The 72,089-nt window shown below is 47.9% G+C and overlaps 2 protein-coding genes and 1 non-coding gene across 3 annotated transcripts in view; all 3 read left to right on the forward strand.

The window, feature by feature from the left end:
• Window positions 1–469: 469 nt before the first annotated feature.
• Window positions 470–542, forward strand: TRNAR-CCG (transfer RNA arginine (anticodon CCG)). The gene has a single exon. It is a non-coding gene; the product is annotated as a tRNA-Arg (tRNA).
• Window positions 543–21,159: 20,617 nt separating this feature from the next.
• MGP (matrix Gla protein) lies at window positions 21,160–32,003 on the forward strand. The gene is made up of 5 exons (XM_088459316.1): window positions 21,160–21,262; window positions 24,613–24,747; window positions 28,532–28,567; window positions 28,798–28,870; window positions 31,493–32,003. The coding sequence occupies exons 2-5, from the start codon at window positions 24,687–24,689 to the stop codon at window positions 31,632–31,634; spliced, it is 312 nt and encodes a 103-aa protein (XP_088315442.1). The 5' UTR covers window positions 21,160–21,262; window positions 24,613–24,686; the 3' UTR covers window positions 31,635–32,003.
• Window positions 32,004–54,906: 22,903 nt separating this feature from the next.
• WBP11 (WW domain binding protein 11) overlaps window positions 54,907–72,089 on the forward strand; it is a 17,325-nt gene continuing 142 nt past the window's right edge. Inside the window, exons 1-12 of the mRNA XM_088459318.1 lie at window positions 54,907–55,050; window positions 60,928–61,041; window positions 61,836–61,867; window positions 62,912–63,005; window positions 63,896–64,092; window positions 64,531–64,664; window positions 65,218–65,414; window positions 66,048–66,236; window positions 67,597–67,701; window positions 68,954–69,253; window positions 70,542–70,715; window positions 71,547–72,089. The exon at window positions 71,547–72,089 is cut by the window's right edge and continues 142 nt beyond it. Coding sequence (XP_088315444.1) covers window positions 60,978–61,041; window positions 61,836–61,867; window positions 62,912–63,005; window positions 63,896–64,092; window positions 64,531–64,664; window positions 65,218–65,414; window positions 66,048–66,236; window positions 67,597–67,701; window positions 68,954–69,253; window positions 70,542–70,715; window positions 71,547–71,974 — 1,914 coding nt within the window. The 5' untranslated portion in view covers window positions 54,907–55,050; window positions 60,928–60,977 and the 3' untranslated portion in view covers window positions 71,975–72,089. The remainder of the gene's footprint in view (window positions 55,051–60,927; window positions 61,042–61,835; window positions 61,868–62,911; window positions 63,006–63,895; window positions 64,093–64,530; window positions 64,665–65,217; window positions 65,415–66,047; window positions 66,237–67,596; window positions 67,702–68,953; window positions 69,254–70,541; window positions 70,716–71,546) is intronic.

A 72,089-nucleotide genomic window follows, 5' to 3' on the forward strand; every position in this document is an offset into this window, starting at 1 on the left:
CCCTGATGGCCGTAACTAATGCATCTATATATAAAATGAAAATTAGAAGAAGCAACAGGCAGCCCTGTATAGCACCATTAAATATCTTAAGTGATCTAGACCAAAAAATTTGAACCTTAATTCTAGAAGATGGTCAACTATTATAGAGGGTGAGAATTTGCACTTGACACATCAATCCGACACCCAAGTGCATCAGTGTCAATTGTTATGGCGACAGGCTTCCCTCCTCGTTGCCCGTTAGACCCCCTTAATTTTTTTAATGTTGTAATTGCCAAAAACTTTCCTGGAAATTAATGTGCTTACTCGTAGAAAATAGAACATTTTAACAATTCAATAAATAGCTGGCAGAATATACATTTACTTTGCCTTCATATTATTTGAAAAGATTGAATATAATGGCAATAAAAAAAAAAAAAAAAGTCACAGCATAATATTTAGATAAAATATATGTACCAAACCAGCAGCATGAGGCCTAGTGGCCTAATGGATAAGGCATCAGCCTCCGGAGCTGGAGATTGTGGGTTCAAGTCCCATCTGGGTCATCACAACATTTTAATAATTAAACCGTTCATAATGAGAGTTGTATTAACTGAAGCTGCTTTGATATTCGATACAAATTAAAAATGTCTTAATATCATATGAAATAGAAAATTTGCTTATGTGTTATGGTATTCAAAATTAGAAGACAATGTACTAAATTTTGACAAGTTATTTGTACATAAATTTCACATTGGAATTTAAATAAAAATGCACATTTTATGGGTGACTGCACTTATGTGTTATTTCCATATATTAATCAGGCCCCATTTCATGTTTTATTTTTAAATATTCATCTTTGGTGCATGACATAAATTTCAATATGTGGAAAAGTAAAACGTCCCTTTGAAGTCCCGCTTATTATATCTATATATAAGGCTACACCCTTAATTAATTTAAACTTTTTCACATTAGTAGACTCACTGGAGTCTTATTTATGCCTAAATATCTGAAGACAGTAAGTGGACATTGAACATACCTACATTAATATATACTTTATTCCGTTACACCTTACAATTTTGAACAAACACAATAATGAAAGGAGACTGGTTAATAACAGACAGACATAAAGGTGAGAGGGCCCTGCTCGCAGAATTACACTCTATATACATCAGTTTCTGTGTGAGCATTAATAAGAGTCACAGTCACCTCCAATATGTGTAAAGATCTGTTCATTTAGCAATGACTGATTAGTCTCTGCAGTCTCCACCCAAAATGCCTCCAATATCTCCAACGTATAGTTCATTACCATACCTCATTACACAAAACATAATCCAGTCATACAGATTTTTATCTGTCACCGATGATGTTCTGCACTCAGTGTGGAATTCACTGATCACCCATATTCACCCAATTTCAGCCACTGTAAGGGGAATAACATTGCTCTCAATGCCATCTGTCCACAGCCATCCATAATCTTTCCACACTCATCCATCATCTCTCCACACTCATCCATCATCTCTCCACACTCATCCACCATCTTTCCACACTCATCCATCATCTCTCCACACTCATCCATCATCTCTCCACACTCATCCATCATCTTTCCACAGCCATCCATAATCTTTCCACACTCATCCATCATCTCATCTCTCCACACTCATCCATCATCTCTCCACACTCAACCATCATCTCTCCACACTCATCCATCATCTCTCCACACTCATCCATCATCTCTCCACACTCATCCATAATCTTTCCACACTCATCCATCATCTCTCCACACTCATCCATCATCTCTCCACACTCATCCATCATCTTTCCACAGCCATCCATCATCTCTCCACACTCATCCATCATCTCTCCACACTCATCCACCATCTCTCCACACTCATCCATCATCTCTCCACACTCATCCATCATCTCTCCACACTCATCCATCATTCTTTCACCACTTTCATCTATCATCTTTCCATACTCATCCACCACTTTCATCCACCATATTTCCACACTCATCCACCATCTTTCCACATTCATCCACCATCTCTCCACATTCATCCGCCATCTCTCCACATTCATCGTCTCTCCACACTCATCCACCATTCTTTCACCATTCTTTCACCACTTTCATCCACCATTCTTCCACCACTTTCATCCACCATCTTTCCACACTCATCCACCATCTTTCCACACTCATCCACCATTCTTCCACCACTTTCATCCACCATCTTTTCACACTCATCCACCATTCATCCACCATCTTTCCACACTCATCCACCATCTTTCCACACTCATCCATCATCTCTCCACACTCATCCATCATCTCTCCACACTCATCCATCATCTTTCAACAGCCATCCATAATCTCTCCACACTCATCCACCATCTCTCCACACTCATCCACCATCTATCCACACTCATCCATCATCTCTCCACACTCATCCATCATCTCTCCACACTCATCCATCATTCTTTCACCACTTTCATCTATCATCTTTCCACACTCATCCACCACTTTCATCCACCATATTTCCACACTCATCCACCATCTTTCCACATTCATCCACCATCTCTCCACATTCATCCGCCATCTCTCCACATTCATCGTCTCTCCGCACTCATCCACCATTCTTTCACCATTCTTTCACCATTCTTTCACCACTTTCATCCACCATTCTTCCACCACTTTCATCCACCATCTTTCCACACTCATCCACCATCTTTCCACACTCATCCACCATTCTTCCACCACTTTCATCCACCATCTTTTCACACTCATCCACCATTCATCCACCATCTTTCCACACTCATCCACCATCTTTCCACATTCATCCACCATCTCTCCACATTCATCCGCCATCTCTCCACATTCATCGTCTCTCCACACTCATCCACCATTCTTCCACCACTTTCATCCACCATCTTTCTACACTCATCCACCATTCTTCCACCACTTTTATCCACCATCTCTCCACATTCATCCACCATCTCTCCACACTCATCTACCATCTCTCCACATTCATTCACCATCTCTCCACATTCATCCATTGTCTCTCCATCCATTATTCTTCTACCACATTCATCCACCATCTTTCCACACTCATCTAATCTTTCCATGTTCATCTACCATTTTGCCATACTCATCCAAATCCAAACTCGGACTAAGCTCATCCATCATCTCTCTACACATATCTACCATCTTGCCATGCTCATCTGCCATGTTGCCAAACTCATCCACCATCTTGCCACTCTAATCAATCATCTTGCAATACTAATAAGCCATCTTTCATGTTGATCCACCACCTTTCTAAGGTCGTTCACCATTTTTACATATTCATCCACCAGCTTACCATGCTCACCTCCCATCTTGCCACTCCGCCATTCTTACCACTCTCCCCCCATTGTGCCATGCTGATCTGCCATCCTACCATGCTCATGCTCTATTTTTCTATATTGCTCCACCATATTTTCCTGCCCATCCACCATCTTGCCATTGCTCATTCATACACATGTCCATGAAAACAGGCAAGATGGCGCATAAATGCTAGCATCTACACAAACCATGAAGCAGCTCCTCCTGTGCCGACCCCTCGCTCCTCATTTATTACGGATGATAGATGACCCTGCTGTTTTTTAGCTAAGATTTAATGAACGATGACTTCATAATAAAGTGGGAGATCTTCATAACAAATCAAAATCATAATATGAAATTTTGCATTTTTTTGGAATAAAATTAGATTCCAAGCTCCATTCTGATTAAATTCACGCAACACGTTAAAGAATATCTGTGCTTCTGAAAGGTATCTGTAAAGTGTAAGGATGTGCGCCGACCCCCATGTTTTGGTTTTGGATCTGTATCTCTTTCAAGATTTTGGAACTGGATTTGGTTTTGCAAACCACCCTCAAGTGTTTTGGTTTTTGGTTTTGGATCTGGATTTTTAAAAAATAATAAATAGATAAAAAGTTTTAAAAACAGCTAAAATCATGTAATTTATGCAATCCAAAACCCGAAATTCGGATTTAAAATCCGAATTCCAAACTGCAAAAAGATCAGAACCGAGGCCCGGATTTACCCAGATCTCCTCAGGAGATTAGAACGGTGACTCGGATTTACCCAGATTCACGAAATTCAGGTGGATTTGGATTTCTGCAGACCGAACCGCACATCTCTAGTAAAGTGTGATGCACACAACAAACATTCTAATAAGATTTGTAGTGTATAGGTGACAATAAACATAATACATGTGTATATTATATTATATGTATATATATAATATATATATTAGGGGTGAACGGGTTAGGTTCTACTCGGTTCCGTTCGGATTTAAAAACCGAATCTTATTGGCTATCCAAAACTCGTGACAGCTGATAGCCAATAAGATTCGGTTTTTAAATCTGAACGGAACCGAGTAGAACCGAATCCGCTCACCCCTAATATATATATATATATACACACATACACACACCTTATAGTAGTGGTATACGCTGCTAATATTTATTTTATTTCAGGGATTTTAAAGATTTCTGGCAGATTTCCTGGCAGGTCTGGAAATGTGATGAGGAAACGCCTGGACGTTAATGTGTAAAAGATTTTCTGCGCTCCCTGCCCGCTACGACTTACGATACTGGGCTCTGAATGAATCATGTGACACCGGTGGGTGGAGCTTGTTTCTTAAGGTCTTCTGCACAGAGAGGGAGATCAAGCATCAGTATTTTTTATTATTAATAAATACAATTTATTATTTTACTCTGGGCCTGATTCAGATCCTCCCGCAAATACCATCGCAGCTGCGATTTCTCACAGAAAAGCAATCTCACATTCACCGCTCACGCACAAAACCAGAAACATCGGAAACAATGAACGCAGACCCGGCGCCCATCGGCCTTCTGAGCAAGCCTAAGCTGCCGCAGACACGGCGCTCTCCAGACACACAGAGGGCTCTCCTGCTGCCAGTAAGGACGCAGTGGCTAATTTATGCACGCCCAGATAACAGTGCTTAAACGGTCAGACACACCTGCGCTTTTCTAACCACCCCCAGTTACCTCCCCCAAATGCTGACTACCTTTTACCATGGGCTTGATTTGCGAGTGATTCCTCTGTGCGTGCACAGAACAATCACTGGCGCAATGGCAAGCAAGCGCTCAATCTGCGCAAATATCGGCTTTGCGTGCGGATACAAATGCGGCCCTATATAAAATACATGAGATAAGAAGCGCGATGTTTACTTATTGTTTTCATTAACATAAATACCGGTATTAGGGAAAAGGAAGGTGAGTACACAGGTCAATAAACAATTATAAAGTTTCCTTTAACAAAACGCATACCTTCAAAACATCCACATTAAAGTTACAATCAGATTCCGCACCTTACACAAATGCGCTGTAACTTTTCTTTAACATCGTTTAATACACAGGGGTCTAGTTACTAAGCAGTGTTAGGAGACAGAGTGATAAGGTACCAGCCAATCAGCTCCCAACTGTAATTTTTCAAACACAGCCTGTGAGATGACAGTTGGGAGCTGATTGGCTGATACCTTATCACTTTTCACTCTGTCTCCTAACACTGCTTAGTGAATAGACCCCTAAATATTGATAATAGAGTTCTGTGTGCTGTATATGCCATACACATGTGGATGTATTTAGGAGCACTCGAGTTGAGACTTCAGATAATAATTATAATCCCGAGTCCAGGCAGCTGTATACAGTACAGTCATTTACTATGGCCTGATTGCCAGATGGAGAAATATAAAATGAGTTTATTGTGCAGATCCAGCTGTTCGAGCACGAGAAGCCAGAACACATGTGAAATCCGGCTGCTCCGTCCCTTACTGCGATCTTTGTGAGACCATCGGCCGATTTATTTCCCCCTTTGACAGAAGATCTTATCAGTCCAGATCAGATTTTGAGGAGAGGCCGCGCAGGGTGGAAGGCTGACCAACTGAAGGTGGATGCTAATGAGTTGATCTCATTGCTCAGCTCGAGAGCCAAGAGACAGGGCCACAGTCCAGTTTGGTATCATGTGATTGGCCGAATTTGCCAAAATCCATCTGTTCACCTTTCTTGCAATCAATTCCAAAAACATATTCGGATATATAATGGCAGTCAAAGGATAAGCACAACACAGTTCCATGAAAGTCATCTTTCCAGTGCATTTTCCAATTATACCAATGGATCATTTCCAGGTATTGCAACCATGCTGGGCCCAGACATGCGATGATATTGGACTAAATGCCAGTATTGGGAACCGCCAAACTTACTCAACTAAACAGTTGTTTGCAGACTCCCCGAGATACAAAGAATCAAATATAGAATATGGGGACCACTGTGAGACAAGAACACATGTAGAGAACATATTTTGGTTTGTTATAGTGCCGGCGGGCAATTTGCCAGCCCAATCATGACTGTAGCAATACGTTTCCAGGAATTGGTATGAAATACCGCCGGCCGCATGGTTCGATTCCCGGCAGCGGCAGCCCGACATCAGCAGAGATCCCGGCAGCGGCAGCCCGACAACCAGCATAGATCCCGGCAGCGGCAGCCCGACAGCGCTGGAAATCCCGATCGTGGATAGGTAAGTAGTGTCTAACCTAACCCCCCTAACCCTAACCCTCCTTAGGGGTGCCTAACCCTAACCTCCCCCCCAAGTGCCTAACCCTAATCCCCCCTCTAAGTGCCTAACCCTAAACCACCCCCTTCCCCGCTGCCTAACCCTAAGTCCCCCCCAGGGTACCTAACCCTAACCCTCCCTCCCCCTAGCCTAACCCTAACCCTCCCGGGGGGGTGCCTAACCCTAAGTCCCCCCCCGGGGTGCCTAACCCTAACCCTCCCTCCCCCTAGCCTAACCCTAACCCTCCCGGGGGGGTACCTAACCCTAAGTCCCCCCCGGGAGCCCTAAACCTAACCCTCCCCCCCCGCGGCTGTCCGCTCGCGGCGCCCGGCATCACTACGATCGGGATGCCGGGCGCTGGTCTCTACATTTAGACGCCCGGCATTTCACCCTTGCCGGGATATGACAGTCGCGAAGCCGGCTGCCGGTATTTAGGCAGTCGGCTTCCCGATTGCTTCCCGTTTCCATGTCCTGTGCAAACATCCGCTGCCCACCACTTCTAGAACATGTGACATGACATCACAAGGAGGGGGCTGGTGCCATTCCAGGTACCCGACAAGCAATAGAAGGGTGTCACTTGGGCCGCAGCCGTACTGCCCACTCAGCCATGCGTCCTGGATGGCGGCACCAGTTGCACACAGCACATTATAGCCCTGAGCCCAAACCTCTTGTGTTTCTATAGTACCTAGGGACTGACAGAGCATTCAGGTGTCTTTCAAGCAATTGGAGTACAATTTTACCCCCCCATAGTGTGTGCATTCCATAACATTTGGTTGTTGCCTTCCCAGAATGTCGAGCAGGACTTTGTATTCTACACAAAAGTTTATTGTTTGCATAAAAGACTGCATACGAAAGAAAACAGCCACCCTGTCTGCACTTCGGCTGGTTCTCAAGACGAGGTAAAGAGTTGTTTTTGTCTGGCTTGTAATTCATTCCATCCAGAAGCTTCCACTTCTGCATCCTGCTCCAAGGATCGGTCATGGCGGAGGACGGCTCGTGTTTGTGGAAGTAATAACTGTGATATAAAGGGAGTTCTGATTCAGTTCCGTGTGTGACCTTGAGGAACCAGGAGCTGTGCCAGCTGCAGATGGAAGCCAGGTCAGATACGGATGTTTGAGTCACAGCCCGAGAGCCGTGGGCATGTTTTCCCTCAGAGGCAGAAAAAGTGGGTGGTGGACAAGCGATGCCAATCTATTAACTAGGAACAGAACCAAACATGACTTTATATTACCAGGATATGAGACATGTGTGCCCCTATTAATGGTCTCACTCCCACCACCACAGACCACAGATGGTTCATAGTCATGGAGTGTAGGAGTCGGCGTTGTCTAATGACGCTTTGTCTCTTGGCCTAAACTAACTTCACACCTGACACATTGGACCTGATTCCTCTATGTTTGCACCTATTCCTGGTGCAAGATAATTGTCTAACTCAGCCGTAATTACTCTTACACCTAACTCTGCATTGCACGCAGTTCCAGCAATGCACCCTCGCCCTCACGAGACTTAGCATACATGCGCATGCCCTGTTAGAGATGTGCGCGGACTCCCGTGTTTTGTTTACGGTTCTGGATAAATCTTCGTGTTTTGGTTTCGAATCTGCTTTTTTTTAAAAAATAAAATAAATAAAGCAGCTTAAATCATGTAACTCGGACCTGTTTACATGCGATCCAAAACCCGAGCTCGGCTTTTCAAACCAAGTTCTGAGCTGGCCGTGAAAAAGAGCCGGGACTCGATTCGACTCAGCACCCCAAAGTGATTCCGAACTTGGACTTTGTTAGACTCGGAACCCCTAAATTCAGTTGTTGTCGGTTCTCTGGGAACCAAACCGGCACATCTCTACCTGGTACCAGTCAGTTACGCCCCTACAGCTACAGATGGAGACATGACTGCGATGTGTACGACTCAGCAGCGCCCGTACTTGCCTGCGCTTGGCTGCGGAGTAAGCGCAGAGCGAGAACACACAAGATCCGTCCGCAGAACCGACCTGTACTCTTCATCAGCCTCTCTACATCCGATTCTGTATTACAGTCCAGGTTATGAGCTGCGTTATAACGGAGAGATGAAATGCCGCCACTCTCTCACTACGTCACCGGGACGGGACTGAAACAATGTTTTTGTTTTGAACTCCGAAAATTAGGACGTTTTTACGAACTGTCAGCTCCTGGGCAACATTATTGATTGTTTACTGCTTCTTATTGCACTCCAGGTCCTCAGCCGCAGAGGGTCTGATTCAGAGCCGGACGCTATTTGCGCTCGTTCGTTCAGAAAAAGGGGGTGGCTATTTAAATGAACCGTTCGCTCTTTGCGGTCTGTTCACGCCTCTATGTCTGAACGAGCGAACAAAACATGCGGTCGTATTTTGGAAAAATACGCCCCCTGGCCGTTCGCACCCTACGTCATGTCCGCTATTTAATAGATTAATCGAGTACATCGAACAGCGTATGAACTGCTCGCTATTCTTGTGGTTGGTTTTTCCTACCGCAATCATGCGAGCAGTTCTGACTATAAAATAACCAAGTGACGTGGTCAATGACGCTGCTGTATTAATTATGCACACCCATAAAACGCCCGTTTTGACCTTTAGGCACGCCTGCGTTCTGATTTCCACTCCCCGTTTTCAAGCACCTTCCCCTGTTACCACCCACATACGCCTCCTCCTGTCACTCAAAATAGCAGGCATTCGCTATTTAGCGAGCACACGATTTTCGGCCGCACTGACTGGTTCGCACATGCGTATTACAAACCGTACGCATGCGCAGATGTGCAAACATCGCTCGGAACGAACGAGCGGCCGCTTACGAGCGGCTCTGAATGAAGCCCAGAGACCGGATTTACTACCTCATGGTAAATCGAGTTTCATACAGCTAGTGCGGGGAATCCGTGCGTCTGCAAGCGGGAAGCCGTGCCACCTACTGATTTTACGCCAGCTGCTGCAAACTGTCCTCATTAATATAGGCACACGCGCCAGCCCATGCTAGGTGGAAGAGATCCATCAGACATAGGCTGCCCTTCGCCGTACAAACGACTCATGGAGCTTTACATACACGCCCACGACACCCCCACAAGTTGGAACACTTTAGTGCGATCACATTGTTGCTGCCCAGTTCCTGCCCTGAAGCGCTCATTTTCACGCAAAGACAGATCCGGCCAAGTTTCGTCTGCCGCCCGGCGATCGTATGCAAATGCTAGATTCAGCCTTCCCCCTTGTCTTCAATCACCGCTGGGGGTTCTGAACAATCCACCATCGGCGCACAATTGCTCGCACCATTGACACTTGCACCAGTTCTATGGCAGCTGCAGTGTCTCCGTCTGAACGTGGCTTTTGTGGCTGCGGTCCTGCTTCTGAGAACGCAGTCGCTCTCACTGACAAGCCAGCGACATTTCCATAATTAGCCCCTGAGATGGATTTTTTTGTGCGTTCACTACAGGCCGCTTCCCAGTCACCGCCCAGGATCGCTTATCACTTTGTCTCGCGATTTCCCATACACTACAGCGCAGTTGTGCATACACACAGGGTAACGCATGCGCCGTAGGGGTTTTCAGGATATTTTTCGCACATGTGCAATAGCAGATAATCCTTCAATTACAGGAACATCGGCAATGCCTGCAGTTAGCGTGCGCCTCTAAATCAGGACTAACATTTTTTAATAACATCACCAGTATATAATATTGACAATTTTGTTGGCAGGGGCCCCACCAACCTTAATACGGCCCTTTGCAAGGCACTACAGATCCCCATACTTGCCGACTATCTGGCTGCCCCTTCCGGGAGGGAGCAGCCAGATCGGCATTACTGCGGGGTCGTGGCCAGCAAACGGGGGCAGGGCCGGCCATATGAGACATTTTGTGGGCGGAGCAGGGGCGGAGCCACGTGAGCGCATCATTTTGGCCCCGCCCCCGCTACACACTGCCGATATTACAGGCAGTGTGATATAGGGAGCGGTGCCAAAATGACGCGAATCGCGTCACCGCGCCCTTCGCTGCCGGGGGTTTTACAAACAATTGGGGTGGGCCAGGAGGGGTCGGCGGCAGCCGGGAGACTTGCCTGCCTTCCCGGGAGGTCGGGAGAGGCACCTGATTTTCGGGAGGCTCCTGAACAAATCGGGAGGGTAGGTAAGTATGCAGATCCCTATGTGTCTAATTATCACCTGGATGTCCCCCGGCAGCCTTTACAGTACCCGTGAATGTCACAGATAGTACCGCTGGGGATATAGGTACCTCAGGTTGAGAACCAAAGTTTAGCGCTCAGTAAAGGGGTTATGTTCTCCTTTCAGTATTCAACAAACAACAGTAGACTAAGTTTACCGCTGATTGTCACTCTACAGCATACGCCAGCTCTAGATGGCGAGAGCAATACGGTCCCCTTTGCTGGCAATGGAGACCAGCAGTGGCTCCCACACTCTTGGATGAGGGGGGCTGCCGCTAACCATGTCGCCGCTGCTTGTACTGCGGGAGGAGAGGAGGAGACTGCGCATGAGCGGTAGTGGGAGCACATGTGGTCCCTAGATGGCGGGTAGGGCTGCCTTATAGACAGAGGAGCAGCTTGCTACTGGAAGGACGCTCTCCGCTAATCGCAGCCCAGACTGGCAGTCCCAGGGGGAGAAATCACCTCCCAACGGGTGTGTGATTGGCAGGTAGTGCTTCCAATGGGAAGTCACAGTGCAGTCACGGACGGCAACTGGCTGGGGGGTCTACAGCCCTGCAGCCACCATGGATGGGGACCCAGAGCAGCCTTTCCTGCTTCAGTGAAGCCTTTCAGGCACTACCATGTCCCTTCTGGGTGGAACTGTCATGCACATGCTCAGACTGACCATCGCACATGGGCATGACACAGAAGCCCGTCGCTGGCAGCGTTAGGCGGTCAGCAAATGAGCGAGGGATGCCGCCGATGAGGGGGACATCGGTGGACCTCACCGGCAGGGTAAGTAATATTAAATACCAACGGTATATTCGTTAATATCAGTGCAATACTAAACTAATTATGCCACTGGCATTAAAATTCGTTATAAATTGGTGCTATATTGTATTTGTTTTTTACATGTTTGTCCCGAACACGAAGTAAAATATGAGTTTTGTGTATCTGGGTAGAGATGAATAACAAACAACTTTCTGATAAATGGCTCTGACTTAGTGCTACAAGTATGTTCCAGCGACATCATTTCCAGGATGTATATAGGATAGCAGCGAGCTGATAATTACATGGCGCACACAGAACACTGTGGCTGGCAGATTCCTATCTATGCTATGTTACTCTCACAGTCAATTGCTACACAGGAAATACTGACTCAGGACATGTATATAACTCTCAATGTAAAGCGATTTAATCCCATCTCTGGGAGAAAACAAACCCGGACATTGAGAAATACTTTGCTGCAGACATTTCCATCATCTGTTGTGCAACATATTATGTATATAAACCAACGTTCCGAAAATACCCCGACCTGTGTGATTATTACAGCAGTTACATAATGTCTATGTACAGTATATAAACCAACGTTCCGAAAATACCCCGACCTGTGTGATTATTACAGCAGTTACATAATGTCTATGTACAGTATATAAACCAAAGTTCTGAAAATACCCCGACCTGTGTGATTGTTACAGCAGTTACATAATGTCTATGGACAGTATATAAACCAACGTTCCGAAATTACCCCGACCTGTGTGATTATTACAGCAGTTACATAATGTCTATGTACAGTATATAAACCAACGTTCCGAAAATACCCCGACCTGTGTGATTATTACAGCAGTTACATAATGTCTATGTACAGTATATAAAGTATAAACCAACGTTCCATAAATACCCCGACCTGTGTGATTATTACAGCAGTTACATAATGTCTATGTACAGTATATAAACGAACGTTCCGAAAATACCCCGACCTGTGTGATTATTACAGCAGTTACATAATGTCTATGTACAGTATATAAACCAACGTTCCATAAATACACTGACCTGTGTGATTATTACAGCAGTTACATTATGTCTATGTACAGTATATAAACCAACGTTCCGAAAATACCCCGACCTGTGCGATTATTACAGCAGTTACATAATGTCTATGTACAGTATATAAACCAACGTTCTGAAAATACCCCAACCTGTGTGATTATTACAGCAGTTACATAATGTCTATGTACAGTATATATAAACCAACGTTCTGAAAATACCCCGACCTGTGTGATTATTACAGCAGTTACATAATGTCTATGTACAGTATATAAACCAAAGTTCTGAAAATACCCCGACCTGTGTGATTGTTACAGCAGTTACATAATGTCTATGTACAGAATATAAACCAATGTTCCGAAATTACCCCGACCTGTGTGATTATTACAGCAGTTACATAATGTCTATGTACAGAATATAAACCAACGTTCCGAAAATACCCCGACCTGTGTGATTATTACAGCAGTTACATAATGTCTATGTACAGTATGTAAACGAACGTTCCGAAAATACCCCAACCTGTGTGATTATTACAGCAGTTACATAATGTCTATGTACAGTATATAAACCAACGTTCCATAAATACCCCGACCTGTGTGAATATTACAGCAGTTACATAATGTCTATGTACAGTATATAAACCAACGTTCCATAAATACCCCGACCTGTGTGATTATTACAGCAGTAACATAATGTCTATGTACAGTATATAAACCAACGTTCCGAAAATACCCCGACCTGTGTGATTATTACAGCAGTTACATAATGTCTATGTACAGTATATAAACCAACGTTCTGAAAATACCCCAACCTGTGTGATTATTACAGCAGTTACATAATGTCTATGTACAGTATATAAACCAACGTTCAGAAAATACCCCGACCTGTGTGATTATTACAGAAGTTACATAATGTCTATGTACAGTATATAAACCAACGTTCCGAAAATACCCCGACCTGTGTGATTATTACAGCAGTTACATAATGTCTATGTACAGAATATAAACCAACGTTCCGAAAATACCCCGACCTGTGTGATTGTTACAGCAGTTACATAATGTCTGTGTACACTACAGTATATAAACCAACGTTCTGAAAATACCCCGACCTGTGTGATTATTACAGCAGTTACATAATGTCTATGTACAGTATATAAACCAACGTTCTGAAAATACCCCGACCTGTGTGATTATTACAGCAGTTACATAATGTCTATGTACAGTATATAAACCAACGTTCCGAAAACACCCCGACCTGTGTGATTATTACAGCAGTTACATAATGTCTATGTACAGTATATAAACCAACGTTCCGAAAATACCCCGACCTGTGTGATTATTACAGCAGTTACATAATGTCTATGTACAGTATATAAACCAACGTTCCGAAATTACCCCGACCTGTGTGATTATTACAGCATTACATAATGTCTATGTACAGTATATAAACCAACGTTCTGAAAATACCCCGACCTGTGTGATTATTACAGCAGTTACATAATGTCTATGTACAGAATATAAACCAATGTTCCGAAATTACCCCGACCTGTGTGATTATTACAGCAGTTACATAATGTCTATGTACTGTATATAAACCAACATTCCGAAAATACCCCGACCTGTGTGATTATTACAGCAGTTACATAATGTCTATGTACAGTATATAAACCAACGTTCCGAAAATACCCCGACCTGTGTGATTGTTACAGCAGTTACATAATGTCTATGTAGAGTAGTTACACTACAGCACATGCAGATTCTTTCTGGGATAAACAGAACCTTTCTGATAGATTTGCTGACTATGGGGCCCATTTATTAATGCGATGCGATCTGGGCGCAATATTATATATTACAGGATACCATCATACCGCCCTGATGTAACAAAAAACAGATCCATGGACAGGGGCTCTGAAAGGAGCTGTGATGCGCTGGGAGTGAAGTGACCATATCAGCGGCCTCTTCACTTCTGTGCCGGAACTTTAGCGCATGAACGGTATATTGCCCATGTATGTGCCGTGGCCATAGCCAGGGGAGGTTTCCTATGGAACCCCCTCCCTGTAGTTTTTTGCGATTTATAGCCCATAGGCTACAGCAGCTAACACCATCTTCAGATGGCCTTAGCTGTGGGGGACAGTCTCCATAATGCATTGCATTCCGGACGTTGGTAAATATGGCAGCATTGCATCCCACATAGAAACCTATGGGGGTTAGGGCTGCCAGTGGGAACACCTGCTGCCGTCCCTCTGTCCTACATTCAGGGGATACAAAATATTTGCGGTTACCTTTCGAAAACGGGTGTTTTCGGGGAATAAGCCGCAAATATTTATTGATAAATGGGTCCCTATGGGTGTAATATGGGATTAGGGCCTGGTCACTGATTATTACTTGTGCGACAAACAAGCCCTATTACTGAAAACACAGCACCGCCACCCTCATAAATGAGACCTACCTCCATAGCGCATTACTATACCAATCACCTATCTACTTGTGGTACACTATACCGATATCTCCTTGTAAAATGTACAGAGGATGGGTGGGGAGGATCTGACTGGCTCTTAAATGACTGTGGGTAAACCTAGTGGTGGGACTACCACTAGTGATGTGTGCTCTCTGGCTATTTACCCTCAGGCCCCATAGTAACTAGCTGCACCTCCTCCAGCCACCTTTCTTACTATCCCACTCCCCTGTCATAGGGGTTAATCTTTTAAAGTACAATGCTCCTCTTGCTGGTGATCAGGACGCCGATAGGGGAGGAATCGACTACTACTTAGGTGGGCCCAGGCCGGCTGGAGGGGCTCGGCCACCCGCGCACGCAGGGGGGTTTCCGAGTACCTATAAACCCCCCCCCTGCCCAACCCGGCAAGTAGCGCTGCTGAACAAAATATCTATTTTTTTGTAATTTTTTTTTCAAAGATTGACACTGCCTGGGCTGGCTGTAGGGGAAGCTGCAGCGCGCAAGCTCCTCCCAGTCAGTCCCCAGGCCGGGCACCGTGATCCGGATGACTCAGCGCCTCATGCCGCCCTGGACACACTGTCACTGCCAGCGGCTGTGGAGTTCTGGAGCTGTCAGCCGCAAGATGTAGGTGGCCGCCGCCAGGTGTCTCCCCTCCCGGGGGGGATAATATTTATTGTTTAAGCGGCTGATGACTCAGACTGACTGAGTACTGCTGTATGTCGGGGGAGCGCCGGGGGTCTTGCGGGCGGTGGCGGCGGGGGGCGGGGGCTAGCAGTAATATTTTTTGAATGATGGCCACTCTCTACTGCTCTGTGTATGGGGGGGCAGCCAGGAGGGGACAATATGTATTAATATAATTCCATTCGACTGCTCCATGTATTTGCGATGGGGGGATGGAGGGGGGAGGATAATATTTATTAGATTATGCCAGCTGTCTGCTGTATGTTATTCCCGGGGGGTGGGGGAATGGGAGGAATCCTCCAATCACCCCATACCCCTGGAATAACATACAGCTCTGCATAATCTAATACATAGTATCCTCCTATTAAAACACTTGAAGTACACAATAAAGTGTATGTTGCAGGCTTATTCTGGTTAGATGTTTTTGTCATTGGGTCTGTAACCAATTATTTGGAAACCCCCCTTTCAAAATCCTGCGTTTGCCACTGCCGGGGGTAGCTCGGGTCAGCCCACTACCAATGGCCATTACTGTATAGCAACGTAGCGGCACATCGGGCAGTGAGAAAGTGGAGAGTGCTGCTGCTATACAGATGCAGCCATCAGTAGTGGCCAGAAAGGAGAAGTGATACGGGTGGGGGCTATCACACTGATTACCCTCCCCCTTCTGTGCTGAGTGCATGGCACCGCTAAGTAGTTTCTTACATTTTTTGGGGGGAGGAGACGTGGCAACACCTCCCAGATCTGGCCCAGTACCCGGGTCCGTCAGCTCTAGATGGCCCTGCTGGTGATGTACATATGTGTGCTGCCCTGTTGTTAAACCGGCTCTAACCAATACTGATGACGGCTACTTTGACAGGCGGAGGCGGTATGAGCCATAGATACGGACCACCTTGAATACAGATGGATTTTCACTTTTTTTTTTTTCTTGCATGCAGCTCTAAAAAAGTCTCATAAAGAGAAACTATGGAGCCGCCCTGGTCAGGATTCACTGCCGCAAGTTCCTTACTGAAATATACACTAAAATTCATTGGGCCAGATGCACTAAGCTCTGAAAAGTGATAAACTGGAAAGTGATAAACCAGCAGCCACTCAGCTCCCAACTGTCATTTTTCAAACACATCCTGTAACATGACAGTTAGGAGCTGAGTGGCTGCTGGTTTATCACTCTCCGGTTTATCACTTTTCAGAGCTTAGTACATCTCTTCATTTTGAAAAATATCTTGGGAGGCCTAAAGAAATGTGAGCAAAGCAAAAAAAAACCTTGTTATAAAGAGCTGTAAAAAAAAAAAAAAAGGTGTAAAGGATCACTACTGAGCATTAGGAAGATTACAGGATTGCCTACATCAAAACTGTTAAAGATACATTTATCAACCAACTAACACGTCTTCTTGTTTATTGGTTTTCTATATTATTGCCAGGAAAAGCAACATTTTTTTATTTCCCAAAAAAAAGTCTGCACCTCATTAACGTGTCTGACGCTTGTGATGTGGGAAAAGTGGACGCCATAAGTAGAATCCATATGGATTCTGTATATCAAAGTTATTGTAGGTTGAATATTTCATTATTTGTTACTTTGCTTTAAATTCAGTCAGAGTTTTAAGATGCAGTAATGTGATGAAAAGTCCTGGGCGAAGTTTTGCTAACGAAAGAAAGTTTTTGCTGTAAAGATCAGAAACTTCTTACAGGAGATCCCTGATTGCAGATACATTGTAACACACCACAGTAATTCATCTTTTCGACCGGCGAGTTTCCGTATAACCGGACAAAAAAAAGTTACTTATCATTTTGCGGCGATAGTAAAGATTCTCTATCGCGTCTTATTCGCAGGGACACAAATCTTCCACTGCTGCAAATTAACAAGAAAGATTTGCTGCATTAGCCGAGCGATGCCCCCCCCCCCCCTCATACTGGCTGGCAGTGGTAAGAGGAGACTCGCCACTCTGCCATCCAGTCCTGGCCACTGGCATCCCAATGGTACTAAGTATTAGGGTTAGGTGGAGGTTTAGGGTTATGGCTTAGGCACTGGATTCTTACTGTCGGGATGCCGTACCCAACCCATATGTGAGGTACATAGGGGAATATGAATGGGCAGTCAGGTAGGATGTACACAATCCTTCTGTAGCCCTACTTTGCATTGTAAGTATTACTGTATATTTTCTAATACAATAAGCAGCCAAGCCCCATTGGTCAGTCATTTCTTCCTCCGCCATGACCTGCCCCTGCTGTACACTGTACACTTTCTTATATAATGACATGATGTTATCACACCTCTGCTCCGATTTCAACGCTCATTATATGATACAGCAGAACCGTAACTAGACTTTTTGGTGCCCTGTGCCAGAGAGAGCATTGGCGCTACCCCCCCCTCCCCCACATTTTTTAAATAGGGACATAATATAGTGCACCTGAGAGAGGGCCATGGCCTCATGGGGGGGGGGGGGGGAAGGGCCAGGGAAGAGATAGGAGAGGCCAGGAGATGCTGGGGATAAATAGGGACATAATATAGTGCACCTGAGAGAGGGCCATGGCCTCATGGGGAAGGGCCAGGGAAGAGATAGGAGAGGCCAGGAGATGCTGGGGATAAATAGGGACATAATATAGTGCACCTGAGAGAGGGCCATGGCCTCATGGGGAAGGGCCAGGGAAGAGATAGGGGAGGCCAGGAGATGCTGGGGATAAATAGGGACATAATATAGTGCACCTGAGAGAGGGCCATGGCCTCATGGGGAAGGGCCAGGGAAGAGATAGGGGGGCCAGGAGATGCTGGGGATAAATAGGGACATAATATAGTGCACCTGAGAGAGGGCCATGGCTTCATGGGGAAGGGCCAGGGAAGAGATAGGGGAGGCCAGGAGATGCTGGGGATAAATAGGGACATAATATAGTGCACCTGAGAGAGGGCCAGGGCCTCATGGGGAAGGGCCAGGGAAGAGATAGGAGAGGCCAGGAGATGCTGGGGATAAATTGGGACATAAGATAGTGCACCTGAGAGAGGACCATGGCCTCATGGGGAAGGGCCAGGGAAGAGATAGGAGAGGCCAGGAGATGCTGGGGATAAATAGGGACATAATATAGTGCACCTGAGAGAGGGCCATGGCCTCATGGGGAAGGGCCAGGGAAGAGATAGGGGGGCCAGGAGATGCTGGGGATAAATAGGGACATAATATAGTGCACCTGAGAGAGGGCCATGGCTTCATGGGGAAGGGCCAGGGAAGAGATAGGGGAGGCCAGGAGATGCTGGGGATAAATAGGGACATAATATAGTGCACCTGAGAGAGGGCCAGGGCCTCATGGGGAAGGGCCCGGGAAGAGATAGGAGAGGCCAGGAGATGCTGGGGATAAATAGGGACATAAGATAGTGCACCTGAGAGAGGACCATGGCCTCATGGGGAAGGGCCAGGGAAGAGATAGGAGAGGCCAGGAGATGCTGGGGATAAATAGGGACATAATATAGTGCACCTGAGAGAGGGCCATGGCCTCATGGGGAAGGGCCAGGGAAGAGATAGGGGAGGCCAGGAGATGCTAGGGATAAATAGGGACATAATATAGTGCACCTGAGAGAGGGCCATGGCCTCATGGGGAAGGGCCAGGGAAGAGATAGGGGAGGCCAGGAGATGCTGGGGATAAATAGGGACATAATATAGTGCACCTGAGAGAGGGCCATGGCCTCACGGGGAAGGGCCAGGGAAGAGATAGGGGAGGCCAGGAGATGCTGGGGATAAATAGGGACATAATATAGTGCACCTGAGAGAGGGCCATGGCCACATGGGGAAACACCAGGGAAGAGATAGGGGAGGCCAGGAGATGCTGGGGATAAATAGGGACATAATATAGTGCACCTGAGAGAGGGCCATGGCCTCACGGGGAAGAGTCAGGGAAGAGATAGGGGAGGCCAGGAGATGCTGGGGATAAATAGGGACATAATATAGTGTACCTGAGAGAGGGCCATGGCCTCATGGGGAAGGGCCAGGGAAGAGATAGGGGATGCCAGGAGATGCTGGGGATAAATAGGAACATAATATAGTGCACCTGAGAGAGGGCCATGGCCTCATGGGGAAGGGCCAGGGAAGAGATAGGGGAGGCCAGGAGATGCTGGGGATAAATAGGGACATAATATAGTGCATCTGAGAGAGGACCATGGCCTCATGGGGAAGGGCCAGGGAAGAGATAGGAGAGGCCAGGAGATGCTGGGGATAAATAGGGACATAATATAGTGCACCTGAGAGAGGGCCATGGCCTCATGGGGAAGGGCCAGGGAAGAGATAGGGGAGGCCAGGAGATGCTAGGGATAAATAGGGACATAATATAGTGCACCTGAGAGAGGGCCATGGCCTCATGGGGAAGGGCCAGGGAAGAGATAGGGGAGGCCAGGAGATGCTGGGGATAAATAGGGACATAATATAGTGCACCTGAGAGAGGGCCATGGCCTCACGGGGAAGGGCCAGGGAAGAGATAGGGGAGGCCAGGAGATGCTGGGGATAAATAGGGACATAATATAGTGTACCTGAGAGAGGGCCATGGCCTCATGGGGAAGGGCCAGGGAAGAGATAGGGGATGCCAGGAGATGCTGGGGATAAATAGGGACATAATATAGTGCACCTGAGAGAGGGCCATGGCCTCATGGGGAAGGGCCAGGGAAGAGATAGGGGAGGCCAGGAGATGCTGGGGATAAATAGGGACATAATATAGTGCATCTGAGAGAGGGCCATGGCCTCATGGGGAAGGGCCAGGTAAGAGATAGGGGAGGCCAGGAGATGCTGGGGATAAAAGAAGAGGAAGCTACAAGTGAGAATGATAATAAACAGGAAAAGTGACAGGCCCAAACAGCGCCCCCTGCCCTGCGGTGCCCTGTGCCTTGGCACTGGTGGCACTACCCTAGTTACGGCCCTGTTATACAGATTTCATTTTTGGCCCGTTTACGTGTTTATTGAATTTTTTTGGCGCTAATTTACCATCTGTCTCTTACAGCACATGGTGCTAATTTAAAATTGGGATCACAAGGTAAGAAAAATGAGAAAGTTGGCAGGCCCGAAATCAGTGTTCTGGGCACGTGTTTCCTTGGTCTTATTAACAACAATAAGCACCCTTCTTGCCTATACACCGCCGTGCATGTACTATAATATATACAAATATGTATAATAATGTACGTAAATATGTATACAATGTCCCTTATGGGAGGCAGTTTCTCAGATGTATCATTCCGTAGCTGGGTTTATGCCATGGTGAGATAATAACATTGCTTTGGGGAAGAGCAGGAATATCTGACATGTTGCACCTATTTAGTGGTCAGTGACTGGTTGCATAACATGATCCAGGCACAGGAAACATTCTGGTGCCCCCACTGTATACAGCTAGCTGTCATATCGTGGCCTGCAGCCAATAAGGGACTATAAGCCTTGTGGGTGCTGCAGGCTGTGGGCTGAGATTTCCTGGGGAGAAGGATGTGTTTAGAGGCTAGGACCAAGGGGTGATGATAATGAATGGGAGGAAAACTAAGGGGAGAGGGGGAGGATTTACTGGATAAATATCCATCTCATCCCAGCAGGGATAGCTCCACTTCTATCCTAATAACCAGGACTGCAGGTTGTGTGAGTATAACATGTCTATTCCATTATTATTCCTTGCTGGAGTATAGCTAATATCTACCCAATAAGACGCATTTTACATATTGTTTGAGAGTCTAATAACAGAATATTTTATTAATTATTGAAACTTTTTGTTTTGTATGTGGTGTTTATTACGCCAGGGACATTTGCTCAGTGACTAAATACAAGGGCAGAAAAGCAATGACACTGTAAGGCGTAATGTAGAATTCAGTTTAAATCCCACCTGTGGCTCTTGGAAGGCTTGTCTGGGTTCCTTTGTTGTCAAACGCCAAGATCTAGATAAGATAAAGTGAAATAGTGCGTGAAAGGGGGATTCTACCTTCATATGACTTTAACTTATTGGCTTGCACAAGCCCTTCTGAAACTTTTACTTTTTTTCTGTGCTTTGCAGCTATTTCTTTATAGCATCTTACAGAGATGTTTACTTTCCTGGTCATGTGATACAATGCAGAGCTGTCATCAATGCACAGCAGAGATAAATCGTATCCCAGGGCAATGGGTATAAACAACTCTGCCCAATGATATATAAACAAGGCTGAAAATCACAGAAAATGGCCCGCAAAAAGTATTTGGTAAATGTAATAAGTCATATTTTAGGCAGCATATAAATGGTCTTGTTCTCATATTATCAAGTTTTCTAATTACCAAATTTGGGGACATTTACTCACAAATGCCTATGGCAGCACCCAGGCTAATTGCATCCCTATCGCAGGGATAAGGGGTCAGGAATGATGAAAAGTCGTGAATAAAGGACAGAGAATTGTCGATGAGAACCAGGGGTAATAAATACTGACTCCGATGAGACGTGAATGATCTGATGCACGCAGGCAGATTATGGAAATGTGATGATTAAATTAAAATAAATACCTTAAATAAAGCAGATTTTAGCCATGAGAAATACATAGCCACAAGGCAGGGGCTTCTCATTGTGCAGGTACAAAGTGCAATTTCCTACAAAGGAAATTGTAGCCTCAAAGCAAGAGGTCAACAGAAAATCTACATAAGAAATAAGAATATTCTCTATCGCTAGAGTCCTTGGTTACAGAATGATGGGGCTCTGTCCGCAGAATAAATGTGGTGATCTCTGAGTACTATGAGAATCCAAATTCTATCAATATATTCATTAGGAGAAGCCCTGTGGGGGTCACGTTCTGCAACATAATTAGGGCTCAGGTTAATTTATTTTTGCGCTTAAACTGGTCGGTATGGTGTGAAAGAGTGCAGTATATGGCAGAACGCAGCAGTACAGCTTTATATAATGAGAGGTGGGGCTGATACAGGTTACCTGTAGGAACATACAATTACTGTAATGCAGTTGGTCATTGCTTTGTCCTTGTGAATATTTACATTTTATATTGCACACATAGGAAAGTGTTTTAGAAGCTAAACACCATTAAGGGGATAACACAAGTTGGTCTCTCTAGTTACATTACTAAATTTAATTTGAAAGATACTAGATACATTGATGCTGGGATTCTTTAACTGGTGAGGGATGGGTTTGAGTGAACTCGGAACTGCATACCGGCTGGTGATGCTGGTTCGGTCACATGATAAAAATTTAGGCCAGGCAAATGCTGACTAATGTGGCCATTCATATATGGTTCCGAATCCCCGTACCACAGATCGGTGGTAATCGATGATTGGCATGGACGGTTTGTCAGCGGATCGGGGAAATTCATTAAAAATCCCAGACTTCCTGATCCCGACCATTTTCTGGTTGGGTTTGAGGAATCCAGATTGTTCAACATGTTGAATTTCCCCGATTCCCCGAACCCGACATCGGCAGAACGGGGAATTGGGACAATACATCTCAGGTGTATGGGCCGCTTAACTTGTGGCTGTAAATCACAGATTTATTGCTGCCAAATAGTCACCTTGCACCTGGCTGCGTGATAGGTTATTAGAGCTAAGATTGGTTTTAAAACCCATACCCCCCACTGCCTCACTACAAATGCCCTAGTCCATGCTTTGTACCCCAGATTACTTCTGTTGGTTAATCCAGTGGTGTTGTGAACAGTGGGGACCTCTGCTGGTGAACTGCAAATATCTGTCAGTGCTGGAAGAAAGAGGGGCACCGTGCACTGTCCTATTTTCTGTAGGGTATATGTGTAAGTACATCATAGAGCAGTGGTCAGGGAACAGGGGTAAATTACCCCACATCGGGTAAAAATTAAATTCCTAGGGGTATTGGACGGACAGCCGGGCATGCATATGAATCATTCTATAATGATTCATATGCATGCCCGGCTGTGCCGCAGGGAGGCTCTAAGCCGGAAACCGCTGAGATGTTATTACCAGCAGGCGCCCGGCTCCGTCCCTGCAGCGCCGCGTTAGCCGGAGGCTGGAGTTCTCTTCTGAACTCCAGCTTCCGTCTCTCTCCATGCGCACTATGGGAGAGACGTCATGACATCTCTCCCATAGTTCCGAGGAGCAGCCGGGCGGGTAGGACGGCGGCGGATGCAGGAGCGAGGATTAAGGTAAGTGTTTTTTTTGTACAAGCGGCACTACAGGGGCATTATATGGGGGCACTACTACAGGGGCATTATATGGGGGCATTACTACAGGGGCACTACTACAGGGGCATTATATGAGGGCACTACTACAGGAGCACTATATGGGGGCACTACTATAGGGGCATAACTATGAGGGCACTACTACAGGGGCATTATATGGGGGCACCACTACAGGGGCATTATATGGGAGCACTACTACAGGGGCATAACTATGGGGGAACTACTACAGGAGCATTATATGGGGGCACTACTACAGGGGCATTATATGTGGGCATATGTGGGCACTACTACAGGGGCATAACTATGGGGGCACTACTATATGATTTCCTTCCTTTCAAATCAAGGGGGTAACGTCGGCGTATCTAAATATATTTTGGGGTAAAAGGTAAAAAAGTTCCCTGACCCCTGTCATAGAGGAAGGTAGCAGGAACTTCTACTCACACTGAGGTGTATCAAACCTTCTAAAGGGGACAGGTAGAGGTGTTTTCCAAAGCAGTCCTCCTTAGGTATGATACCTCCCCCCCCACTGTATGACTGGAGCATCTCGGCTTGTACCACACTATGGAAACTATATTTCAGTATCATATCAACTTATTGCGCTCGTGTTTCTCTGTAAAAGTCTGATTCAACTCATGATACCTTTTACCTCTCCCCTTTGTCTGTCCATCATGTCCCTAAAGTAATAACACCCACCTCTAACGTCCCTCACCCCCACCTTGTTCCCTTAAGGCAGTGCCAATACATACCGCTCCGAATTCCTGGCACCACCCATCCCAGATGCTGGGCTTAGTAGTAATTCGCCTCTGTTACATTTTCTAGCTGCTCCCGTTACCTTCAGCTGAATCTTTCCTGTGGGGACCAGAGAAGAAGAAGACACCATAGGACACGGCAGCATGAGGTTCCTGGCAGGTCTCCTGGTGTTGGCACTGGCCATTGCCGTCACCATTGCTTACGGTATAGAAAATGTCACTTAATTTATCCTAATGGCATGCTATGGGCTGGCTTGGGTGCCTCTAAATAACAGGCTGTGCATGGGATCAGGAAGGGTACAGTGTTATCATGTATATTATAGTACATTGCATATAAGATGGGGAGTCCTATACATTGTATCCACTTAACAGGTAAATATATTGGTTACTTAATATCAGCAAATATTATTCTGTTATTTTTCTATATTTGTTCTATGAAATCTACCAAATACATAAAATTATATACTACCAAGCTCTAGAAAAGGAATTTATCTGGTCGCACTTACAGTATGTTAGTTTCCAACTTGGCATTACTTTTACATATTGCTTCACACAGGTCTTCCTGCCAATTTTACTGCAAGTATGTTTCTTAGATTGCCTTCTGTGCTTCCTAGCCATGCCATTGTATAATCAGGCAGAGTTTTTTTTACATCTGCTGTCCTTGGATAAGCTTCAGATCTGCTCTCTTCTCGGCATTGTGTACATCTGTAGCCAGGTGACAGCTGTGTATGATATCCAAGGGCCATGGAAAGAAACAACTCTGCCTGATCATGTAGAGGCATGACTAAAATGCACAGAGGGAAAATATAAAGGAAACGCAATGGGACCAATTAGGGGTTGATTACAAGTACCCCACACACAGTGCTTTCCCCACATTGTGTGGGCGGAGATAAATGCAGGCGTTTGCCCCGATACCGATCTATGTGACCAATAAATTGAATATTCTTTCAAAAAGTTAAGGAGTTGATACACTGTAAATTATAATATTCTAATCATAGACAAAATTGATAATACATTTGTTTGTGGGGGGGTCAGCCGTGGGATCTCAAACATTTTTTGGGGGTTTATTTACTTATTAGCGGCTTTACAAAGCTGCTAATTATCGGCGGCTTTGCCTGCAGAATTTTAAATGGTAATAATATTAGATCCTATAACAAACTTTTACAATTATTGCTGTTTCAACTATACAGTAACCTTTTATGTGTTTGCAAACTACGGTCAACTTTACTTTGTTTAAAGTACTCCTGAAACCTTTAGGAAGCATGTTGTTTTCTCTTCTGCTTTTTTCTGTGTTTTCCACCAACTCCGATCTATTATCTTAGCAAAGTTGACTATTTTTATTTTCAACGCAGACTTTCTTTGTGCGCACGCAATCATCGGACACAGGGCCTAAGTCGCATTTGTACACAAATCCGATAGTTTACGTAGAAATTCGATGGTGGGGCAACTGTTCATATGCAGGATCCGATCTGAGCATAGAAAGCGTCCTACACAGGTACAGACGCCCCACCATCAGACATTTCCAGGAGGCAATGCACAAACCACCATATTAAAGTTGCTAGAAGGTGGATAAAGCATTGAAGTGGTCGGACACTTTGCCAGTGAGAAATATTTGTACAGCTCTGGCTGGTTTGGATGGACGAGAGTTCAGCTGAGATCTGCGTTTCCTGTCCTGGAATACACACAGCTTATTCTGTAAAGGAAATAAATCTGGGCTGGAAACTTTGGCACAAACTTTTATCAGCTCATTTAAAGTTTAAAATTAATAAATTCTGTAATTCAAACATTAATTTAAAGTGCAAACAGCTCCCTGCACTATATCTGTGTATCTATGATCATCAATATAATCCCAATTACTATGGCCCTCATTCAGACTCGGTCGCAAGCGCTGAGCGCTCGCAACCGGGTCGATGTTTAGGCCCTGCGCACGCGCAGCGGCCGCACTGCGCGTGCGCAAGACCCGGAGCGAGAGAGAAATTCTCTCGCTCCGGAGCTCACCACAAAAGGGGTGGCTGTCGATGTGTTGATCGACAGCTCGACCCGTTTTGTAGGCGGGGCGGGGGGGTGGTTTCACAAACAGAGTAGTTCCTTAAGGAACGCCTGCCGTTTTGTGGGCGGCCGCACTGACATCAGCAGTGATGTCAGTGGGGAGCTTCCTGCTCGATCAGAGCAGAAAGCTCCCTGGGGCTTGCGGTTGCCGAGATCCAACCTTAGGGTCTCATCGCAAGCCCCGATGGTCGCGATGGTCTTGACCATCGCGACCATCAACCTGGTCGGTCGCTAAAGCTGTGGGTGGTAACCCCCAGCTTAGCCAGCGACCAGGAGGCCGGACTTGAAAATTCAAGCGGCCGCCCTCATTCAGAGCGAGTGCTCGCTTCTTGCGACCGCCTCTGAATGAGGGCCTATGTTTTTAGTGCAGTTAATTTTTTTGTTAAAAGGTGAAGTGCGATGGTAAAACAATGAATATAGGGTCTGATTCACTACGGATCGCAACTGCGTATGCAATTGCGATTACGCACGCAGTTCAACTGTGATAGTATGCTAATTCATTGCGATCGCTATCCCGTTGAAGCACTACACAAGTATGCCCACTTTACTTGGCACACATCCATAATGTTTAGCAAGACTGCAAAACCATTGGTACAATCGAGTACCATCACAGCCTCACGCACACTTGCACAAGCTCTGACCTTACTCAGAAATTGCTAACCTCTTCGCACGCTATGAGTCCTTAGACTGCTTAAAGCAACGCAGTGGACGATTTATGCACGCCCCTGCAACAGCATCCAAACGCACTCGGACGCCTGCGTTTCACAGACCACCTCCCGTCACCTCCCACAAACGGCACTTCCTGTCAATCACTCTGCGACGGGTGTGCATAGTCACTGCAATCGCAGTCCCCATCGCAGCGGCCTGTTCGCGTATGCGCAGAACGAAACAATCGCCCGATTGCATGCATAATCACAGTTGCGAACGGTAGTGAGTCAGGCCATAGGTTGCTAAATGGAGACTAGGCTGCAAAACTGACACAGTCGATATTGTGATCTCATGATAAAATGACAGTACATAATATACCTATGGCTCTTCCAACAAAGACATAAAGTGACTGATACGCAGTTTTCCCTGTCTCTCCTCAACCAACCCACACACTGGCACACACATTATAATTCCATAAAGACCCAGGCCTCCTAGCATATACATTTGGCAGAGGCGAGTGCAGGGGGGGAATACGGGAGCCCAGAATCAGCCGTAATACAGATGCAGAGCTGTCATTTCCAGCACTTGCTCTGCGGAGTCGCCAATATTTTATAATTATCTCCAGATTTGCTACTGCTGGGTTGAATGTAGTCTTAGTACACGTAATACAGCCTAAGTAGATTGTGGGGAACTACAAAAACCATCATAACCTGCTTATTAATTTCAGTTATGATGTAATTTTTTGTGGGGGGGGGTTAAAGTCCACCTTAATAATTATTTCATAATAAAGCCCAGAGAATATTAATAGATAGTGTATATTGAGTCCGATATGCAGAGTTGGAGGAATGTTGGTCAGTAGTAAAAACAGGGACATTTCCGATGACTGGTATTGGGCCCCCCGATGTCTCTGGGACCTGTAGTGGCTGTATTAGATATATTCGCTCCTCTGAGTGATATATTTTTTTCGGAATTATTAAGCAACTACACAATGAGATTCCTGTTTTCCTACACGTTAGATGTAATTCTTCCCATCTCCATTTCTAGAATGTGGAAGCCAATATTAATAGTACTTAAAATGTAAAAAAAAAAAGCTCGGCGTCATCACATCCGGTATACATGACCCGATACATGATGCAATAGACGACACGATGCGGACTGAACATCTCCGATGACCGCTTACTAAACCAAAAAGTTGTTTGGCCACTGGTGCCGTTTGCTCATTAATCCCAAATTAAACACTTTATCTTGTCAGTATATTTACTAACATCCGTATATTTTTTATTTTATCCTAGATTCAGTCGAAAGCCAAGAGTCCTATGAAAGATATGGTAAGAACATTAGTTTTCTTCCCTTGAACTTCACACAATGACTGACCCTATAAAATATATATACTGTATATATAAAACAGCACTATTTCTCGAAAAATTAAAAAGTGTCTTTAATCTGTTTTTCAAAATATATTTAACAGTCTTCTTACTGATGGAATTTAGAGGTCTGCGTTCCTGGAGCTTTTTCGTATAAGTACAAATTAATTTGTGTTTTAAAATGATGTTTTCAGACCCCTTTGTCAGCTCGAGAAACGCCAACTCCTTCATGAGCACCCAGCACAGGAACACGCGTATGAATGAGCGGTAAGGCGCAATTTACTCTTCCTACAAATGGGAAATGGAACATGCTTGTGCAATAGGGGGGCCACATACACATGTACCGTCATCTCTCCTGATCACCAGCTGGAACAATACCCCCTATATAACACCACATCTTCATAGGAACATATAGCAATCCTGTATCACTGAGAGTCTTCGTCCCAAACTGTATCTTATGTTAGGGTCAGAATTCCATCACTGATTTTGAATGGGGAATTTTAGCCCCCGGCACGACCTCCCCAATTGTCATTATTGTAACCAGAAACTAATGAAGCTTAAGCTTCGGGGCCCCTAACCCCAGAGGGGCCTGAAGCATCTGCATCTACAGTCCCTCACTCTCTGGGGGGTTTCTACATCTATCTATCTATCTATCTATCTATCTCTCTCTCTCTCTCTCTCTCTGGGGGGTTTCTACATCTATCTATCGTTTCTCTCTCCCTCTCTCTCTGGGGGTTTATCTATCTTTCTATCTATCTATCTATCTATCCATCTATCTGTCTATCTATCTACAAACTATCTCTCTCTCCGGGGGGGGGGGGGATCTACATCTATCTATCTACAGTCTCTACAGTCTCTCTCTCTCTCTCTCTCTCTCTCTCTCTGGGGGGGTTATCTATCTATCTATCTATCTATCTATCTATCCATCTATCTGTCTATCTATCTACAAACTATCTCTCTCTCTCTGGGGGGGGATCTACATCTATCTATCTACAGTTTCTACAGTCTCTCTCTCTCTCTCTCTCTCTCTCTGGGGGGTTATCTATCTATATATCTATCTACAAACTATCTCTCTCTCTCTGGGGGGGGATCTACATCTATCTATCTACAGTCTCTCTCTCTCTCTCTCTCTCTGGGGGGTTTATCTATCTATCTATCTATCTACAAACTATCTCTCTCTCTGAGGGGGGTCTACATCTATCTATTTACAGTCTCTCTCTCTCTCTCTCTCTCTGGGGGATTTCTACATCTATCTATCTATCTATCTATCTATCTGTCTCATATCTATCTATCTCATATCTATCTATCTACAGTCTCTCTCTCTCTCTCTCTCTCTCTCTCTCTGGGGGATTTCTACATCTATCTATCTATCTATCTATCTATCTATCTATCTATCTATCTATCTATCTATCTATCTATCTGTCTATCTATCCATATCTATCTATCTATCTATCTCATATCTATCTATCTATCCATCCATCCATCTCTCAAATCTATCTCATATCTATCTATCTATCTATCTATCTATCTATCTATCTATCTATCTATCTATCTATCTATCTATCTATCTTATATCTATCTCATATCTATCTATCTATCTATCTATCTATCTATGTCATATCTATCTATCTATAATCTATCTATATATCTACAGTGTCTCACTATCTGGGGGGTTTCTAAAATCTATCTCTTTATCTACAGTGTCTCACTATCTGGGGGGTTTCTACATCTATCTATTTACAGTCTCTCTCTCTCTCTCTCTGGGAGGTTTCTAAAGTTATCTATATATCTACAGTGTCTCACTATCTGGGGGGTTCTACATCTATTTATCTACAGTCTCTCTCTAGGGGGTTTCTACATCTATCTATCTATTTATCTATCTATTTATCTATCTACAGTATCTATCTACAGTCTCTCACTCTCTGGGGGGTTTCTACATCTATCTATCTATCTACAGTATCTATCTATCTACAGTCTCTCACTCTCTGAGGGGTTTCTACATTTATCTATATAACTATCTATCTATCTATCTAGCTATCTATCTACAGTCTGTCACTATCTGGGGTTTCTACATCTATCTATCTATCATCTATCTATCTATCTATCTATCTACAGTCTCTCACTGTCTGAGGGGTTTCTACATTTATCTATATAGCTATCTATCTATCTATCTATCTATCTATCTATCTATCTATCTATCTATCTATCTATCTATCTACAGTCTGTCACTATCTGGGGGTTTCTACATCTATCTATCTACAGTCTCTCACTGTCTGGTGGGTTGCTACATCCCAGCCATTTGGGCCTCAAGGTCTTTTGCACGGGCAGCAAGGCTCTTTGGACCTTGTTGGATGTTGCCCTATTGTTGCTGGTTGCAAAGAGGCCCCCATAACAGTTCAAGCTTCAGGGCCCCAAAGTAGTGAATTTTTATTATTATGTTTGATGATTCTAAGGTCCTGACCAGGGGTGTAACTAGGTAGTTGAAGTCCCCATAGCAAAAGTGTGTGAGGGCCCCTATGTACCACCCAATGGTGAAAAATGTACTTAACACATGTAACTGTGACAAGGAAGATGGGCTGCCCTCAGCTCTGGGCCCCATAGCACCTGCCCCCCTCGCACCTACTGTATGATAGTTACACCCATGGTGCTGGCTGCTGACTATCCCAACACCCTTTAGGTCTTTGCCCTTTAACCAACTTGAAATAAGGAGGCAGGAGACATGTGTATGGGGAAATGTGGGTAACTCACAGCGATTATGGACGATTAGCACTTTGAATGAGGAAGTTTAGTTCCCCCAATGGTCATTAATGTAACTCAACCCTGCTCATGGGAATACTTATTTGGCTGGAGCATATTTGTATAATGTATAATGCTTCTCCTCTGCCGTAGGATCCGTGAGCGCAACAAGAGCCCCCAAGAACGCCAGCGGGAGGTCTGCGAGGATTACAACCCCTGTGAACGCTATGCTATGCGGCATGGGTACACTGCTGCTTACACGCGGTACTTTGGGCAGCGCAGCAGGAGGATGTGACGGGATCCATACACAGTAACGGCCGCATAAGAGGAGTAACGCCGTGATCCCGCCTATGGCGCTAATAACCTCGCCCATCCATGTGTGCAGGCGATCACAGATCACCCATTACAGCTTAGTGTTTCGCTCCATTACTCTTAGTTAGTCATCTGTTCTGCGCACAAAGCACCTTTTACGTGTTTTTACCGATCCGCGGTGCCAAAGTGCCCCGAGGGGCAACATGTTCTAGTACAGTCCTTGGCAATAACACGATTATAATAAGATCAGTCTGATGCTGTTTGTTCCATGTATGATTTGATAACTCTCCTCTGTGTCTCGCTTTGGTATAATGTCTGATTGTAAGAAATAAAATGTTGCTTTTATACTTCATGTCGTCTGAGGAAATGCGGATTTTCTGGCTACATTTATAAGTTTACAGTTACGTTTCTATACGGGAAACAACACATATTTGTACATGATGCAAAACAAAAGCAATGTTCTGAGAGATCTGAGACAGCAACGGAAACGAAGACATTGGGGGCGATTATCACAGCGCAGTTGTGCGGTTACCTGTACCAACTAAATTCCTGATGTTCACGTTTTCTTTCCGGATCCCAAAAATGGCAGCATGACAAATTCCCTGTCAGTCCCCCCATATTGGACCTGATTCACTACCAATCGCAACTGCGTATGCAATAGTGATTACGCACACAGGTCACCTGCTATAGTATGCTAATCCATTGCTAATACATTGCGATTGCAATGCCCTCGCAGCACATCACAGGGACGTCCACCTTACTTAGCACACATCCGTACTGTTTAGCAAGACTGTGAAACCATCGGTACAACCGAGTACCATCGCAGCCTCACGTACAGTTGCACAAGCTCAGGGCCTGATGCAGACCCGCTCGCGAGCGAAGGACGCTCGCAAGCGGGTCGATGGTGGCCGAATGCGCATGCGCACGACGGAGGGAGCTCCGTCGTGGGCATGCGCGAGACCCGGCGAGCGACGAGGAGTTCGTCGCTCCGGGTCTCGCAACAAAGGGGGCGAGCTGTCGATGTTGAGTGACAGCTCGCCCCCTTTGGTGGGCAGGCCGGGGGAGTGGCTGCCCAAACGGAGGCGTTCTCATGTGAACGCCTCCATTTGGGGGCGGCCCCACTGACATCACGAGTGATGTCAGTGGGAGAGATTTCGGCTCTGTTAGAGTCGAAATCTCTCTGGGGCTTGCGGCCACGAGACCCTACCACAAGGGTCTCGTCGCAAGCCCGATGGTCTTGACCATCGCGACCATCTTCCTGGCAGCTCGCTATAGCTGTGGGTGGTCACCCACAGCTATGCGAGCGGCCAGGAGGCCGTTCTAAAAAAATCAAAAGCCCGGCCCTGATTCAGAGCGAGCGCACTGTCAGAGCGTCCGGTTCTGAATCAGGGCCACTGTGCTGCCACTCAGCCTTCTGGCCATTACTATTCCTAAGTCATGTTCCTCATTTGAATTCTATGTGCACATAACAAGTTTATTACTATTATTACACAACCATCTATTAGCTTCATTAATGTTCATCTGCCAAGTCACTCCCAGTGCCCAATATACCAATAGTGGTTGACGGCACCTTGTAAAGTGTCATTATGGGCAGTGAATTAACGTTACCAGCTCAAACTGCAGTCTGGAACTCTTTCCCTCAGCTATGATAATATAATATTATCCTAAGATTGTGCCAGCTCCCATAGTACGCCATGAAAGGCTACATTGATGGCGCAAAAGTATCACGATATGTAATTCGCAGCTTCGCCAGAGTTTAGGGGCCAATCCAAGTAGGTGCGATTTGAGTAGTGCGAGCCGTTGTCACAGCGATCTCGCACTGGGAATTACAGTGACAATCTAATTCCAGACTCACATCTTTTATCCAGAGGAAAATCGCCTTTTTTTGTGCGCACCCCCTGATGGTGATACAAGGTGGGAAAAGGTGTTTGGCCTCTTAAATACTGAGGATTTACCAGAGAGTCTTGTGATATATAAACAGAACACAAAACTTATTGTAAAGCCTCCTGTAATCCAAGACATGTTACTTATACAGGATATGTTTGTTGTCACTTATACAATACTCTGCTCCAAAGACTTTCATAATTGTAACAGTCACTAATTGTCCAGGGACTATCACAGTTTTAAGTTTTGACCCTCAAACTGTCCTTATTTTTAGATATTGACCAACTGCACAGTACAGAGCCAGAGCCCCCCTTCCCAGTGGCAAACGCAGGATTTCTAGAGGGGGGTTTCCAAATGCGTCATATTAGAGTGAGTGTGGCCAGTCCATGAAGAGGGTATAATTACCACTTATCCAGCTTTAATATGCGTCATACATAGTGTATTGTGTGTAATAATTCCAGCATATACAGGACCAGAGATCACAGTAACCCATTATATGTGTCATACATAGTGTATTGTGTGTAATAATTCCAGCATATACAGGACCAGAGATCACAGTAACCCATTATATGTGTCATACATAGTGTATTGTGTGTAATAATTCCAGCATATACAGGACCAGAGATCACAGTAACCCATTATATGTGTCATACATAGTGTATTGTGTGTCATAATTCCAGCATATACAGGACCAGAGATCACAGTAACCCATTATATGTGTCATACATAGTGTATTGTGTGTAATAATTCCAGCATATACAGGACCAGAGATCACAGTAACCCATTATATGTGTCATACATAGTGTATTGTGTGTCATAATTCCAGCACATACAGGACCAGTGATCACAGTAACCCATTATATGTGTCATACATAGTGTATTGTGTGTAATAATTCCAGCATATACAGGACCAGAGATCACAGTAACCCATTATATGTGTCATACATAGTGTATTGTGTGTAATAATTCCAGCATATACAGGACCAGAGATCACAGTAACCCATTATATGTGTCATACATAGTGTATTGTGTGTCATAATTCCAGCATATACAGGACCAGAGATCACAGTAACCCATTATATGTGTCATACATAGTGTATTGTGTGTAATAATTCCAGCATATACAGGACCAGCGATCACAGTAACCCATTATATGTGTCATACATAGTGTATTGTGTGTCATAATTCCAGCATATACAGGACCAGAGATCACAGTAACCCATTATATGTGTCATACATAGTGTATTGTGTGTCATAATTCCAGCATATACAGGACCAGCGATCACAGTAACCCATTATATGTGTCATACATAGTGTATTGTGTGTCATAATTCCAGCATATACAGGACCAGAGATCACAGTAACCCATTATATGTGTCATACATAGTGTATTGTGTGTCATAATTCCAGCATATACAGGACCAGCGATCACAGTAACCCATTATATGTGTCATACATAGTGTATTGTGTGTCATAATTCCAGCATATACAGGACCAGAGATCACAGTAACCCATTATATGTGTCATACATAGTGTATTGTGTGTCATAATTCCAGCATATACAGGACCAGAGATCACAGTAACCCATTATATGTGTCATACATAGTGTATTGTGTGTCATAATTCCAGCATATACAGGACCAGAGATCACAGTAACCCATTATATGTGTCATACATAGTGTATTGTGTGTCATAATTCCAGCATATACAGGACCAGCGATCACAGTAACCCATTATATGTGTCATACATAGTGTATTGTGTGTCATAATTCCAGCATATACAGGACCAGTGATCACAGTAACCCATTATATGTGTCATACATAGTGTATTGTGTGTCATAATTCCAGCATATACAGGACCAGCGATCACAGTAACCCATTATATGTGTCATACATAGTGTATTGTGTGTCATAATTCCAGCATATACAGGACCAGAGATCACAGTAACCCATTATATGTGTCATACATAGTGTATTGTGTGTCATAATTCCAGCATATACAGGACCAGCGATCACAGTAACCCATTATATGTGTCATACATAGTGTATTGTGTGTCATAATTCCAGCATATACAGGACCAGAGATCACAGTAACCCATTATATGTGTCATACATAGTGTATTGTGTGTCATAATTCCAGCATATACAGGACCAGAGATCACAGTAACCCATTATATGTGTCATACATAGTGTATTGTGTGTCATAATTCCAGCATATACAGGACCAGAGATCACAGTAACCCATTATATGTGTCATATATAGTGTATTGTGTGTCATAATTCCAGCATATACAGGACCAGAGATCACAGTAACCCATTATATGTGTCATACATAGTGTATTGTGTGTCATAATTCCAGCATATACAGGACCAGCGATCACAGTAACCCATTATATGTGTCATACATAGTGTATTGTGTGTCATAATTCCAGCATATACAGGACCAGAGATCACAGTAACCCATTATATGTGTCATACATAGTGTATTGTGTGTCATAATTCCAGCATATACAGGACCAGAGATCACAGTAACCCATTATATGTGTCATACATAGTGTATTGTGTGTCATAATTCCAGCATATACAGGACCAGAGATCACAGTAACCCATTATATGTGTCATATATAGTGTATTGTGTGTCATAATTCCAGCATATACAGGACCAGAGATCACAGTAACCCATTATATGTGTCATACATAGTGTATTGTGTGTCATAATTCCAGCATATACAGGACCAGCGATCACAGTAACCCATTATATGTGTCATACATAGTGTATTGTGTGTCATAATTCCAGCATATACAGGACCAGAGATCACAGTAAGCCATTAGATGCGGCAGTAGGTCATCCTGCCTGAGCTGAACGTATTTATTTTAGATGTGGGCACATTCCAGAGTATTAGAGAAAGGCCGGGAGCCTGGAGGAGCAGCAGAAGAACCTAGCACTGCCCTGGACATACTGTATATGTACATATTGGGCTCTATAGCAGTGCATCTCTAACAGTGCATGTTTTCCAAATCCCCTAGTTGGTCCACCCTCAGTCGCTCCTTCCCTGTGAGGCAGTGGTCGCAGCTCCCCTCCCCAGCCCATCACACAGCAGTCTGTGCTGGGCTAAGAAGGGAGGTTGCTGCCGGGCAGGGAATGGGACCCAGACAGTAGAACCAACCAAAAACAAGAAGAAAAAAAAAACACCACTCGTCAGCGCTGCTAACATAAGAGAAACAGCGCTGACAGGCAGAATAACATCAGCGCTCGCAGACAACATAATGATTAATAATTACAAGCTGCAAAATGATTAAATATGTGGCGAGTGCAAAATGAAATGATGTACCACGACACTCGTTAGTACATGGAGCCCGTTTCTGCACAAGACGGAATTGCAAAGCCGCACACTTTGCAATTCCGTCCTTGTTATGTTAATGCAGCAGAAGGCGTCATACCGCCCTGCATGCATTAATGATCCGAGCTGCGTCCACGGACCCATCTGCGTGATGCTCGACTGGCTGAGTGACCATGGGGACACAGGCCGGCCATCGTAGTTAAGGAAAAGAGGCCAGGAATTCTCTGTCAGCCAATGCAGATCCCGGCCTCTTCCCTTCCCCCCCAAAGGCGGTGACACGTCTCCAATTTGGGAAACAGAGGCCTTCGCCACCCCTCTCCACCCACAAGCAGCAGCAGACTCTCAATCACTGACAGTCTGCTGCCCGTTTGTGTCTGATCACGCAGTAGCCGTTCTGCATATGCGCAGAACGGGTTCTCTGCGGCCAGGAGCAGATTCCTGACTATCGGGCACCTGCGATCAGCATGCTGAATCAGCCCCTATAAATGTCATTCTCATTCTCCCTACTTCCAACATGTTCACCATACAGGTGCAGTTCCACTGGCGTTTTAGGGATATTTCACTTCACACAAGCGTAAAACGCACAATGGGTGTGAATTATTATAGGCAAAATTATCCACTCTGCTATCACAGTCATCAAACCGAAAAACATTTTATAGAGATCTACACAAATAAATGAAAAATGGAAATGTACAGACAAATACTGTAGAAACATCTGTACTGGATTCTTGTAAATCACATTGACAACTTGCAGAGAAACACTTTTGATACAGATTAGGTATAAAACATATTCATACATTCATGTTGTGTTCTGCACATCTACTAATGCAATAAAATGATTGCAATGTACAGACCTGCCACGTAAAGACTCCAGAGACTCATTTTAGACATAAGTGAGCGGCCTGTAAGCAGCATTTCAGCAGGAAAAACAGGAAAAGTTATAGTACATTAAAGGCTCTCTTCCAAAAGTAACAAGCGGTAGGACCCTACGCCACAATCACACAAATAGTCACTATTAGGGTCAATTGTAATATTCTGCAGGATTTGGAAAGTGACGATATTTTGGTGATTCCGCCGAGATTTAAAGCACACAATTTTAAAAATTGGCGCTTTGAATCTCGCCTCTGAGTTGGCGCTTTCCGTATCACGCAGACTATTGCATTTGGTCACGACCGCAGTGCCCTAAGACAGAAAGTATAGGAAAACCTATATTTCTGCGTTTAGTATTCATTTTCAAAAAAACAAAGCAAATCATTGTGTATGCCGGCAGCTTGTGTTATAGCAATTGCGTAATAAACCATCGTAACCTCCATTCTAACCTATAGATGTTAATGTCCTGAAAATCCTGTATGAAGTAAAATTCCATTCATCAGAGCCCGTTTGCGCTGTCTGTAGCTACAGCTGCCCTGGGCTATAAAATGCAATAAAACGTCCCTGTTGACAAGATTTGAGCTTAGCAGATGTTTAAAACGGCCACACAGAGCATCAGTGTCTGTGAACAGTACAGAGGGCCTGATTCAGACCCGGGCGCAAGCGCTGTGCACTCTCAACAGGGTCGATGGTGGGCCAGTGCGCACGTGCACGACGGAGCCGGCTCTGTCGTGCGCATGCTCGAGACCCGGCTAGCGACGGGCAATCCGTCGCTCCGGGTCTCGTAAAAACAAAGGGGGCGAGCTGTCGATGTTGAGTGACAGCTCGCCCCCTTTGGTGGGCGGGCCGGGAGAGTGGCTGCCCAAACGAAGGCGTTCCCATGTGAACGTCTACCGTTTGGGGGCGGCCCCACTGACATCACGAGTGATGTCAGTGAAGAGATTTCGGCTCTGTTAGAGCCGAAATCTCTCTGGGGCTTGTGAACACGAGACACTACCACAAGGGTCTCGTCGCAAGCCCGATGGTCGCGATGGTCTTGACCATCGCGACCATCATCATGGCCGCTCGCAATAGCTGTGGGTGGTCACCCACAGCTATGCGAGCGGCCAGGAGGCCATTAAAAAAAACACAAGCCCGGCCCTGATTCAGAGCGAGCGCTCTGTCAGAGCGTCCGACTCTGAATCAGGCCCTCAGCACGCCCAAAGGAAACTTCTTATTGTGGTCATGGGGCCTCATTCACAAATGTGCGCAAACCCAATGGTGGGAGGACCGAGCAGGAGGTGTACTGCGCATGTGCGGGCCTCCATCTGCGAGTTTGCTCGATGAATCTTCTAGCTGCAGTGTGACTGACAAGGTGCGGCCATTTGGGTCAGAGAAGGGGGGCAACCTTTGTTTATGTATAACTTTGTTAAATGTCTCTTAAAAAACTGTCACATATACAGTAAATATGTTACTGCTCTCCATACACTCAGTTTAACTCGTTGTCTGCTTTACAGTTCCATTTGTTAAAGACATTTAGGGCTGAGTCTGAGGGCCTGAACCAGCTTGGATCGCAGTTGCTAATATGTGCACAATTCTGTAGGCAGGTCTTAGGCGACTATATGCAAATGCTGCATTCACAATACCGACGCACGGCTAACGTACACACGCCCTCTGCCTACGCTCACATTCATAACACCGCCCAAACCAGGTCAAACATCGGACACATCGATGGACATGGAACCCACACCCAGCATTGCGGCAGGTCAGACCCTACTCACAAATTGCTAACTTTCCAGGTCACGTGGAAAGCTCAGGGTAATTTATGCACGCCCATGCAATGGCGTTCAAACACACAGGCACGCCTGCATCTCCCCGACCACCTCCTCCCCGCCACAGCCCCCCCCCCACCCACCCCAAACGCTCTCTGTCATTCCATCTGCTAATGCCTGGTGTGATGTCCGTGCATTCGCAATGGTGAGTTCGCGCACGCGTACTGCAATGCGTATGCATGCGCAGTACGTAACAATCAACCGATTGCGTGCCCATTAGCAACTGCGATCCAAGCTGAATCAGACCCTGAGAGGGGAGCAAAGCAAAATGATGCAACTGGAACCTACCATTCTGCAATGCAAGGGGGGCAAATACATTTATTATGTGTGCATGCAGGGTAAATACTGGCCGCTGCTGCATGTAGCCCACAGATGCTGGGCAACTTTATTGATACACTGCAATTTACATTTGTGTTTGGACACGCCCCTCTCAAAAAATCAATATCTCTCTGCACATGTTACATCTGGCCCCTCCTACAGCGCAGGATGGTTCTACCAAAGGTGCAAAGTTGCTGGCTCATTTTTTTGCTTTGCTCCCTACTCAGAATGAGCCCATCTATATTTATCTGTAGTAACTCATAGAAAACACGATAGACAACACGCTACAGTGAGAATATCGTGAAATAGACCCTACAAATGATGATTATAAAGACCACACACCTGGAAAATGAGGCTACGTTTTATTAACAACACCTGTTACCCAGCTCATATTAATACCCTGGGACTCGGTTTCCTACATTGAGAGTTGGCCAAACTAATGCTGGATCCTTATACTGCAGTTATACTATTAGCAGATGGTCTCAATCAAATCCTAATTATCTCTATTTGCAAGGCTTCTGTTGTTCTTTATTTTTACTATTCTTTGTTTTCGTGTTGATGTGATATGTTACATGGGGACATGACGGCAATGAGTCACGTCTTAGATATGAAAATCATATGACACACAAAAAGAGGTTTATTTATTATGGCTCATGTCTACTTCATTGTATTCCACAGTTGTTTCAAATAAGCTGGTGGCTTTCGTATGCCTGGTTCTAGCTCATCCCACTGACCCCCATAGTGCTTGGACTGAAGTTTGGTAAGAGACCACCACACTATGCAGGATTCAGTTTTATTTTCTGGTACCTCTCTAGGGGGCAAATTTACTAAAGTGAGAGTTTTCAGAAGTGGAGATGTTGCCCATAGCAACTAGAGATGAGTGGTTCGGATTCTCTGGAATCCGAACCGCTCCTACTTATCTTTAGGACGATCTGGATTTCCTTCTCTGTCGGGCTGTCGCTGCCGGGATTTGGGCGGTGAATCATACCAAATGCAATATAATATAGTACTGTATATATTCCCCACAAAATGAGGCAGCGCTCAGAGGGCCTGATTCAGACCCGCTCGTAAGCGGCCGCTCGTTCGCTCCGAGCGATGTTCGCACATCTGCGCATGCGTATGGGTTGTAATGCGCATGCGCCAACCAGTCAGTGCGGTCAGAAATTGTGTGCTCGCAAAATAGCGAATGCCTGCTAATTTGAGTGCCAGAATGAGGCGTTTGTGGCTGGTAACAGGGGAAGGTGCTTGAAAACGGGGAGTGGAGATCCGAACCCAGGCGTGCCAAACGGTCAAAACGGGCGTTTTAAGGGTGTGCATAATTAACAAAGCAGCGTCATCGACCACATCACTTGGTTGTCTTTTAGCCTGAACTGCTCGCATGATTGCGGTAGGAAAATGCTACCACAAGAATAGCGAGCAGTTCATACGCCTTTCGATGTACTCGATTAATCTAATAAATAGCGGAGATGATGTATGATGCGAGCGGCCAAGGGGCGTCTTTACAAAATAGCGAGCGCATGTTTCGTTCGCTCATTCAGACATAGAGGCGTCAACAGACCGCAAAGAGCGAGCACTCTATTTAAATATCCGGCCCCTTTTTCTGAACGAGCGACCGCAAATAGCGTCCAGCTCTGAATCAGGCCCAGAGACTGTAAGATCTGTGAAAGTCAGGGATTTTCTGGACATCTATGCTTTGAGGAGGGTCTGCCCTTCATCAGGATTGTCACTAATCTGACAGTCTCTGAGATTGCCGCCTCATTTTGTGGTGAATATGGAGGGCAAAATACTCTAGGTAGGCTTCGGCGGCGAGATTGTCTAATCCCTCACTCACATCGCAAAATAAGCAGCAGAGATCGAGGTGCTACCCCAAGGGCCATTCAAATGTAGTCCTTCTATAAATCAATATTGCAACCATATGATACCAAAGTAACCATTGCAATCACTGTCAGAGTGTTCTCATAGACTGAGTGGAAATTAGATAAATTTTCTGTACACAGTCATACTCACTAATTGTAGTCATTTAAATGGTCTATTTAATCTTTTAGATTTTTAGATACTGAAGTCATTAATATGTATTTTTTTCTGGTAACAGGTCATCTGAAATTAAGTAAGTTGTTAAATACTCGTGGTAAGTTCCCTGCAAATATTCTTTACTGACAGACAATACTTTTAATGACACTATTTGATTCCAAAGTAAAAATAGAAGAATCAAGGTGAAATAGAGGTGCTGGGATTGAAGAGAGGAGACTCATAGACCCATGAAGACCCAAAACCAAGGGTATCGGAGCACAATATGAGATTAGGGGGTCTATTTACTAAGCAGTGTTAGGAGACAGAGTGAAAAGTGATAAGAAAGTGATAAGGTACCAGCCAATCAGCTCCTAACTGTCATCTCACAGGCAGTGTTTGAAAAATGACAGTTGGGAGCTGATTGGCTGGCACCTTATCACTTTCTTATCACTTTTCACTCTGTCTCCTAACACTGCTTAGTATATAGACCCCTAGGTGCTGTGGGGGTGTTCCTATACTTTTGTTTGGACAATTATTTGACAAATTTTAATGCTGACATTTAAGATGGTTCCTATTTGTTTTCCAAATAAGTTAGTTCTTTGAACATCTCTAAAGCATTTAACAAATCACAAACTCAGGTGCAGAAGATTCTCTCTTCTTTTTTTAAAAACATTGGCCCTACCTCCGTCCCAACACCCATTTCCGCTAAAGCCACAACCCATTCCTGTGCCACGCCATTTGTGACCTCGGCATGTTGGTACCATCTTGCAAAACCTAGGACTATTGGGAGTCATGGCTAGTAACAGTTCATCACACAAAGGGCTATTTCACAGCAAAAAAAAAGTCTAAGAGCTATTTCACATTATCCGGTTTTGCCCGGGTGGCAAAAAGCTGCCCGGTTTTTATCTGGATGTGAAATCTAGAAATGCAGGGAGTGAGCGGCTCCTTTCACAAGGCACGGCGACGGCACGGTCGCCGTGTACAAGCCGGACAAAACTACTGTGCTGGACGGCTGTCGTGCCTTCTCAGCAAGGCAGTCTTGCACGCTGTCCAATGTTGCTATTCACACAGGCCGGCTATTTCTCACTAGTTCCCGCCCACAACTCCATCTTTGCCCAGGCTGGTACACTGTCAACATGTGTGAAATCACAGACATAGATACTGAGAAGCTTATCTCATTAGTTGAAAATAGTGAATTGGTATGAAATACCGCCGGCTGCATGGTTCGATTCCCGTCAGCGGCAGCCCGACATCAGCAGAGTTCCAAGCAGCGGAAGCCCGACAGCGCTGGAAATCCCGATCGTGGATAGGTGAGTATCTACTAACCTAACCTAACCCTCTAACCCTAACCCTCCTTAGGGGTGCCTAACCCTAACCTCCCCCCCAAGTGCCTAACCCTAATCCCCCCTCTAAGTGCCTAACCCTAACCTCCCCCTTCCCCGCTGCCTAAACCTAAGTCCCCCTAGCCTAACCCTAACCCTCCCGGGGGGGTGCCTAACCCTAAGTCCCCCCCGGGAGCCCTAAACCTAACCCTCCCCCCCCCCGCAGCTGTCTGCTCGCGGCGCCCGGCATCACTACGATCGGGATGCCGGGCGCCGGTCTCCCAGCGTCGGGGAAATGCCGGGCATCTACATCTAGACGCCCGGCATTTCACCCATGCCGGCATAGGACAGTCGGGAAGCCGGGCGTCTACATCTAGACGCCCGGCATTTCACCCATGCCGGCATAATACAGTCGGGAAGCCGGCTGCCGGTATTTAGGCAGTCGGCTTCCCGATTGCATACCGAAAATAGACCAGTATTATGGGATAAATCCCAGGATATCTATAACGATAGAAATACCTCTAGAAAGGCGTTGCAAGAAGTTTTTATGGACTTAAAAGGAGATTTTAATGTCTTGACAGAGAAGGATAAAGATATATATGGTTAGTATTTTTATCTGTAGCACTGTTTTACATACTGTATGTAAAGATGGGTTATTATCATCAATCTAACCCCCATGCAGACATCATTGAAGCGTCTTTTTTAGTAGTGTGAATATGCATGTTAAACGCTACTTTACAGTTTCAGCACCTGTAATGCATTGTGGGGGAGATGTATGAAGGTCAGAAGCGGTATCAGCGCATGTTATGTGCGCTGATACCGCTTCTCCCCGATGTATGATCGGGGGTGTGGGCGGTAAATGACAGGGGTGCTATGTGCCCCTGTCATTATCTGCGCTGCTATCTACAAGATAGCAGCGCCGATTGCCTGGACCATGTTCGAATGATCATATCGCCTGACCATTCTGTCCGCTGTAGTTGTTGTTATCGACAGCTACAGCCTGGCGCTAGCCTATCCCCACAGCAGGGACAGCGCTCTCCCTGCTGGGGCTGCTGCCGGCTTCAGGGCTGCACGCGGGGATCTTGCGATACTTGGGAAAGATTTCTGGACTGCACAACCTGTCTATATATATATGATGGGAGGTGCTACCTGATGAGACTAATTGCAGGCACAGAAACAGACAAATCTCAGGTGCACAACTCCAAATTATTAATATATATAAATGGAATAAAATTTTGCAATCAACAGAGGTTTTTAGCATAATCTTGGCCAAGGTTATGGGCCTACTCACCATATCCAGGTAACCTCTTTCGGGTAGGTCTCTAACATACTAAGTGAAAAAGTGAAGTACATATATATTAAACACACAGTGAAGGGTTAAAATGTGTTATAAAGGAAAATGTGTTATAATGCGGTGCCCCGAGGCAGATCAACCAATACAATCCAGGGGGACCCATGCCCCAAAAATGAACCAAAGTTGCGCTACAGTCCATAACTTGTAGGACTTACCTAGAATTGTGCCTAATACTTCACTTTTTTATTTTCATTCTTTATATGCAGCTGATCCTAACTATCTCTTTACACTGCAATTTTCTTACAATGGTGGTGCCCTGGAGCAGCTTGGCTGGGCCGGTTTTGGGGTGTCCTGCGCTCTGGATTTGAACCCTAGTATGTTAGGGACCTACCCTAAAGAGGTTACCTGGATATGGTGAGTAGGCCCATAACCTTGGCCAAGATTATGCTAAAAACCTCTGTTGATTGCAAAATTTTATTCCATTTATATATATTAATAATTTGGAGTTGTGCACATGAGATTTGTCTGTTTCTGTATTTCGCAATACTTGCGAGATCCCGCGCATGCTCAGTGGAGCCGGCCGGGACAGAGACACAGGGCATCAGCACTACACTGATGCTCTGTGGTGTAGAGCAGGTAGCGCCGGAGGAGGGAGTTAACGCTCCCCCTCTCCGGCCGATGAGATGTTCTTACATCGCACCAGTAGTGCTTCCTGCTTCGTCTCAGGAAAGAGGCGAAGCAGGAAGTGCTATAGCGGCACGGTAAGTGCCGCTATCATACATCTACCCCTGTATCACATGCAGATACACCTGCGGGCGCACACACAACATAGGCATGCTGCATATAAAAGTTAGATGTTCAGGATAGATGTTCATTGACACCATTTTGCCTAATTATTTATAATCTCCTGTTTAAAAATTTTTTGCTAATTTTTTAAAAATTTAGGGCCTGATTCAGACCCACTTGCGAGCGGCTGTCCGCTCGCAAGTGGGTCGATGTTATGGACTGAGCATGCGCACGACGGAGGGAGCTCCGTCGTGCGCATGCGCAAGACGCGACGAGCGAAGGAAAGTCCTTCGCTCGTTGTGTCCGATCAAAGGGGGCGTGCTGTCAATGTTGATTGACAGCACGCCCCCTTTGGTGGGCGTGCCGGGGGCGTGCCTCCCTGACGGGGGCGTTCCCACGGGAACGCCTCCCGTCAGAAGCCGGCCCACTGACATCACTAGTGATGTCAGTGGGAGTGATTTTGGCTCTGATAGAGCCAAAATCACTCCGGAGCTTGCGGTTGAAAACCTCAACCGCAGGCTCCGGCTCGCAAATTCGATGGTCGCGATGGTCTCGACCATCGCGACCATCACAATGCACGCTCGTATAGCCTGTGGGTGGTGACCCACAGCTATACGAGCGTCCAGGAGGACGCTCCATGAAAATGGAGGCCGGCCCTCATTCAGAGCGTGCGCTCTGCTCAGAGCGTACGGCTCTGAATGAGGGCCTTAATTTGTGAAAAGACAATACCAAACAACTTTTTAAATAGATTTTTAATAGTTGAATTTGGACACAATACAATACAGCGTCATGTTCAATTGGGTTTGGAAGCCTGTTCCACAGATAGAAATTAAATTTAGCTTTACCAGCGTAGTGTCCAAAACATTGTGTATGAGGATGCCTGTTCTTGCGCTATCTATAAACTAAAAAAAAGGCCACACAACAACGCGATGATTTCTAAAGTTGCATCCCCTACTTCTGCTGGCTAGTCGTCATCACGTTGAAATAAATCTAGGCCAGACAAATATGTACAATTTATACCAACATAATAGAAGGACTTGGCCCATGTAATGTGTCCCTTTTCCTTTCGGTTCGGTAATGTGAACCTGTGTTTGGATTTTACATAACTTTGAATTGTTTGTGGCACTTTGCAGATACTTGACACATTTTTGACAATTGCCAGGGCACAGCTCCAAAGTCTGTGACAAAGTCATTTGTAAATATTTGTCTGATGTTGTTTGCTGATAAGCCTCCTTGTACTATGGCTTCTCGTGGTACATCTTCCAAGCCAGTTATTGTTGTTGTATCCTCAATTTGTATTCCATCTCGATCCCGTACAAAATTATGTAGGATGATACAAGCTTGACAATGTCAACTGCAAAATGCGGATCTACATTAATTGGCCGATGGAAAATTCGCCACTTATTCGTTAGAATGCCAAATGAACATTCCACATACCTACGGGCTCTACTCAGGTGGTAGTTAAAAACTCTTTTTTTTAATGAAAGGTTTTGTCCACCATAAGGCCGTAGTAGATGCTTATGAAGGATGTAGCAGAGGTGACGGATGTAGCAGAGGTGATGGATATAGCAGAGGTGACGGATGTAGCAGAGGTGATGGATGTAGCAGAGGTGACGGATGTAGCAGAGGAGATGTACGTAGCAGAGGTGAGGGACGTAGCAGAGGTGACGGGCGTAGCAGAGGTGACGGACGTGGCAGAGGTGACGGACGTGGCAGAGGTGACGGACGTTGCAAAAGTGACGGATGTAGCAGAGGTGACGGACGTAGCAAAGGTGACGGATGTAGCAGAGGAGATGGACGTAGCAGAGGTGACGGATGTAGCAGAGGTGACGGGCGTAGCAGAGGTGATGGATGTAGCAGAGGTGATGGATGTAGTAGAGGTGACGGGCGTAGCAGAGGTGACGGATGTAGCAGAGGAGATGGACGTAGCAGAGGTGAGGGACGTAGCAGAGGTGACGGGCGTGCCAGAGGTGACGGACGTGGCAGAGGTGACGGACGTAGCAGAGGAGATGGACGTAGCAGAGGTGACGGATGTAGCAGAGGTGACGGGCGTAGCAGAGGTGATGGATGTAGCAGAGGTGACGGGCGTAGCAGAGGTGACGGGCGTAGCAGAGGTGACGGATGTAGCAGAGGTGACGGGTGTAACAGAGGTGATGGGTGTAGCAGAGGTGACGGGCGTAGCAGAGGTGATGGACGTAGCAGAGGTACAGGGGGGTAGCAGAGGTGACGGATGTAGCAGAGGTGACGGGTGTAGCAGAGGTGACGGGTGTAACAGAGGTGACGGGCGTAGCAGAGGTGACGGGCATAGCAGAGGAGACGGATGTAGCAGAGGTGACGGATGTAGCAGAGGTGACGGGCGTAGCAGAGGAGACGGATGTAGCAGAGGTGACGGACGTAGCACAGGTGACGGACGTAGCAGAGGAGATGGACGTAGCAGAGGTGAGGGACGTAGCAGAGGTGACGGGCGTAGCAGAGGTGACGGGCATGGCAGAGGTGACGGACGTGGCAGAGGTGACGGACGTTGCAGAGGTGACGGATGTAGCAGAGGAGATGGACGTAGCAGAGGTGACGGATGTAGCAGAGGTGACGGGCGTAGCAGAGGTGATGGATGTAGCAGAGGTGATGGATGTAGTAGAGGTGACGGGCGTAGCAGAGGTGACGGACGTAGCAGAGGTGACGGGCGTAGCAGAGGTGACGGATGTAGCAGAGGTGACGGGTGTAACAGAGGTGACGGGTGTAGCAGAGGTGATGGACGTAGCAGAGGTGATGGACGTAGCAGAGGTGACGGGCGTAGCAGAGGTGACGGATGTAGCAGAGGTGACGGGTGTAGCAGAGGTGACGGGTGTAACAGAGGTGACGGGTGTAGCAGAGGTGACGGGCGTAGCAGAGGAGACGGATGTAGCAGAGGTGATGGATGTAGCAGAGGTGACGGGCGTAGCAGAGGAGATGGATGTAGCAGAGGAGACGGACGTAGCAGAGGTAGTACTTTACTCAACAGTCCAATACCTGCAGCTGACTGATGATAATGATACAGTGGCAACATATACTTTCAATTTAAAGGTCTCTTGAACCGGGCCTATGTTAGATCTACAGTATACACCCCGTACATCCTGTCCGGCTGGTGCATGCCTGCCCAATTCACCAGAACACTCTTAGGTAATGTGAAGTGCACGAGACATCGTCCACCAAATCAAGTGCAGCCATGAGGTCCATCATCCAAGATGATTTTAGATCTAGGGTAGAACACTGTAGCTGTCCTTGTCATAGTGGAAGGAGCAGCAGTGTAGTGACATGAAGCACCCGTAATACTATTGTTGGAAGACTGTGGTTCATACTTGCTGACATTTAAGCTTCAATCCCTGGGAGTGGGCAGCAAAGTGGGAGGTGTGGGAGGGTGTGGAGCCATGATCACCTCATCATGGCTCCGCTCCTGCTATCCAAAGCTGTGGTTCCCAGAATTTTAAAGTGGGAGGATGGGGCCGAGACAAAGTAAATCAATGCGAAATGTGTCATCAAGCCTACTACACTGTCCACTTCACTCAGGAAGTGGGCTGCAGAGGGAAGCATGCTGGAGACTGGTGTACTCTACCCAGAGTCCAGAGGACCCAACCGACACTCAGGAAGTGGCTGCAGAGGGAGGCATGCTGGAGACTTGTGTACTCTACCCAGAGTCCAGGGGACCCACCCGACACTCAGGAAGTGGCTGCAGAGGGAGGCGTGCTGGAGACTTGTGTACTCTACCCAGAGTCCAGGGGACCCACCCGACACTCAGGAAGTGGCTGCAGAGCGAGGCATGCTGGAGACTGGTATACTCTACCCAGGGTCCAGAGGACCCAACCGACACTCAGGAAGTGGCTGCAGAGCGAGGCATGCTGGAGACTGGTATACTCTACCCAGAGTCCAGGGGACCCAACCAACACTCAGGAAGTGGCTGCAGAGAGAGGCATGCTGGAGACTGGTATACTCTACCCAGAGTCCAGGGGACCCAACCGACACTCAGGATGTGGCTGCAGAGGGCGGTGTGCTGGAGACTGGTATACTCTACCCAGAGTCCAGGGGACCCAACTGACACTCAGGAAGTGGCTGCAGAGGGAGGCGTGCTGGAGACTGGTATACTCTACCCAGAGTCCAGAGGACCCAACCGACACTCAGGAAGTGGGCTGCAGAGGGAGGCATGCTGGAGACAGGTGTACTCTACCAGGAGTCCAGGGGACCCACCCGACACTCAGGAAGTGGGCTGCAGAGGGAGGCATGCTGGAGACGAGTGTACTCTACCCAGAGTCCAGAGGACCCAACCGACACTCAGGAAGTGGCTGCAGAGGGAGGCATGCTGGAGACTTGTTTACTCTACCCAGAGTCCAGGGGACCCAACCGACACTCAGGAAGTGGCTGCAGAGCGAGGCATGCTGGAGACTGGTATACTCTACCCAGAGTCCAGGGGACCCAACCGACACTCAGGAAGTGGCTGCAGAGGGAGGCATGCTGGAGACTGGTATACTCTCCCAGGAGTCCAGGGGACCCAACCGACACTCAGGAAGTGGCTGCAGAGGGCAGTGTGCTGGAGACTGGTATACTCTATCCAGGGGACCCACCCGACACTCAGGAAGTGGGCTGCAGAGGGAGGCGTGCTGGAGACTGGTGTACTCTACCAGGAGTCCAGGGGACCCACCCGACACTCAGGAAGTGGGCTGCAGAGGGAGGCGTGCTGGAGACGAGTGTACTCTACCCAGAGTCCAGAGGACCCAACCGACACTCCGGAAGTGGCTGCAGAGGGAGGTGTGCTGGAGACTGGTGTACTCTACTCACAGTCCAGAGGACCCAACCGACACTCAGGAAGTGGCTGCAGAGGGAGGCATGCTGGAGACTGGTGTACTGTATCCAGGGGACCCACCCGACACTCAGGAAGTGGGCTGCAGAGGGAGGCGTGCTGGAGACTGGTGTACTCTACCAGGAGTCCAGGGGACCCACCCGACACTCAGGAAGTGGGCTGCAGAGGGAGGCATGCTGGAGACGAGTGTACTCTACCCAGAGTCCAGAGGACCCAACCGACACTCAGGAAGTGGCTGCAGAGGGAGGCATGCTGGAGACTTGTGTACTCTACCCAGAGTCCAGGGGACCTAACCGACACTCAGGAAGTTGCTGCAGAGGGAGGCATGCTGGAGACTTGTGTACTCTACCCAGAGTCCAGGGGACCGAACCGACACTCCGGAAGTGGCTGCAGAGGGAGGTGTGCTGGAGACTGGTGTACTCTACTCAGAGTCCAGAGGACCCAACCGACACAGGAAGTGGCTGCAGAGGGAGGCATGCTGGAGACTGGTGTACTCTATCCAGGGGACCCACCCGACACTCAGGAAGTGGGCTGCAGAAGGAGGCGTGCTGGAGACTGGTGTACTCTACCAGGAGTCCAGGGGACCCAACCGACACTCAGGAAGTGGCTGCAGAGGGAGACGTGCTGGAGACTGGTGTACTCTACCCAGAGTCCAGGGGACCCAACCGACACTCCGGAAGTGGCAGCAGACGGAGTCATGCTGGAAACTGGTATACTCTACCCAGAGTCCAGAGGAGCCAACCGACACTCCGGAAGTGGCTGCAGAGGGCGGTGTGCTGGAGACTGGTATACTCTACCCAGAGTCCAGAGGACCCAACTGACACTCAGGAAGTGGCTGCAGAGGGAGGCATGCTGGAGACTTGTGTACTCTACCCAGAGTCCAGAGGACCCAACTGACACTCAGGAAGTGGCTGCAGAGGGAGGCATGCTGGAGACTTGTGTACTCTACCCAGAGTCCAGGGGACCCAACCGACACTCAGGAAGTGGCTGCAGAGCGAGGCATGCTGGAGACTGGTATACTCTAGCCAGAGTCCAGGGGACCCAACCGACACTCAGGAAGTGGCTGCAGAGGGAGGCATGCTGGAGACTGGTATACTCTACCCAGAGTCCAGGGGACCCAACCGACACTCAGGAAGTGGCTGCAGAGGGAGGTGTGCTGGAGACTGGTATACTCTACCCAGAGTCCAGGGGACCCAACCGACACTCAGGAAGTGGCTGCAGAGGGCGGTGTGCTGGAGACTGGTATACTCTACCCAGAGTCCAGAGGACCCAACTGACACTCAGGAAGTGGCTGCAGAGGGAGGCATGCTGGAGACTTGTGTACTCTACCCAGAGTCCAGAGGACCCAACCGACACTCAGGAAGTGGCTGCAGAGGGAGGCATGCTGGAGACTGGTGTACTGTATCCAGGGGACCCACCCGACACTCAGGAAGTGGGCTGCAGAGGGAGGCGTGCTGGAGACTGGTGTACTCTACCAGGAGTCCAGGGGACCCACCCGACACTCAGGAAGTGGGCTGCAGAGCGAGGCATGCTGGAGACGAGTGTACTCTACCCAGAGTCCAGAGGACCCAACCGACACTCAGGAAGTGGCTGCAGAGGGAGGCATGCTGGAGACTTGTGTACTCTACCCAGAGTCCAGGGGACCCAACCGACACTCAGGAAGTGGCTGCAGAGGGAGGCATGCTGGAGACTTGTGTACTCTACCCAGAGTCCAGGGGACCCAACCGACACTCCGGAAGTGGCTGCAGAGGGAGGCATGCTGGAGACTGGTGTACTCTATCCAGGGGACCCACCCGACACTCAGGAAGTGGGCTGCAGAGGGAGGCGTGCTGGAGACTGGTGTACTCTACCAGGAGTCCAGGGGACCCAACCGACACTCAAGAAGTGGCTGCAGAGGGAGACGTGCTGGAGACTGGTGTACTCTACCCAGAGTCCAGGGGACCCAACCGACACTCCGGAAGTGGCAGCAGTGGGAGTCGTGCTGGAAACTGGTATACTCTACCCAGAGTCCAGAGGAGCCAACCGACACTCCGGAAGTGGCTGCAGAGGGAGGCGTGCTGGAGACTGGTGTACTCTACCCAGAGTCCAGAGGACCCAACCGACACTCCGGAAGTGGCTGCAGAGGGAGGCGTGCTGGAGACTGGTGTACTCTACCCAGAGTCCAGAGGACCCAACCGACACCCAGGATGTGGCTGCAGAGGGAGGCGTGCTGGAGACTGGTGTACTCTACCCAGAGTCCAGGGGACCCAACCGACACTCAGGAAGTGGGCTGCAGAGGGAGGCGTGCTGGAGACTGGTGTACTCTACCCAGAGTCCAGGGGACCCACCTGACACTCAGGAAGTGGGCTGCAGAGGGAGGCATGCTGGAGACTGGTGTACTCTACCAAGAGTCCAGGGGACCCAACCGACACTCTGGGACAGTAGTAAGTATGCTGTGGTGTCATACTCCTCTGTATATGAAACAAAGTTGATACACGCAGATTATTTTACAGGTTGACTCTCCCATATCCAAATATTCTAAAATACGGAATATTCCGAATTACGGAATATTTTTAGTATGACTGAAAAAGTGAAACCTTTGCTTTCTGATGGTTGAATGTACACAAACTTTTTTCAAAGCACAAAATCATTAAAATACAGTAAACAATTACATTCAGGCTGTGTGTACGAGGGTTGTTCAAAAAGTAATGCCTAAATGCTCACAACTAAAATTTTATTATAGACACAGATTGGAAAATTTGCAGTAAAATACTTTGAAGTCTTAGTAAAATATTCACCATCTGCCCTCAAACATTTTCTCCACCTCTCAACCCAAGCTGTGAATCCACTTTGGAAAAATTCCTGTGGTTGGTGTTTGACCCAGGAACGTATGACGATTTTAACAACCTCTATGTCTTCAAAATGTTGACCCCGGAGACAGTATTTGAGAGGGCCAAACAGATGAAAGTCAGAAGGGGCTAAATCAGGACTCTATGGTGGATGTGGCATTATTGCCCACTTCATTTTGGCAATGGCCGCAGATTTTGCCATCGAAGTGTGAGGTCTGGCATTGTCATGGTGTAAGATGACATTTAACAGTGGAATTGTTGACCTTTTTTTGCTTTTTTAAGTGTAATAATGTATCGATCACTGTTGATTGATTGTTTTTTTTCCAAGTAATCGATGAGAATAACACCTCTGCAATCCCAGAAGAATGTAGCCATAACTTTGTTTACGGATTGCTGTGATTTAAACTTTTTTGGCCTAGGTGAACTTGGGTGTTTCCATTGTTTTGATTGGGCCTTTGTTTCTGGGTCATAAAGGAATACCCAGGTCTCATCTCCTGTAATGACATTTTCCAAAAACGTCTCAGGGTTGGCTTCAAAGTTGGTCAAAAGGTCATTGCACACTTCCACCCTCTGGGCCTTATGATCCCCGGTTAATTGCTTTGGAACCCATTTAGCACACACTTTACAAAATCCCAAATCATTGATTAGTGTTTCGACAGTGCCATGGCTACATTCAAGTTCATCACTGATATCTCTGATGGTCTGATGGTCACACAATGGTCTTTCTGAATCATGGCATTGACTTTGTGTTGGTTCTCTGCTGTCACTGCAGTTGATGGTCTGCCACCACTTCATCCACCTTCTGACATTGCTATAGTCAATTGTACGCTCACCATACACTTTTTTCAGTCTTCTGTGGATTTCTGTAGCACTGCAGCCTTTTTTTTTCCAGAAATTCAATGATGACTCTTTGTTTCATCTTGGATTCCATGGTATTTCTTGGACTACCTAAACAAAAATACATGTATAGCTAGCAGATATATTAAACTACAAACTGAAAAAGTTTCAAATAAATGTTGCGCATTATTTTAGAGTTATGAGCATTTAGGCATTACTTTTTGGACAACCCTCGTATAAGGTGTATATGAAACATAAATGAATTTCATGTATAGACACAAACTTTTTTTGATGCTCAAAATTATTACAAATATTGTATAAAATTACCTGCAGGCTGTGTGTATAAGGTGTATATAACACATAAATGCATTGTGTGTGCATATTTGGGTCCCATTCCCAAGATATTTCATTATAGTATGCAAATATTTCAAACTACGGAAAATTCCGATATCCAAAATACCCCTGGTCCCAAGCATTTTGGATATGGGAGACTCAACCTGTACCAGTGACTGATGAACAACATGACCACATGGAGGCAGCAGCAGCAGAAAATCTGGGAAAAGCTTCCCGGGAGGCCGGGAGCTGCACCCGGTTTTCGGGAGGCTCCCGACCAAATCGGGAGGGTAGGCAAGTATGCCCTGAAATACTTTTTCAAAAGTAGGCAAGTATGCTCTGTACTAGTAACTTGGACAATAACAGGACTCTGAGAGCTCACTATGTACAACCAATGGCCGAATAACTCCATAGCAGCTGCGGAGGGCTGATACGGCCCATGTGATAGTGAGCTAGTAATGGGGAGAGCAATAAGTACTGGCTGCCTTTCATACATAGCCACTACTTCTTGCTCTCCCAAACAGTTGTGAATTTATGATGAGTGGCTTTAGTCACAGAGCACAGTAATGTACCAATATGGCCGCCACTAGGCTTCAGGTGGGTGTACAAACATGGCGCCTGTTGCCAGGTGACGTGGTGTAGCTGACAGACGGCCATTTTCTGGGGGACCTTCGCTATACTGACACGGCTCAGCGAGGTCTCCAATATCATGGCCGCCGCTGGGAACCAAAGGGATAATAATTGTTTCCTCTAGTGACCCGGGCACGGTGTTACCATACCGGCGAAGAGATCGCGCGGCGTGCTGCTGTGACCCCGGAACTAGACTTGTCCCTCGTGTGTGTCACCCGGAAGCGGAAGAGGGGTGTGCACATGAATTGAAGTGTACAGGGTGAATGTTGGAGGAAGCGGGGAAGTGAAGGGCTCGGCTGCCGCAGAGGTGAGGCCGCATCCTGGGGCTGGTGGTCATATAAGGTGCCTGGGCCCGGTTATACTGTGATAATGTTATATAAGGCTTCACTGGTGCTGTAACCCATAGCAACCGCCCAGATGGCTCCTCACATTTGTGAATGTCTTTAAATGACATGATTACAGGGATCCTGCCCAGTAAGGCTTACAGTCTGATTGCTGCATACAGATTCCTAATCATATTGTGATGGAGCTATGTGGGAACTGGTATGGGGCGCTCTGTGGGAACGCTGGGCTGGAGGCACTGCGCGGGTGCTGGGGTGCGGACACTCTGCGGGAGCGATCTGTGGGAACGCTGGGGTAGGGGTGCTCTGCTGGAGTGGAGGCGCTGGGGTGGGGGACGCTCTGCGGGAGCGCTGGGGTAGGGGTGCTCTCCTGGGGTGGGGGACGCTCTGCGGGAGCGCTGGGGTGAGGGACGCTCTGCGGGAGCGCTGGGGTTGGGGCACTCTGCGGGAGCGCTGGGGTGGGGATGCTCTGCGGGAACGCTGAGGTAGGGGCACTCTGCGGGAGCGCTGGGGTAGGGGTGTTCTGCTGGGGTGGGGGACGCTCTGCGGGAGCGCTGGGGTGGGGGACGCTCTGCGGGAGCGCTGGGGTGGGGGACGCTCTGCGGGAGCGCTGGGGTGGGGGGACTCTGCGGGAGCGCTGGGGTAGGGGTGCTCTCCTGGGGTGGGGGACGCTCTGCGGGAGCGCTGGGGTGAGGGACGCTCTGCGGGAGCGCTGGGGTGGGGACGCTCTGTGGGAACGCTGAGGTAGGGGCACTCTGCTTAGGTGGGGAGCGCTGGGGTGGGGGGCACTCTGTGGGAGCGCTGGGGTGGTGAGGCTCTGCGGGAGCGCTGGGGTTGGGGCACTCTGCGGGAGCGCTGGGGTGGGGATGCTCTGCGGGAGCGCTGGGGTAGGGGTGTTCTGCTGGGGTGGGGGACGCTCTGCGGGAGCGCTGGGGTGGGGGACGCTCTGCGGGAGCGCTGGGGTGGGGGACGCTCTGCGGGAGCGCTGGGGTAGGGGTGCTCTTAGGTGGGGAGCGCTGGGGTGGGGGGCACTCTGCGGGAGCGCTGGGGTAGGGGTGCTCTGCTTAGGTGGGGAGCGCTGGGGTGGGGGGGCACTCTGTGGGAGCGCTGGGGTGGTGAGGCTCTGCGGGAGCGCTGGGGTTGGGGCACTCTGCGGGAGCGCTGGGGTGGGGATGCTCTGCGGGAACGCTGAGGTAGGGGCACTCTGCGGGAGCGCTGGGGTAGGGGTGTTCTGCTGGGGTGGGGGACGCTCTGCGGGAGCGCTGGGGTGGGGGACGCTCTGCGGGAGCGCTGGGGTGGGGGACGCTCTGCGGGAGCGCTGGGGTGGGGACGCTCTGTGGGAACACTGAGGTAGGGGCACTCTGCGGGAGCGCTGGGGTAGGGGTGCTCTGCTTAGGTGGGGAGCGCTGGGGTGGGGGGCACTCTGTGGGAGCGCTGGGGTGGTGAGGCTCTGCGGGAGCGCTGGGGTTGGGGCACTCTGCGGGAGCGATCTGCGGGAGCGCTGGGGTGGGGATGCTCTGCGGGAACGCTGAGGTAGGGGCACTCTGCGGGAGCGCTGGGGTAGGGGTATTCTGCTGGGGTGGGGACGCTCTGTGGGAACGCTGAGGTAGGGGCACTCTGCGGGAGCGCTGGGGTAGGGGTGCTCTGCTTAGGTGGGGAGCGCTGGGGTGGGGGGCACTCTGTGGGAGAGCTGGGGTGGTGAGGCTCTGCGGGAGCGCTGGGGTTGGGGCACTCTGCGGGAGCGATCTGCGGGTGCGCTGGGGTGGGGATGCTCTGCGGGAACGCTGAGGTAGGGGCACTCTGCGGGAGCGCTGGGGTAGGGGTGTTCTGCTGGGGTGGGGGACGCTCTGCGGGAGCGCTGGGGTGGGGGACGCTCTGCGGGAGCGCTGGGGTAGGGGTGCTCTGCTTAGGTGGGGAGCGCTGGGGTGGGGGGCACTCTGCGGGAGCGCTGGGGTAGGGGTGCTCTGCTGGGGTGGGGGGCACTCTGTGGGAGCGCTGGGGTGGTGAGGCTCTGCGGGAGCGCTGGGGTTGGGGCACTCTGCGGGAGCGATCTGCGGGAGCGCTGGGGTGGGGATGCTCTGCGGGAACGCTGAGGTAGGGGCACTCTGCGGGAGCGCTGGGGTAGGGGTGTTCTGCTGGGGTGGGGGACGCTCTGCGGGAGCGCTGGGGTGGGGGACGCTCTGCGGGAGCGCTGGGGTGGGGGACGCTCTGCGGGAGCGCTGGGGTGGGGGACGCTCTGCGGGAGCGCTGGGGTGGGGGACGCTCTGCGGGAGCGCTGGGGTGGGGACGCTCTGGGAACGCTGAGGTAGGGGCACTCTGCGGGAGCGCTGGGGTAGGGGTGCTCTGCTTAGGTGGGGAGCGCTGGGGTGGGGGGCACTCTGTGGGAGCGCTGGGGTGGTGAGGCTCTGCGGGAGCGCTGGGGTTGGGGCACTCTGCGGGAGCGATCTGCGGGAGCGCTGGGGTGGGGATGCTCTGCGGGAACGCTGAGGTAGGGGCACTCTGCGGGAGCGCTGGGGTAGGGGTGTTCTGCTGGGGTGGGGGACGCTCTGCGGGAGCGCTGGGGTGGGGGACGCTCTGCGGGAGCGCTGGGGTGGGGGACGCTCTGCGGGAGCGCTGGGGTGGGGGACGCTCTGCGGGAACGCTGAGGTAGGGGCACTCTGCGGGAGCGCTGGGGTAGCAGTGCTCTGCTTAGGTGGGGAGCGCTGGGGTGGGGGGCACTTTGTGGGAGCGCTGGGGTGGTGAGGCTCTGCGTGAGCGCTGGGTTGGGGGCACTCTGCGGGAGCGATCTGCGGGAGCGCTCGGGTGGGGGCACTCTGCGGGAGCGCTGGGGTGGTGAGGCTCTGCGGGAGCGCTGGGGTTGGGGCACTCTGCGGGAGCGATCTGCGGGAGCGCTGGGGTGGGGATGCTCTGCGGGAACGCTGAGGTAGGGGCACTCTGCGGGAGCGCTGGGGTAGGGGTGTTCTGCTGGGGTGGGGGACGCTCTGCGGGAGCGCTGGGGTGGGGGACGCTCTGCGGGAGCGCTGGGGTGGGGGACGCTCTGCGGGAGCGCTGGGGTAGCAGTGCTCTGCTTAGGTGGGGAGCGCTGGGGTGGGGGGCACTTTGTGGGAGCGCTGGGGTGGTGAGGCTCTGCGTGAGCGCTGGGTTGGGGGCACTCTGCGGGAGCGATCTGCGGGAGCGCTGGGGTGGGGGCACTCTGCGGGAGCGATCTGCGGGAGCGCTGGGGTGGGGATGCTCTGCGGGAACGCTGAGGTAGGGGCACTCTGCGGGAGCGCTGGGGTAGGGGTGTTCTGCTGGGGTGGGGGACGCTCTGCGGGAGTGCTGGGGTGGGGGGTGCTCTGCAGGAGCGCTGGGGTGGGGGGCGCTCTGCGGGAGCGCTGGGGTGGGGGGCGCTCTGCGGGGGAGCACTGGGCTGGGGGCACTCTGGGAGTGCTGGGGTGCGCATACCCTATTGGAACTTGGATAAGAGTCTTCGGGAGCTGGGATGAAGCGCTCTGCAGGCACTGGAATGGTGTACTTGGGACGCTGGGACTGGTGGTGCTGGGATGAGGATCCTGTCTGGAGAGACTGGGGTCGTCTGGGGGGCTGTCAGGGGGCGCTGGGATGAGGGGTCTGTCTGATGGAGATGGGACAAGTGGGTCTGTCTGGGAGAGCTGGGGGGAGAGGACTGTCTGATGAAGCTAAGACAGGAGGGTCTGTCTGGGAAAGCTGGGACTAGGGGACTGTCTGATGCAGCTAAGATAGGAGGGTCTGGGGCGAGAGGACTCCGTCTGATGGAGCTAAGATAGGAGGGTCTGTCTGGGAGAGCTGGGGCGAGAGGACTGTCTGATGGAGCTAAGGCAGGAGCTGGGACAAGGGGGTCTGTCTGGGAGAGCTGGGGTGAGGGGACTATCCGTGTGTACATGTGGAAGGGAATATAGATTATAAGCTCTGGGGGAGCAGGAATGAGCCATTGTATTTCTCAGAACATCATTGCTTTCTGGAGCGTTGAACCTGACGCTGTTACGTACTTGCCAGACATACTGCTCTAGAATATATTATGTTTTCTGACTCAGTGATAGAGAAGTTTACTATATACATTTGTTACTTATTAGGCGCAGAGGGCATTATTTTTTATTTTGGGTGTATCCCTGTGATGGGATCTCTGATACGCTGGGTGTAGATAGCCCACATGTTGTAGGGAATGTCCTGGGCTGTGTCAGCGAGGAGCGACGCACAAGTCAGCGATGCCGCGGTCATGGAGTATTCTTGTGCTAATCCACCTAAAACATTTTACGCACTATTTCGATGCCTGCTTTGCTTACGTTGATTAGCGCTGGCCTAAGATCCCCTTTAGATAAATCTCTCTAACATTCCACCATACATTGCTTCATATCAGTCTTAGGCCCGTATTCAATTTGGAGCGTAAAGCCGAGATCGGTCATTTCGCCAGGCGGAAAAGTATCGCCGTATTCAATTTGAAAGACTTTCCGCCTCAATGCAATGTAATAGGCGAAAAAGTTTCGCCTATGAATAGCAGGCGGAAAAAAATGCAGAATTGGGGTTTTGGGGTGCAACGATATGGGAACCCCCGTGCAGCCTTCAGACAGTCCCCTAAAGGTAAACTGCGTCAAATTTTTTTTAAAAAAGACTTAAGAACACCCCAAAAAAATAACTTTCAATATGGGGGCGAAAAAAAAAATGTTGGGGGGACAAAGTTAAAAACTAGCAAACTAGACTCCAGGGGGGTCCCCAAGTACGCCCCAGGTGTTTTTTCATTGCAGGGGATTGCGGCAGGTGGATTTCGCTCGATTTTTTTTAAACTTCACTTTACCACCTTTTAAATATGCTGTCCCCCATTTTCAAGTACCCCAAATTTGTTGGGATAAGTTATTTTCTGCAAAAAAACCTCTTTAATGCTATTCTTCACCACGTATAGAAAAACGCTACTTAGCAGCTATTGAGCCCGTTTAAAAACACCAAATACCTTCAGCAAGCCAAATCGGGGGGTACCATAGGGAACCCCCATGTCAGAGCATCTTTTGGGGGGTCTCAGGCTGATTTCCCCAAATCTTACAGGACTTTCCGCTTGTTTCAGTTTCACCGGGTCCCGTCTTTGCGTACTTTCAAATTGAATACGGGGATATGCGGACACATGCGTGATACTTTTCCGCCTGCAAAACACGGAATGTAGGCGAAAAGTCCGGGAGGTGGTAAAGTATCGCGGGTCCGCTGAATTTTAATACGGCTCTAAGATGCTGTGGGAACTGCAGAGGACACTTCACCCATCTCACTTTAATGCCTCCACCACACACACACACGAAGAGGCACTATCAGTGTGTACGAGGCATTGGAGACAAAGCATTATTATACATTATTAATGCTATTACCTATTTTCCAAGTGTATTTGTGTAAATGAGCCATAGGGAAAAGGTCAGGAGAGAGAGAGAGAGAACCATCGTCAAGTTCTCAGTCATTTTATGCTGACGCACCTCGGCACGGTTGGTGTAGTGGTTAGCATTGCTGGGTTTGATTCCCACGAAGGCTATGTTGAGTTTGTATGTTCTCCCTGTGTCCTGTGTGGCTTTCCTCCAGCAATCCAAAAACACACTGGTAGGTTTAATTGATACTCTGACAAAAATGAACCCTGGTGTGTGTGTGTGTGAACCCTGGTGTGTGGCAGGGAATATAGATCGTAAGCTCCATGGGGCAAGGGACTGATGTGACTGACTGACATGTTCTCTGTAAGCTCTGCGTAATGTGTGCGCTATATAAATAACTGTTAATAATAAATGAATTATCACTAATATTATATATCATTTATTACTATATGTCATACTCAGCTTTGGGTTACCATCATTTCGCAGGTTGCCGTATTTCTCAGTGGGCAGGGTGGGCGTAAGAGATCTGCGGCAGGATGGGGCGGAGATCCACCTCCTCCACCAAGAGTGGGAAGTTCATGAATCCCACCGATCAAGCACGTAAGTGACATGTTCCTGAGCTTATCTAGTAAGAAGCAAGTAATCTATGTACAGTAAGATGTCAGTCTGTGTGTTACTGATCTATATAATCTATATCTGCTTGGCTAACTCATGGTATAGCATCCTTATCTCATGTGACTCTAGGGGGCAGTGTAATATGCTTGCAGTTTCCTAGGTAACAAATATTGATTGCATAGGGTATTATAGTAAGAATAGACAGGTCCATGCTGATATCTGCAGTCAGTGTGTGGGTCCCGTGTTATGTTATATCACACTTATAACAGCAGCAAATCATTTCTGACACATCCCGGCAGCTTCCGCTGCTTTGTATTCCCTAGACCACAGTTCAGCTCCAGCTCTTCCCAGGGAGAGTTACCCCTTGTGGGGGAAGTATTGGCGTGTACACAGCTGGCTGATGGTGGGAGTTCCCCTAGCTGGGGGTAGTGTGGCCCCTGTCTGATATAATTCCACCCAACCTGCTGCCCCTTTACACGTCATTGCTGTTATTGGCCAGTAACATTGTAGACGGCTATATCTCCTCAGGAAGATGTAATGGAATATATGTGATTATCATCTTTTATAACTAAGGCGCCACAAAGTATCTGCGGCCCCATATACGGAACCTACATAGTAACAGTGGAACTGGATGTATCAGAGTATCAGATGTATAGTAAATTCCGTATGAGTGTAGGAATCTGTAATATTGTCATTTGTTGTTATAAAGGGGAGATGGCCGTTCTTATCCCTCTGATAATCTGGTGTCTCACAGTCTGTGTTCTGTCTGTTCTCTGCAGGGAAGGAGGCGCGGAAGAGGGAACTGAAGAAGGTGAGAGCGTGTCCTAAGCCAGGCTCTTCCTGCATATACATATATCCAGGCTCTTCCTACGTGTACATATAGCCAGGCTCTTCCTGCGTATACATATAGCCGGGCTCTTCCTGCGTATACATATAGCCAGGCTCTTCCTGCATGTACATATAGCCAGGCTCTTCCTGCATGTACATATAGCCAGGCTCTTCCTGCATGTACATATAGCCAGGCTCTTCCTGCGTGTACATATAGCCAGGCTCTTCCTGCATGTACATATAGCCAGGCTCTTCCTGCGTGTACATATAGCCAGGCTCTTCCTGCGTGTACATATAGCCAGGCTCTTCCTGCGCGTACACATAGCCGGGCTTTTCCTGCGCGTGCACATAGCCGGGCTTTTCCTGCGCGTGCACATAGCCGGGCTTTTCCTGCGCGTGCACATAGCCGGGCTTTTCCTGCGCGTGCACATAGCCGGGCTTTTCCTGCGCGTGCACATAGCCGGGCTCTTCCTGCGCGTGCACATAGCCGGGCTCTTCCTGCGCGTGCACATAGCCGGGCTCTTCCTGCGCGTGCACATAGCCGGGCTCTTCCTGCGCGTGCACATAGCCGGGCTCTTCCTGCGCGTGCACATAGCCGGGCTCTTCCTGCGCGTGCACATAGCCGGGCTCTTCCTGCGCGTGCACATAGCCGGGCTCTTCCTGCGCGTGCACATAGCCGGGCTCTTCCTGCGCGTGCACATAGCCGGGCTCTTCCTGCGCGTGCACATAGCCGGGCTCTTCCTGCGCGTGCACATAGCCGGGCTCTTCCTGCGCGTGCACATAGCCGGGCTCTTCCTGCGCGTGCACATAGCCGGGCTCTTCCTGCGCGTGCACATAGCCGGGCTCTTCCTGCGCGTGCACATAGCCGGGCTCTTCCTGCGCGTGCACATAGCCGGGCTCTTCCTGCGCGTGCACATAGCCGGGCTCTTCCTGCGCGTGCACATAGCCGGGCTCTTCCTGCGCGTGCACATAGCCGGGCTCTTCCTGCGCGTACAGGTTTCCGCCTTCATGTCTCTTCCCATTGCAGAACAAGAAGCAGAGGATGATGGTCAGAGCCGCTGTGCTGAAAATGAAAGATCCAAAGCAGATAATCCGGGATATGGAGAAACTTGATGAGATGGGTGAGTGTCGTTCTGCTCTGGTTCCTCATCACCTGTAGCAGCTGGTAAGGACGCAGTAACAGCTTGTAACCACTGGGGGGAGGGGGCAGTATTTAGTACTGGGGCATAATAACAGTCTAACCTCAACTATTTTCTCACCTTAATTGCCCCAAATGTGAAGCTGAATATTCTCTACGGAATCCCTGCACAAGCTGCGAGAGAACAGAATAAGTTGTGTCCGTCTCTTGCCATCGCCCGCAGTGACCTCACCCACGCTCCCTATTTACCACCCCGTGCCCCCAGACTAATAACGCACTAGCCCTTTCTGGTAGTTGGAAACATTCCTGTAATATGATCATACATTCTGATTGGACAACCACAGAGGGAAAGTATTGCAGCTATAGAGTACATATAAACTATCTGCATTGCATACAACCTCCTCATGAGGAAATACTGGAAACCACAAATCATTCTGTAAATAAACCAAATTCAGTTGATCTATTGTCACTTTTTGCATGTTAGTGAGAATCTCGCCCTATGAGTTTCCCTCTGTATTTCTGTGATCTCATTATTTTTGAATGTAATATAGGACTTTCTTTCTATTATGACACAAGTAACTCGACTTTCAGGTCCTCACACATCAGTAATTAGGCGCAGTGTCAGTCATTGTTCTTCTCCTTCCAGGACCCTGCTGTCAGATCATGGGTTAGGGTAGGGGTCCTAGTTACATGGGGTAGTGCCTCATTGAGAAGGGCAGAGAAGATTATCAGACCCCAATGCATTCAGTACTTTTCTATGAGGGGCGCAGGGTTGTAATCCTTTCTCACCCACTTATAGAACATTAGAGGACATGAGGAACATAATGAGTGTGAAGACAGATACATTCTCGCTCTCTCTCTTTTTTCCTACAGAATTTAACCCCGTGCAGCAGCCGCAGCTCAACGAGAAAGTCCTGAAAGACAAACGTAAAAAGTTACGGGAGACGTTTGAGCGGATTCTGCGTCTGTACGAGAAGGAAAACCCGGAAACCTACAAAGAGCTGCGGAAGATTGAGCTGGATTACGAGCACAAGCGGTCGCAGCTCAGTCAGTATTTTGATGCTGTGAAGGTTTGTGTAGCTGGGATGACTATTAGGCCTTTACTTTTACTGTACAAACTGAAGACGGTGCAAATAAAGCAGCACTGAAATGTAGATGTATAAAACTGCTGTTATTTGCCGTTATCGAGACCCGAGTGCCGCACCTTCATGCCGTGTTACATATATAATGTATATCTGTGTGTAATATACATATGTATGTGTTGAACATGGTTCTATACTACCCATCGATGTAGTGACAGGATTCTAGCACAGCAGTAAGATGGACGTGAGGGCTCTGGGAGGAGATAAGAGGGTCTCTCCTGAGTGGTGACGTCTGCGAGCCGCCTTCAGTAATCAGCAAAGACGGAGATGTAGAATAATCTGTATTTAGTAGCCCTTCATTCCTCGTTAGTGATTGCTGAGTGCAGTGATTTAGTCATCCAGTAACCAGTGTATTTCTGTGCTCAGAATGCCCAGCACGTGGAGGTGGAGAGTATCCCGCTACCGGACCTGCCCCACGCCCCATCCAATATCCTAATTCAAGACATTCCTCTACCAGGAGCCCAGCCGCCCTCCATCCTGAAGAAGACCTCCGCTTACGGGTAATAACTAAGATCTAATCACCACATTCATAATGCTGTTAAATTAGAGCAGGGATGGGGAACCTCAGGCCCGGGGGCCGTATAAGGCCCTCGGAATCATTTGGTCTGGCCCTCGGAGCTTTTTTCTGCTAGCCTCATCTGGATAGCAGGAGGCCTATAATGGCGCTCTGAAGCCAGAATCTATGTAGCCGTGCCACCTGGAGCATCCTTAGGATGCTTCAGACGGTCACACCGCTGCCCTTACAGCTCCCCGGATCATCCTCAGGATGCTCCAGGCATTGCTGTTGACGATTGTGGCCCCGTGCCCCTGTGACATCACATGAAGGGGGCGTGGCCTGCACCAGGCCTGCGAATAATGTTATATATATTAAAATGGCCCTCGGCAGAGAAAAGGTTCCTCACCCCTGAATTAGAAGCTACGATTGTGGCCAAATTCCTATATCGGTCACTGGTCTCATTGTGCTGCGGAGAAAAGTACATGAACGGTAATATATAACGTAGCATAACCGCAACTCTCCTATTACATCTGTCCTGACCTGCTTTACATTTCCAGGCCTCCCGGGCGTGGTGTATCCCTGCCTTTCCCACCAGGGCATGGCGTTCCCCGCTTACCCCCGGGCAAAAAGCCCCCTGGACCGCCTCCAGGTCCTCCTCCACCCCAAGTACTGCAAATGTATGGGCGTAAAGTTGGGTTTGCGTTGGAAAACATCATGAGGAGACGAGAAGATGAGCGGTACAGCCCTGACAGAGGTGAGGACATTGGATGTCTGATTACGGTGCACAGGGTGAGACTGGGGGGACTGAACACTGGTCCGGTAACACATGTAATATAGGATCAAGTCTACCTGAGCACATTATATACCCCTGCATCATCGGTTTGTCTCCTGAATAGCTCCCTATAGTAGTATGTTTTTGGATCCATATTTTAACGATAATTAAATCCTTACACGGCTGTTTCTGGGACCTTCTGCTGGCATCTGGCAGAAATATTTTTCCACTATTATTCTCTTTGTAGTAGATCATTAAATATATAATATAGATCTGTTGTCTCTCCAGCATGTAAGGTGTTCCGCATTCTCAAACTTTCTGTTCTGTGATATCATTTCGGTAACAAGTATTCTAGATAAGACACAATGCAATAGTGCCACCCTCTGGCTGTAATGTGGTACTGCACTTCATTAAAAGTGACTACAATTTCTGGTTATCTTTTAAAGTGACTGTTTTTGCATGCGTGGCGGGATGTACATTTTATTACCGATAACATTTTATTTAGTGATGCGATTCCTCTGCCTGAAACTGTTGCGGCCCTGTGACACATTATAAATCTGTTTGCTATTACTCTGCTGCTCCTAACGATCGGTTTGCGGTCTCTGTTCCACGCAGGGCAAAGGGGTCTCGATGGTTCCAGCTCAAGTGAAGATGAGGGTTATGCTAATGAGATGGAGCAGGACAAGGAGGATGAAGGCAGCAGCGACGAGGACAGTGACAGCAATCAGTCGGACGGGAGGGACAGTGACAGCACCGATTATACTCGGGAAGATGAGAGGAAAAGCAGCGTAGACAAGAAGGGAAGTAAGTCCCAACATTCACCCTGGAGGCTCCGCCGGCACCAGACGCAGATTTCATTGCCTAATGTTCTGCACTGACATTAACACAACGAAGGGTCCAGGAGCTTTTTGTGTCTAATACGAATATGTTCCTGCAGGAGAAATGTTTATCAGGCATAGGCTACTGTAAGAAAAATATTATTTTATTTAAATTATTTGTAATAGTTACTTGTATAACGCCAGCATGTTCCGTAGCACTTTACAATTGGGAGCAGAACCCTGAATAAAACAATTCTGGGTGATAATAGACAAACGGGGGGCTAAGAGGTAGAATGTAATGCTGGCCATACACCTTGAGATAAAACTCCCCATCACACAGACAGACAAATTGTCTGTTATAGCCGCACACAGGGCCTGATTCAGAGCCGGACGCTCTAACAGAACGCTCGCTCTGAATCAGGTAGTTTTTTTTGGTTTTTTTTTTTAGAACGGCCTACTGGCCGCTCGCGTAGCTGTGGGTGACCACCCACAGCTATAGCGAGCGGCCAGGAAGATGGTCGCGATGGTCTTGACCATCGCGACCATCTTCCTGGCCGCTCGCTATAGCTAACCCATTGGGCTTGCGACGAGACCCTTGTGGGTAGGGTCTCGTGGCCGCAAGCCCCAGAGAGATTTCGGCTCCCCCACCCCGGCCCGCCCACCAAAGGGGGCGTGCTGTCACTCAACATCGACAGCACGCCCCCTTTGGAGCGAGACCCGGAGCGACGGTTTGCCCGTCGCTATCCGGGGTCTCGCGCATGCGCTCGACGGAGCCGGCTCCTTCGTGCGCATGCGCTCTGGGCCACCATCGACCCGGTTGCGAGCGCTCAGCACTTGCGACCGGGTCTGAATCAGGCCCACTGTCATATAATCGGTCTGTACTTCCGATGGTGAGTGTATCCTCTGTCAGGTCCCAGCCGCAATGATTGCATCTGTCGGGCACGCTGCAAGATCTCTCATGTCCCACGATTGCTGCTCGGTTGCACTATACACTGGAATTATCGGCCCGATCAGACAATAATTTGCTGATCAGGCCGATAATCGGCACAGTGTATGACTGTATTAAGACTGGGAGTCCTGTGTGTCTCTATGGTCAGCAGCCCCTCTGATTTCCTGCCATTGGGAGATTAGGAGCCGCAATGGCAGAATGACATGTGATATTATTTGTATTTTCCAGTAGGCTGTGCGTTCTTATAATACCGAATACATAATGCCATGATTAGTTCACAACCGCAGATCATTAACCATTATACCTGTATTGACACCAAGGGTGTATTCTCACTATTTATATTATTCTTGTTCATACCCTGATACGAAGGTCTCTGGCTGACGCGTTTCACCCTCAGGTCACAGCGTGCGTTTTGCTGATGCACCAGATAAGTCTCGCAAAAAAAGGAAGAAAAGCGTGAAGGATCTGACCCCGCTACAGGCCATGATGTTACGTATGGCTGGTAAGTTATTCTGTAGCTGTGCTGTACATTGCCCCAATCTATGTACTGTCTTTTCTCCTGTCCCCAACTACTGACATTATACTCCTGGGGGCCGTATTCACTCACTTCCGCCAATAATAGTGTACTGGAGTGGATTGGTCCAATATCCTCATACCTGGTGCTGGGAACAGCCCTTCCTCCAGTCGCACAATATAAGAATTGCCATATATTGGGGAAACCCTTTTATTCCTCGTTGTGTTTACTTACTGCTAAGGTAAGGTCTGGTGACCTGGGAAGAATTGCTGTCACTGTTCTTGTTTCCACTTTCGTTAACATTCATAGATATAGATATGAGGTAGAGAGAGAGATGAGTTAGGGAGAGACTGATATGAGGTAGAGATAGATAGATATGAGGTAGAGATAGATAGATAGATATGAGGTAGAGAGATATATCTATCTATGCATCCATCCAGATTTGTAGACTCAGGCCCTGATTCAGTGCCGGACGCGCTGACAGAGCGCTCGCTCTGAATCAGGGCCGGGCTATTTTTTTTTTTTTGAACGGCCTCCTGGCCACCCGCGTAGCTGTGGGTGACCACCCACAGCTATAGCGAGTAGGCAGGAAGATGGTCGCGATGGTCAAGACCATCGGGCTTGCGACGAGACCCTTGTGGTAGGGTCTCGTTGTCGCAAGCCCCAGAGTGCTTTCGGCTCTAACAGTGCCCTGCCCTTCGCTATCCGGGTCTCGACCTGCTTGTGAGCGCATAGGAGGTTAGGTTTAGGGCTCCCGGGGGGACTTAGGGTTAGACACACAACCCCCCCGGAGGGTCAGGTTTAGGCTAGGGGAAGGGGGGATTAGGGTTACGCACTTGGGGAGGTTAGGCACCCCTAAGGGAAGGTTTGGGGGGGGGGGGGATTAATTAGGTTAGCGATACTTAACCTTAGGGACGATTGGGATTTTTACCCTTGCCGGGCTACCGCTGTCGGGATTTGAACTGCCGGCCCTGCATCCGGCTGTAATACCTACTACACCCCGGACTAATGGTAGCAGCTCCAGTATATAAAGGGACAGTGATAGCTACAGATCCTCCAGTCATTTGTTAGTGTAATAAGAAAGCTGTGACTCAGGGACTTTTCTGTTTTTAACCCATATGTATGCAAATCAGAGGTAGGCATAGGGCATGCTGTAACTTGTAGTTCCACAGCTGTAGAGATGCGTTGGTGTAGCTATGTGTGAGTACAATGCATCCTATGTACACTGCTGTCTCTGCAGGTCAGGAGATGACGGAGGAAGACGAGGATCATGACGCTGAGGAATATCTATCGAGCTCATCATCCGAGGAGGATTCCGGCTCCGAGGACGAGCAGCGCACCGAGGAGTCTAAAGCTGAGAACTCAGAAACCAGCGCCACCTCCGCACCCATTACGGTGCCTCCACCTCTTAATGTCCCCCCACCGCCGCTGCAGATGCCACCCTCCATCATGACAGGACCACCTCCCCTCGGCCCACCTCCAGTTCCACCACTTCGACCTCCCGGTCCTCCATCAGGAATGCCACCAGGGCCGCCTCCCGGTAATCTATATATTGGTGGGAATGTAAAGTTAGAACCACAGGCCTATGCTGGATATTTTCACGTATGACCCATAAAGGTTAGAATACACTGTTCAGTAATACCCCGAGGAGCCATTGCAGTGTTGGTTGTTAATAGTAATAAGGTATTACCGGCCTGCATTCCCCACCCCCACGTACACACACGTGCGCAGCTAAAGCCCCTCACACTTTTTTAGGACCTTGTTCAGATGGCAACCCAGAGGTCCAGAAGCTAAGACTGCAGTCATCTGAGCTGCTGTGACATCACTGGCCCCTCCCCTGTGTATGAATAGACCAATCTCAGCTGTGTATTTCTGCAGGAAGTGTCTGTCTAGTTACATAACATGGGAGGCATATGGTCAGGTATAAACCTGCCAAATATATGTATATTATTCTGCTCCGTAATTTATAAGCTTTGATATGTTTTCCTGTACATGGACACTGACATTTTCAGCGTCTAGTTGTCCCTGGGACGGGGAAATGTATATAATGGACTTTACCTTAATAAACCCCCAGGTGTGAGCAGTCTTAAGGAGTTGTCACTTGGGGGAGATAAAATAGTTCTGGGGAAGAGGGAGCACACAGTGGAACTGTACTTGATAGAGTCCAACTTATGGTGCATACACACTGTCAGATCAGACAATGATAAAGATATCGTCGTCTGATTGTCCTGCATGTGCTGGATGATCGTTATCGAACATCCAGCACAGCACCAACCCCCAAACAACTAAACGACCCGCGATAACACTCGCGGATCCCTATAGTAACCTGGTCGATATCGACCAGGTTGGACTGCATGCACGGGTGATTATCGTTATCGACCATCCATGCCCGCATATCGTCCGTCATTTGGGGGTTGGAAGGGGCTAAAAAATGGACTATATAAACGATCTAACGATATCGTTATCGTTTATATCGTCCTGCTAAATCTGACCATGTGTACGCACCATAACGATCACTTTTACAGGCACTGGAAGAATTCTAAGACGAGAACCTTTCATGTGTTTGCATCAGACAAGTACAGAGGGAAAATAATAATCGCCTATATTTGATTAAATAATCTACCAAATAAATCTGTGTCCCCTCGGGGGAAAAAGAAAACCGGTTTGCGGGACGCTTGGAGCACAAAGTGTAACATTATCCATTAGAGGGTTAATTACATGTATGAATAGATCATTTGTACACGATCTGGTTACTGTAAAAGCCGCAATGTAGTTACTGACACCCTAACAGCTGACTCTTCCTTTATAATGTTTTCTATTGGCCACAGGAGCGCCTCCATTTTTGAGACCCCCTGGTCTTCGTGGACCTCCGCCACGCCTGTTACCACCAGGACCTCCACCCGGTCGTCCTCCTGGTCCCCCTCCAGGTCCTCCTCCTGGCTTGCCACCAGGTCCCCCACCTCGTGGCCCACCCCCTCGCCTGCCTCCGCCAGCACCCCCAGGTAACTTGTCCTGCATCAGCGGACGTGTGTGACTATATAATGTGTGGCTGTATATAATGTGTGGCTGTATATAGTGTGTGGCTGTATATAGTGTGTGGCTGTATATAGTGTGTGGCTGTATATAGTGTGTGGCTGTATATAGTGTGTGACTATATATAGTGTGACTGTATATAGTGTGTGCCTGTATATAATGTGTGGCTGTATATAATGTGTGGCTGTATATAATGTGTGACTGTATATAATGTGTGGCTATATAATGTGGGAATATATATATATATATATAAAAACACGTGTGACTATAGAATGTGTGGCTATATATAGTGTGTGGCTGTATATAGTGTGTGGCTATATATAATGTGTGGCTATATAATGTGTGACTATATATAATGTGTGACTATATATAATGTGTGACTATATATAATGTATGGCTATATAGTGTGTGGCTATATATAATGTGTGACTATATATAATGTGTGGCTATATAATGTGTGGCTATATATAGTGTGTGACTGTATAATGTGTGACTGTATAATGTGTGACTGTATAATGTGTGACTGTATAATGTGTGACTGTATAATGTGTGACTGTATAATGTGTGACTATATATAGTGTGTGACTATATATAATGTGTGGCTATATATAGTGTGTGACTGTATAATGTGTGACTATATATAATGTGTGGCTATATATAGTGTGTGACTGTATAATGTGTGACTATATATAATGTGTATACACTTTTATGTGATCTCTTGTTTCAGAAAATCCTTTATACATTTCTGCATTTTGGCTTTTTCACCCCTGTAACATGCGCCTGTTCTCTTTGTTCCTCAGGCATGCCCCCTCCTCCTCGTCCAATGATGCGCCCTCCCTTGGTTCCTCCTCCTGGCTCAGCACCCCCAGGCCTTTACCCTCCGACCCCTTTGGCAAACCCAGGTGTGCTAAGTGCGCCTCCCAGCTTGATACAGAGACCCAAGTCAGACGAAAGTGGGGCCACCATTGAGAAGAAGGCCACCGCCACGATCAGCGCCAAACCGCAGATCACAAACCCTAAGGCGGAGGTGACGCGGTTTGTTCCAACTGCCCTCCGCGTGCGCAGGGAGAACAAAGGCACCGGAGCTGCTCCTCCGCCAAGGAAACAGGAGGAGGAGGTGACCAGGCCGGTGGCCAAAGCCGGTCCCAAGATGGGAACGCCGATGCCGGTGCAGACCAAGGACGATATGTACGAAGCCTTCATGAAAGAGATGGAAGGGCTTCTCTAGAGCTACGGGATATGTACTATTAATTAGAAGTCGTCCTATTTAAACTTCCCACAACACCTCTTGAACATGTGACGTTGTGCGAACCATCAACAAGACTGTGTGTAATAGGGATCGC

The sequence above is a fragment of the Taudactylus pleione genome, unplaced genomic scaffold (assembly GCF_031769625.1).
Source record: "Taudactylus pleione unplaced genomic scaffold, aTauple2 ptg000905l, whole genome shotgun sequence".
Classification (NCBI taxonomy): Eukaryota; Metazoa; Chordata; class Amphibia; order Anura; family Myobatrachidae; genus Taudactylus; species Taudactylus pleione.

Coding starts and splice junctions, on each gene's coding strand:
- MGP (XM_088459316.1), top strand. CDS start 24,687: ATGAGGTTCCTGGCAGGTCTCCTGGTGTTGGCACTGGCCATTGCCGTC. Junction 24,748..28,531: donor TGCCGTCACCATTGCTTACG/GTATAGAAAATG, acceptor ATTTTATCCTAG/ATTCAGTCGAAAGCCAAGAG. Junction 28,568..28,797: donor AGAGTCCTATGAAAGATATG/GTAAGAACATTA, acceptor TGATGTTTTCAG/ACCCCTTTGTCAGCTCGAGA.